Source organism: Pinus tabuliformis, chromosome 1_2, assembly GCF_031772625.1.
Source record: "Pinus tabuliformis cultivar Carrire ecotype Pingquan chromosome 1_2, CPIR1, whole genome shotgun sequence".
NCBI classification, from domain to species: domain Eukaryota; kingdom Viridiplantae; phylum Streptophyta; class Pinopsida; order Pinales; family Pinaceae; genus Pinus; species Pinus tabuliformis.
The window spans coordinates 562,992,950-563,065,038 of NC_142298.1; positions in this window are offsets into that span (position 1 = coordinate 562,992,950).

Genomic DNA, 72,089 nt, shown 5'->3' on the forward strand with positions numbered 1-72,089 from the left:
CAAATTTGTGTCAGGATTGAGAACCTATACAAATTTGAGGTTGATGCATGTGTAGCCTTAAGAAGCAAGGAAAAGAGTTCTCAGAGTAGAGAAGTGGTGGTTAATCGAGAGTATGATAGAGCTCTCAAGATGGAGCCTAAGCCAATATTTCAGTTCCAGTTTAAGCTAGTTGGCAGTTGGGATGATCAGTAGCATGATGATGAGGACCATAAACCAGGGCGAGTGGAGGAAACCACTCAGTCAAAGACTTCTAGTATAGGGAAAGTTCAATCGAAGTGGGAAGAGAATTTGGTTAAGGGAGATCAGAAGAGAGTTGAGTCTCCTAGCTTCAAGAAGCAGAGCATGATAGGAAAGAATGGGTCTTCAAAACGAGTTCTGCAAAAGAAAGTTGAGAAGTCTTCTAGTTCAGAGGGAGCATATGCAACAATGGTAGAGCTGAAGATAGATACATGTGGACGAGGTTCTTCCAAGAATCCCTTTCTTGCTAAGAGGGAGTGTTGAAATTGTAGCAAGGAATGGCTTCTTTGACTTGTGCTTTATTCAAAGATGCTAATTTGAATTCTATCTCATAGATGCTTGAGCTAGTTGTTAATTAACATGTGTGATATGGCCTATCACTAATTTATTGTCAGCTAATTTGTGTTAGATTGATTTTATTGAGTTGTCTACTAGTTGATAGCTAAAATTTAACTATCTAGTGGAGTTAAACTCTAGTGTCTATGAGTTAACTGGTCTCTAGTTCTAGAATAGAGATAGACTTGAGTTTAGTTTAGTAGTTTGACTTTTGTTAACTCAACTAACTCTCAATTAACTAGTTGCAACTACTAAATTTAGCCCTAGTAGGTCATGCAATTCAAATTTCCTATTGAGATTGAATAAAGGCATAAATCTATTTATTCATTGTACACAAGTTTTTTTGTAGAGGCTTGAGAAGAAAGAAGAAAAATTTCTCTTGGGAATTGTGCAAGGAAATAGGAGAAATTCCTATTTTTAAGGGCAAATTTGCGCTAGGAAATAGGAGCTCCTAGCAGGCCTTATTTGCCTAATTGTTGGGAAAGTCTTGTAGGGAGTTTATCAGTATTGGAAGGGCTTCATGCTTGAAGCAAATTCTTTGTAATAGATCATATTTCTCGATTGATAATATAAGCAAGAGGGGTTTTTCTTAGTTGGGTTCCCCAGATAAATTATTGTGTTCTATGTGTGATTTTATTTCTATTCATTGTTTTCTTTCTGCAAAATTTTGGTAGAGAAATCTTGTTTTTTCTGCAGATCAATTTTCTCTCATTAGCAGTTGCAAGGTTTCAAGGATTTTCTACAAAGCATTTATACATATATCTAATAAATGCATTATCACCATATTTCTACTTATAGGAAGGAAATGTTGCATACAACCTAATGAACACCTTGTTAATAGTAATTAATTAGTTCCATAGCCCACATAAAGATGTCAATAAAAGGACCTAAAGAGCCCAGACTTAATTTATTATCATCTTTGGATATTAAGAACAACAATAACTTGCTAGTTGCAATTTTCTTTTTTCTTTCCCCACAAAACTTTTATTTTTTTTCTAAACCTAGAATGCATACCAACTTATGTTCTATATTTTTGTAGTTCTTTTTTATTCCTTGGAATGTAATTGGTCTTGTCCACAAGCGCATAACCAAGTGTGAGATCATTGGTAGCTTCCCATCCCCCATTAAAAATTTGGCTCACGAAGAACTCGATTAACATTGAAACACAAAGAGTGACCATGTCATAAGCAAGAACAAAATCTAAGTGGAGATGATACGAAACTCATTATTGTTAACTTTATAAAAAAATTGTAGTTCCATTAACCATTCTTTTATTTACTTTTTGGCTATATATATATATATATAGATATTCCATCTTTATCAACATTTTAGAAGGTTAATCAATAAGTGTTGAAACGTTAAATTGTGGAAGCTTCCCACATTTTTAAATAAAGAGAGAGGGAAATCCTGATCATGGAGAAAATATCTATGGTTCACCAAGTTTTGAGGATGAAGTAGTAAGCCTACTTGTGGAGAAATACTCCATGGTTAAGCGTGCTTGAGATAATACTAGTAGGGTGAACCACCTTCCTAAGAATTCCTAAATATCAAGTGCAAATCTTAAAAGTGGTATATTTAATCGTTTGAACATTACCAAAAAAAATAAATATTAAATGGATTAATAAAACTTATAACAAGTTATTCATTAATAATAACACTAATGAAAAATACTAGCAAAGAGAATAATAATAAAGAAATTAGATGGAAGGGTAGGAAGTCTACAAGAGAAGCAATTCAAGTTATGGGGGAACAATTGATAAAAAATCTCATGCCAGGTGGTGGCAATACCAGTGATGCTCTCCACATCACAAACATTTCTCAATGAAGATAGTTAGTTGGAATATAAGGGAGGTTAGTAGTAAAGGGAAGCAAAGATATTTAAGAGAGAATCTCCAAAGAGAAGTTGGCTATAGTCATTCTCCAAGAAACAAAAATCTATGGCAAGAGAATATATGAGATAAGGGAAAGGTGATGGAAAGGATGTAATGCAATGAAACTAGATGCATTAGGGAGTGCATGGGGCTTGGTGATTTTATGGAATCCAACTGAAGTCACTTTCCAATATTGGATAACTTTCCCTAGATTTTTAACTAGAATATTTCACTATCTAGGGTCAAAGGAAATGGTCATCCTCACAACGATATATGGGACTCACATCCCTACTGAGAAAGGGGTTTTTGGATAAATTACAGTACTTTAAATACCTCATTCTTAATGATTTTTGGATAGTAGGAGGGGACTTTAACCTGATAAGGTATTTAGAGGAGAAAAAAGGGGGCATAAGGCAGTTAAACCTGGAAACAATTTTTTTTGAGGAGATGATCCTCAACCTGAAGCTAGTGGATATTGAAACCATTAATGGAATTTTCAGCTGGAGCAATCAAAGGGGGGGCAACACTGGGTGGCCTGTAGATTAGACCAATTTTTGGTATTGGAAAACTCTTAGGCAAAGACATTTTTGTAGAGGCTGCAATACTCTTGTGCTTGGGTTCTAATCATTGGCCAGTGAGGCTAGAAATAGACCTAAAAGAAGCTCCTAAAAATCACCCCCTTTAGGTTTGAAAGTTTTTGGCTCTAAGATCCAAATTTTGTGAAGAAGATAGACGAATGGTGGAAATAAATAAAGCTTAAGGAATGCTGAAAGAACCCAAATAAAAGGTTAGGGATTGGAATAAGAAAGAATTCGACAATATCATGGAGGAGAAACAACTCCTGGAGGCCCAAATACATGAAGTCCAATAGAAGAAGATTAGGGAAGGGAGACCAAAAGAAATGATTGCAGAAGAAGGAAAGATTCTCAATAAGTTGGATATGAGGAGGAAACATGAGGAAGTACTATAACAAGATATTTTCACTCATGTCACAAGGAAAAAGCAGGTGGCTTCAACATGAGGAAATGGAGCAAGAGTTAGTTGACTATTATCAAAACTTGATGTCAGAGTCAAAAAAACCAAGACAATAGACCATTAATAGAATAGTGACATGCATTTCAAAGCTTGTCATCCATGAGAAGAATGAAGCTTTGATGAGGAAGATATCATATGAGGTGGAAGAGGTAGTACATTCCATGCCAAAGAACAAGTCTCCAGGGCCAGACGGATTTAACAAAGACTTATTTAAAGCATGTTGACACTTTATCATGGATGAAGTGTGTACACTAGTGGAAGAGTTGAGGTGTTTACAAAAGATTTGGTTTAGCCTAAATGCTACCCTCATAACATTAGTTCCAAACAAAATAAACTCAAAATATCCAAGGGGTTTAGACCCATAGCATTGTGTAATGTAATCTACAAGATTATATCTTTAGTTGTTATCAATTGTCTGAAATCTTTGCTTAAAGATTTAATTTTACCTAAAAAAATAGGCTTTGTAGAAGGGAGGAAGATTAGTAATGGTATAATTTCGGCTCATGAAGTAGTGCACTCCCTAAATAAATTGAAGAAACAAGGCATGTTAATCAAGTTGGACCTATCGAAAGCATATGCCAGACTGAATTGGGATTATATGATACAAGTATTGGATGCTTTTGGGTTCTCATGGCATTAAATAGCTTGGATAAGGTCACTTATATCAACCCCCTTTTCCTCTATTTTTCTTAATGGGTCTCCTACCAAAACAGTGAACCTTGCAAAAGGCTTAAGACAAGGTGACCCTATTTTTCCTTTTCTAGGGGCTAGGTAGATATTTGAAAAATGCATGCGAAAGGAATCTTATCAAAGATGTTTGCTTGTATGGCTATGATCTCCCCATAAGACACCAACAATTCGTGAATGATATCCTCTTATTTTTCTAGGCCACTCTCAAGGACTCAAAAGAATTGTGCAACATCCTTTCATATTTTATGGAGGCATCAAGAACAATTATTAACAAAGATAAAATAAGAATCTTATTTTTTAATTGTATTGTTCCCATACAACATCACCTTGCAAGGTTCTTAGAGTTTCAAATTGTGAATCTCCCAGCTAAGTACCTAGGGGTGCCATTGATGACCAATACAACAAAAGCCGCATATTAGCAAGAAATATTGCATAAGATCTTGACCAAGCTAAACAATTGGACCTTTCGGGCCTTGAATGTGGTTGATAGGTTGGTGTTGTTAAAGGTGGTCCTTCAAGCCCAACCTACTTACCAAATGGTGGTAATGTCAGATCCAAATAATATTTTCAAGGAAATCAAGCCGAGATTTAGGGAATATCTATGAAGAGGAGCTAAGAAATCTAGGAAATGGTCATTGGTTGTATGGAAGAAATTATGCACACCAAACTTAATGGAGGATTTTGGCTTGCAGGGTTTAGAAATCTTCAACCATGCCTTCTGATCCAAAATGGATCTTGGATAAATCTCTAATCTAAAAGACTTCATATAAGAGGTAAAAGGTGCTAAATGGCACAAATCCTTTGTAAATCAGAGGAAAATGAAAGTCAAAGGATGCTCTTGGAAATAGTCTCATTGCAGAGACCTCTTCATTCTGAATCTAACACAATTTGAATGGGATAAAATGGACTCCGGATGAAGGAGTTATCACAAATAGAAGTTTTCCCATTATCCTTAGAAAAGGAGGCATTTCCTATAAAAATGGGCTTAAGTGCTCCTTAAGGAAGTCACATTGGAAGAGGTGCAAAGGGTAGACTTAGACCCAAGGCCAGACGGACCCCCGATCAGCGATCTTCGATATATCGCATCGGAGGTAGGCCTGCATGCGATATCGGAACCCCGGGTGAGCCTATTTGCGATTGCGATGAAGCCGCAAGCGACGATATATATATATATATATATATATATATATATATATATATATATATATACAACAGCGATCGACAAAGTCAAAGGGAAGACCCCGGGTCTATTACAAATGCGATATGCCAATGAGCGATATCAGCGATCAGGCGATCGGAGGAGCATAGACATAGTCCATTGGGTTGATGCGATATGCGATGTGTGATATCGGCAATCAGAGATTAGAGATCAGGGAATGCAAAGAACTAGGAAGCACCAGACCCATGCGACGTGCGATTGCGATTAGAGATCAAGGCATGGACCCGATAAGTATTATAGACGTGATTTCATAATATTTGAAATCCAGAATTGCGGATTTTCTTTGTATTTTCCGTGTATTTGGGTTTTTGGCCTACGCAAAGCGATTTTGATATGCGATGAAAGGACGGACCCGAAACGCTTATACGAGAGATTGCATATTATTTGAGTTCTGGTTAAACAAATCATGATGCGTTTTTCCTATGTATTTCCATTATATTGCTAATTCGGGATTTAGTCCAAAAAGAGGCCGACTGTGTCTTTTCCATTATAAAATGGCTCCTATTCATCTGTGCCACGTTGTAAGCGGGTGTTTTGTAATAGGGATGTGTTATGTAATGGGCAGAGCCACAAAGTCAGAAGCCAAAGGGCCAGATGCAAAGACAGAGGGATGATTGCACAAAGAGGAAGATAGAGGGCCAGTCAAAGAGACACAGAGCCACCAAGAATGATTCCTCGTGATTGCATACAGAGAAACAGACATGGAAGCCGCAGAGCCGGGAGGATGCCTCACAAAAGCCAGAGAGCCACACGAAAGCAAGGGCAGAGGGATTTTGATAATCTGCAGAGTTTAATAGAGAACTCCAAGGCCGAGAGCCAGATAGCTAGAGCTCAAGAGAGCTGGGCAGAACTAGAGAGCAAGATAGTTGTGTAGAGACAGAGGGTCGATAGCTGCAAAGCATCGAGAGCCAGAGGCAGAGGCAGAGCCAGAGCCGAGAGCTAGAGCAAGAGCGAGAGCCAAGAGGCAGAGCCAGAGCTGAGAGCCAGAGCCAGAGCCAGAGCCAGAGCCGAGAGCCAGAGCTAGAGCCAGAGCCAGAGCCAAGAGCCAGAGAGCCAAACGGCCTAGGATAAAAATGGTATTCTAAGCCCAATGGTTTAGTCATAACCATTGGAGTTGAGTGTGGAACTTGTAAAAGAATTCAGCCATAATCCCAAAGAGCCTAATCGAGTTGATTAGAGCTCATGGAGACGTAGCCCAAGAGGTTTGGGTGAATTCCTAATTAAATTTGTTGTCTCATGTGTTTGATTATTTGCTACATTATTTACTGTTACATGTATTTAAATATCAGCATAAACAAAGAACACAAATCACATAAACAGTCTAAAAACAAACATAAGCATACACCTCTTTCAAGCACTTTTAATTCCAAAAATTATCAATCATAAGCTAGATCTTGGGAACATATAAGCTTTGGAGTGGGAGAGATTCTTGTAAGCTGACAAGAAGCCTTTAGCACCCCATTTTCAGATCAGGTGGTATCAGAGCGGTTATATCAGAGTGGTTATATCAGAGCATCAGGTTGATTAACCCCACCTTCAAAATAAGTTATACCATAGCAGGTTGTATCATGAAGCAGGTTGTATCATGATGCAAGTGGTATTAGATCAGAATGCTTGATTGACAGAGTAATCTATATCCTTGTTTGACTTGAAAGGTGTTATGAAACTAGCTCACAAAAAGATAGAAAAGATAGATAAATGCTTTAGAAATAGGCCTCTTCAAGGGGGAAACCTATTTTACATTACACAAATGAACAATTCTTCGATGATACAAATGACAAGACCTCCTTTCTATATATAGGAGTCTAAGGGGTCATAATATAATCAGAGCCGACATAAAAATAATAATGTAAGGGCACAATAATAACAATAGTGGGCTTCTATGGGGCACAATAATAACAATATGGGGACTACATGGGCACAACAATATAATAAGGGGGTTGTACTAATAACAATAAGGGGTTACACTAGTAGTATAGGGACCTAACATGCCCCTCTCCTTCAAAAAGTGTTGTCCTCAACGCTTGAGTAGTTCTTGATGCTTCTGTATAAAATTCTTGTCCTCCCATGTGGAATTTTCAGTGGGTAAGTTCTTCCACTTGATGAAATACTTTGAAATTGATTGATTTTGTAGCTGACGGGTTCTTGTTTATGTGACTGCTCCAGGTTCTAATATGATTTTTCCTTCCTTGTCAAGTTCTGGCAATATTGTTTGAATTGGGATATTATGCAACTTTTGAATGAGTGGCCACACTTCTTTGTCCTTCTTCCATTCATCCCTTGCTTCGTTTATCCAATTTGGTTGGATAATAGAAATAACACAAACAATGCTTCCACATCCTCATCCTTTCTTGAGAGTGTGTCTGCAACAAATTTTTTTTCCCTCTTCTGTAGATGATGTCAAAGTCATAACCCAGCATATTTGTGACCCATTTTTTCTGTTCTTCTAAAGATAATATTTGTAATAAAAAGTATTTAAGACTATCATGATCCATTTTTACCTTGAAGTGTCTTCTCATTGGGTAAGGTCACCATTTCTTAAGTGCATGTAGTATTGCCAACATTTCCTTCTCATAAATAGCTTGTTTGAGATGTAGCCATATAAATACCCAATCACCTACATCAAAAAAAATTTCACTGCGATGTTGATCTACTTTTTGTTTCATTCGATTCTGCACCAAAGTGGCATTATCCTTTAAAAGTCGAAGAACTTGTTGTCGATGGTCGATGTGATCTTTCACTACTTGAACCTTTTTCTTCTTGATATGTCCTTCTATCTTGAGAGTTTGAGGAGTGGTAATTTCTTCCAATGCTTTACAAGATATGGCCGGATTAATTTCTTGATGTTCGATGTGATATTTCACTTCTTGAACATTTTTCTTCTTGATATGTCCTTCTATCTTGATAGTTTGAGGAGTGGTAATTTCGTCCAATGCATTGCAAGATATGGTTGGATTCATTTCTCCTTTCTCAATGTGATCTTTCACTTCTTGAACTTTTTTCTTCTTGATATGTCCTTCTATCTTGAGAGTTTGAGGAGTGGTAATTCTTTCCAATACTTTACAAGATATGGTCGGATTCATTTCTTCTTTCTCTAGGTTTGGGTCCTGGCATATATCCTCTTCTTTTGATGTTTATTGATCCTTTTCTTCCTCCTCTTCATACTTTATGTAAAATAATTTCTTCTCAGCACACTTATGACCTTTAGTGCATTTGCTATCACAATTGTAACAAAGCCCTTTTTCTCTTTTTTCTTCCAATTGTTGTGGTGTAAACCTTGTAGGTTGTGGAAGGCTAGGAGAAAAAACACTTCCATAATTATAGTCGTGAGTGGTGGGATTCCTTGTTTCCATAATTTCAATTTCAATTTTTCTTGCCCACTTGAATGCCTTCTCCAATGAATCAGGTTCCCAAAGACAAACCTTATGTTGAATGTTATCCTTTAAAGTACCTATGAAGACATCAATCCTTTGCTTCTCCGGAATATCTCTTACCCTTATATTCAATTTTTTAAATTCCTCAATGTGCTCTGCCATTGAACACTTTTGTTTGAGATCTATTAATTGGTTAAAGAAGGTGTTTCTCTTTGTATCTTCATGATGTGCTATCATATCCTCCGTGAAAATTGACCACGTAACAAGTTGTTTACGAGAACAAAGCCCTTATACCATAAAAATTGATCTGGTTCTAAATATGAAGATGCAATACATACCTTTTGTAACAGTTGCAACTCATGTAGATCAAAATATTGCTCCATATGTAGTATCCAATTTACTGGATCCTTGTCATCAAACTTCCTCATATCGCCTTTTCTTGATTTTAGGATCTCGATCTTGAAACGAATTTAACTCTGTAATTTAGGATCTTCCAGTTTTGAAATCATGACCTACAGTAGCCCTCTGCGTTCTCTTTCCAATGCCACCAGTCTGATTGAAATTGGATTCTCCAAGAAAGAGTTATGGACAATCTCCCAAGATGACCTGATTATATACCTTTTCATAAGAGCGGACTTGTATGAAGTGCCACGTGTCACTGTTTTGACCTTTGGATCTCAAAAATATACACAAGACACTAAAGTTCGTCCTCGTTCTGTAACTTCTTACGAAATTTCAATCTGATGCTCAAAGAGACAGTTATGATGATTTTCCCTAGGTCACCTGTTTGGGATGTAATTCGTGAGCCTGCAGAAACCCTAAATTCCTCAGATCATATATATGAAACTATAGCGAGAAAAGATCTAAAACTTGGACCTGAGGTTTAGACCGATTTCTTCTCAAATGGGTTTTCTGTTTAGATTCTGAAACTTTGTAGTGAAACCGTTATAGCGAAAATTCCACGATGAACTATTTTAGATGAAATTATGGAGCTTGCAAAAACTCTAACTTCCTCAGATCATATATCCTAAAATATAGCGAGACAAGATCTGCGATTCGCACCCGAGGTTCAACAAGATTTCATCTCAAACGGGTTTTTTTTAGCTTCTGAAATGTCGCAGAGAAATAGTTATAGCGAAAATTCCACGATGACCTGTTTGGAGCAGCGAAACCCTAGAATCCAAAGCTCTGATACCAAATGTTATGAAACCAGTTCACAGAAAGATAGAAAAGATAGATAAATGTTGTAGAAATAAGCCTCTTCGACGGGGAAACCTCCTTTACATTACACAAATGAACAATTCTTTAATGATACAAATGACAAGACCTCCTTTATATATATAGGAGTCTAAGGGGTCATAATATAATCAAAGCCGACATAACAATAATAATGTAAGGGCACAATAATAACAATAGTGGCTTCTATGGGACACAATAATAACAATATGGGGACTACATGGGCACAATAATATAATAAGGGGGTTGTACTAATAACAATAAGGGGTTACACTAGTAGTATAGGGACCTAACAAAAGGTGTTCAAACAGTAGCAAGGATTTTGTTGTTTGATTGTTTGTAAACTGACTGTTGTTTGAGTTTGCAGAGGTGAAGGGAAAGCTGTTGATAGCTAAGTCCAGGAGAGGACAAGAAGGAAGAAGGGTTGAAGGCATTCTTCTTATCCCAAAGGACCTCAAAGCAATCCTTGAAGCACAAGAGGTTTGTTGCAAAAGGTTGCTTGAATAAGCTCTTTGTTAATCTTGTTTGAAGTTCTTTTGTTCATTTTGATAATGAAAACTTCTACAAGTGAGTCCTCAAATTCTTCTTTCTTCACAAGATTCTTTGATGAAGACATGAAGAAAGACTTGTTCACCATGATGGATATGGTGAGAGAAATGTATGAGGATGGAAGGAAGAGCACCATACTTAGAGAGTGGTTGAATTCCATAAAGGAAGAGACGCAGTTTCTTTTTGACAAATTGCAGGGAATGGAGAGACAACTTCATATTGCAAATATGAACATGGAAAGGATGCATGAGTTGGAGACAAAGCTCTTTGTTGCAAAAGAAGCCTTGGTCAAGTATCATCGTGAAGAAAAGGTAAATAATTCCAGTTTGTCTTCAATTTCCTCTAAGAATGTTTATATTGGTTCTTTTGAAAAACATCCCAGAGGCATAGGTTCCAAGTTAATGTCCAAGATGGGCTATGAAGGAAAAGGCTTGGGAAAACATGCACAGGGTATTGTTGAGTCAATAATAGATGAGGAAAGGCCTAAGTATTTGGGTCTTGGCTATGGAAAAGCTTATGGAGAGAGTTCCAACGCTGCCATGAAGACCATTGAAAAAACTCCAAGAAGGAGTTTCATTGCATGTCTTCTACCTCAAGATTATGAAGATTGTATTCTTGGGGAATGCAAAGCTTGAAACATTCATTTCCGAAATAAGGTGTATATCAGCATACACTTGAACCAGAGAGTTGTGGAAACTCTGAAACCATTGAAGAGGTTGATGGTGTTCCAAAGGGAGCTACTTCTTCATTCAATTCACCTCCTCATGAAGGCAATAAAGGTGAAAGAGAAAGGTATAAATCTGGTTTTAACCATATTCCTTTTGATTATGTTCAGCATGGTAAATTTCCATATAAGTATGGGAAAAGAATTGCATGTTCCTTTTGTGGTTTGGATAACCATAATGTTTCTAGATGTTGGAAGAGAATGGCCACATACAGGAAACTTTTGAAGGAAAGGAAGCAAGAAGCCAAAGGTCCATTGGACAAGGCAAATCATGCTGTCAAGAAGATGCACATGTGTTGCACTTACTGCCATAAGCAAGGACACATTGCTGAAAAGTGTTGGACTCTGAATCCAACAATGCTTCCACGAAACTTGAAGAAGGTGGAAAGAAATATTCCATGAATGATGTGTTTCAGGATGATTCACATGTTGATGCTGATGTGCAGACAAAGGAAGGACCTTTGAAATGGATTAGTAAGAAATGGTTAGCGTTCTTATCCAATTAAGATTGCATGTCTATTGAATTAATGCATCTATTTGCATTTCTTTGTTAATGGAATGCAAGTTGTGGGGTTTTACCAAGAAGGTGAATGGAAAAATTTGAGTAGGAGACTCACTTTATTGCTGCAACATTATGTTCATTTCATCTTCGAAAGTACAGTGTGCTTAAGCAAAAGTTGAAAGGTGAAAAGAATGCATAAGCATGATATGCATGAACACATGGATGTTAATGATTTCCTTGTATTTAAATATGTATGTGTGATTAACTTGAAGGGTTGATTGCTTTGTTTTTAAATATGCATGTAATGCAATATTGACTTGGGAAAAGTTGATTTGGTCTCCAAGATGGAGATAATGATGAAGTGTTTCATCTTTGAAAAAGAATTCTAAAGATCTTTTTCTACATGCTTGACTTGAAGAGTCAATTGTTTTAAAGGAATGTTTTTTTGGCTTGTTATCTAGTCAATCATTTGTATGCAGATGTAAAGACATGGAGGTGTTCACAAGATGTGAAATCTGTTTCTTTTGTTGAAGCAAGAGTTTAGGCCATCCAGTTTTTTTCTGTAATCTTGTTTTTGTTAACAGTTGTTGTTGACTGTATGTCAAACAGGGACAAATGAAAATTTTGTGAAGCAGATGTAACTTCACATTGGTTTGAGCCACCTTGGATCAATGATCAAGGCATAGAAGTTCAAACTACCTTTTGTGCAGGAGTTTTGCAGGAAGTCAAGGAGGAAGACAGTTCTTCCCAGGAGGACAAGCACATCCAGGAAGCGAGTATTCAAAGGCTTTGGTTCAGAGGCACTATGCAAGGCAAGTGTATGGAGGCTAAAAGAAGAGGATGATGTACTCTCATTTATTGTTCAGATTAATATATCAGTCTTTCGGAGTCCAAAATATTTTTAGTGGGAAGGCGTGATCCAAAATGGATCTTGGATAAACCTCTAAATCTAAAAGACTTCATATAAGAGGTAAAAGGTACTAAATGGCACAAATCCTTTGTAAATCAGAGGAAAATGAAAGTCAAAGGATGCTCTTGGAAATAGTCTCATTGCAGAGATCTCTTCATTTTGAATCTAACACAATTTGAATGGGCTAAAATGGACTCCGGATGAAGGAGTTATCACAAATAGAAGTTTGCCCATTATCCTTAAAAAATGAGGCATTTCCTATAAAAATGGGCTTAAGGGCTCCTTAAGGAAATCGTATCGAAAGAGGTGCAAAGGGTGAACTTAGACCCAAGGTTGGACGGACCCCCGATCAATGATCTCCGATATATCGCATCGGAGGTAGGCATGCATGAAATATCGAAGCCCCGAGTGAGCCGATTTGCGATTGCGATGAAGCGGCAAGCGACGATGCGATCAACGATATATATATCAATGATTGGCACAGTTAAAGGAAAGACCTCGGGGTCGTTACAAATGCGATATGCCGATGAGCGATATCGGTGATCGTGCAATCGGAGGAGCAGAGACACAGTCCTTTGTGACGATGCAATATGCGATGTGCAATATCGGTGATCAGACGATTGGAGATTGGAGATCAGGGAATGCAAAGGACTGGGAAGCACCAGACCCATGCGACATGTAATTGCGATTAGTGATCAAGGCACGAACCTGATAAGGATTATAGACGCGAATTCATAATATTTGAAATCTGGAATTGCGGATTTTCTTTGTAGTTTCCGTGTATTTGGGTTTTTGGCCTACGCAAAGTGATTGAAATATGCGATGAAAGGAAGGACCCGAAAAGATTATAGGGGCAATTGCATATTATTTGAGTTCCAGTTAAACGGCTCATGATGCGTTTTTCCTGTGTATTTCCCTTATATTGCTAATTCGGGATTTAGTCCGAAAAGAGGTTGACTGTGTCTTTTCCATTGTAAAAAGGCTCCTAGTCATCTGTGCCACGCTACAAGTGGGCGTTTTGTAGCAGGGATGCATTATGTAATGTGGAGAGCCACAAAGCTAGAAGCCAGAGGGCCAGATGCAAAGACAGAGGGATGATTGCATAGAGAGGAAGATAGAGGGCTAGTCGAAGAGATGCAGAGCCGCCAAGAATGATTCCTCATGATTGCATACAGAGAAACGGACATGGAAGCCATAGAGCCGGGAGGATGCCTCACAAAAGTCAGAGAGCCATGCGAAAGCAAGGGCAGAGGGATTTTGATAATCCGCAGATTTTAATAGAGAACTCCAAGGCCGAGAGCCAGATAGTTAGAGCTCAAGAGAGCTGCGCAGAACCAAAGAGCAAGATAGTTGCGCAGAGACAGAGGGTCGATAACTGCAAAGAGCCGATAGCCAGAGCCAGAGTGAGAGCCAAGAGCCAGAGCTAGAGCCAAGATCTAGAGCAAGAGTGAGAGCCAAGAGCTAGAGCCAGAGATGAGAGCCAGAGCCAGAGTCGGAGCCGAGAGCCGAGAGCCAGAGCCAAAGCCAGAGTCGAGAGCCAAAGCAAGAGCGAGAGCCAAGAGCAAGAGCCAGAGTCGAGAGCGAGAGCGAGAGCTAGAGCTAGAGCTGAGAGCTAGAGCCGAGAGCCAGAGCTAGAGCTGAGAGCCAAAACCAGAGCTGAGAGCCAAAGCCAGAGCTAGAGCCGAGAGCTAGAGCCAAGAGCCGAGAGCTAGAGAGCCAAATGGCCAGGATAAAAATGGTATTCTAAGCCCAATGGTTCAGTCGTAGCCATTGGAGTTGAGTGTGGAACTTGTAAAAGAATTCAACCATAATCCCAAACAGCCTAATCGAGTTGATTAGAGCTCATGGAGATGTAGCCCAAGAGGTTTGGGTGAACTCCTAATTAAATTTGTTGTCTCATGTGTTTGCTTATTTGCTGCATTATTTACTGTTACATGTATTTAAATATCAGCATAAACAAAGAACATAAAGCACATAAACAGTCTAAAAACAAACATAAGCATACACCTCTCTCAAGCACTTTTAATTCCGCAAATTATCAATCATAAGCTAGATCTTGGGAATATATAAGCTTTGGAGTGAGAGAGGTTCTTGTAAGCTGATAAGAAGCCTTTACCGCCCCATTTTCAGATCAAGTGGTATCAGAGCGGTTATATCAGAGTGGTTATATTAGAGCATTAGGTTGATTAACCCCACCTTCAAAGTAAGTTATACCAGAGCAGGTTGTATCATGAAGCAGGTTGTATCATGATGCAAGTAGTATTAGATCAGAATGCTTGAATGACAGAGCAATCTATATGCTTGTTTGACTTGAAAGGTGTTATGAAACTAGCTTACATAAAGATAGAAAAGATAGATCAATGCCTTAGAAATAGGCCTCTTCGAGGGGGCAACCTCCTTTACATTACACAAATGAACAATTCTTCAATGATACAAATGACATGACCTCCTTTCTATATATAGGAGTCTAAGGGGTCATAAAATAATCAGAGCCGACATAACAGTAATAATGTAAGGGCACAATAATAACAATAGTGGGCTTCTATGGGGCACAATAATAACAATATGGGGACTACATGGGCACAAAGATATAATAAGGGGGTTGTACTAATAACAATAAGGGGTTACACTAGTAGTATAGGGACCTAACATGCCCCTCTCCTTCAAAAAGTGTTGTCCTCAACGCTTGAGTAGTTCTTGATGCTTCTGTATAAAATTCTTGTCCTCCCATGTGGAATTTTCAGCGGGTAAGTTCTTCCACTTGATGAGATACTCTGAAATTGATCGATTTTGTAGTTGACGGGTTCTTGTTTATGTGACTGCTCTAGGTTCCAATATGATTTTTCCTTCCTCGTCAAGTTCTGGCAATATTGTTTGAATTGGGATATTTTGCAACTTTTGAATCAGTGGCCACACTTCTTTGTCCTTCCATTCATCCCTTGCTTCGTTTATCCAATCTGGTTGGATAATATAAATAGCACAAAACAATGCTTCCACATCCTCATCCTTTCTTGAGAGTACATTTGCAACAAAAATTTTCTTCCCTCTTCTGTAGATGATGTCAAAGTCATAACCCAACATATTTGTGACCCATTTTTTCTATTATTCTAAAGATAATATTTGTTCTTAAAAGTATTTAAGACTATCATGATCCATTTTTACCTTGAAGTGTCTTCTCAATGGGTAAGGTCGCCATTTCTTAAGTGCATGTAGTATTGCCAACATTTCCTTCTCATAAATAGCTTGCTTGAGATGTAGCCGTAAAAATACCCAATCACCTACATCAAAATTTTTTCACTGCAATGTTGATCTACCTGTTGTTTCATTTGATTCTGCACCAAAGTGGCATTATCCTTTAAAAGTCCGAGAACTTGTTGTTGATGCTCGATGTGATCTTTCACCGCTTGAACCTTTTTCTTCTTGATATGTCCTTCTATCTTGAGAGTTTGAGGAGTGGTAATTTCTTCCAATGCTTTACAAGATATGGCCGGATTCATTTCTTGATGCTCGATGTGATCTTTCACTTCTTGAACATTTTTCTTCTTGATATGTCCTTCTATCTTGATAGTTTGAGGAGTGGTCATTCCAGACAATGCCTTACAAGATATGGTTGGTGTTATCACTCAGGTTGTCCCTCAGGTTGGAGTAAAGGGATATGGCCGAGGTAACCACAAACCAACTTTGGACTGCAGGTTCTAGCCCACCTGCAATCAGAGAGGGCTCTCTCTTTCTGATTTAGCTCTGTTGATGATGATTTTAGGCTAGCTATTGAGTTCTGGGGGTTTCGTTTGTGTTTTGGTGGGAAGATTGATGTTTTCAGGTAAAGAGGCAGGTATAGTGTGAAAGTTTCAAACCATTGGGCATGGAGTCAAGGAGTAAGACTGCTGGTGTGTTTTCTTGGTCACAGGAGGAATAAGGAGCAAGGTAGCTGCACATGGAACAATTTTCAAAGTCTAAAGGATGGAAAGAATGCTAATGAAGGAGAGGCAATTAAGAATCTCTCAGTCAGTTTAACATAGAAGGGCGGATGGGCTCTATCTAAGGGCAGTAAAGAATCCCTAGATAACTGTCAAACACATGTGAATTAGGGTAAATATGAGCCATGGGGAATTCATATTCATGTCCAATTCATTTAGATGAAAACATAAATAAACAACCGAAATTGAACCTAGAGTGCAGTTAAACAAGTTCTAAGCTAATCTTTCTTTTTGCTATTTGGATGGTGAAAAATGAAAACAGAGGTAAGAAGCACTTATTGATTCATGTTGCAGCACAAGAATTCCATCATTTAGTCTCCAGAGACCATTACCAACCCATCAGACAGTCATTCCTCCAATCTCTTCAGCAATCTTTGATTAAAGAAAAAGTCTCAGACATACAGTGCGAGTCTCTAATGAAAAGTTATCAATTGACCAACCCTTGAAACAATACAGAGGGTGGTATATATAGGGAAAATTCTCCAAAATTGTTTATTACAGCTGTGACCTAAACAGGTATGAAAGTAAAAGATTACTTTAACCTAAACCTATCAGAAATAAATGTAAGAAAATATCTATGGGCTGCACTGAGGGTAGCCGTATCAAAACTGAATTAATGTGTTGTCCTTAGTGGCTTGGTGCAGTGCTTCTGCAATAACTATGCATGGACTTCTGCTCCATTGTAGTTTGGTGGCTTTAAGTGCTTTAACTGTGATTTGAGAGCTGGGATGGGCTTCCACCTCCTGATTTGACTTTGTTGGAGGCCATTCAATGTTGACCTTCTTTGGGAACTGAAGATTTTCATTAAAAAATTTAACTGATACTCTTTGCCGCTTCATCCTTCCTCTGATACTCTTTGACGAACGAATCGGGCCGGTTCTCTCTTTCGCTGTGGGTCAAATCAAAACTTAATGGCCGCTGTTCGGCCCTCTGTTTCCTTTAGAACTGTCTTTTGATCCTTTCTGTATGCCTCGCGAAGAAAAACGGGTCATTCGGCGCCTTTTGGGCTTGCTGGGGGCTGTGCAATGAGGGGCTTTCCACTTCGGCCCTTTTCCCGTAGCCATGCGCGATTAGCACTAGGCGCTAATCGCGCATGAAAAACTGCCTCGGAATTTGAATCTGGGCTTCCTAAGCACGATTTTTGCCTTTCGCCTCAAAATTGATGATGACGTCAGCAGGTGGGACCATGGTACGGCGGATGATGTGGCAGGATGACGTCAGCAGGGTGATGTCAGCATGTACGGTGGATGACGTGGCAGGGGTGACTCGGCAGGAGGCCGATGTTGTGCAGGTAACGTGGCGTGGTGACGAGGCAGACACGTAGAACTGGATAAGTGACATGGGGCGCATATACAGAAGGCGGAAAGCGGTTTCATCGGACCGCTTTCTGTACGAGGGCGGTATCCGTCAGAGCCCTTCCAATGCAATAGAAAGTGGACAAGTGTCTTTTGTACGACAGAGAAACCGCCTCGCCATTGGAAGCTAACGGTCGAGCAGCGGGGCGCCTCTGAAATCGCTGAGAGCCGTCGGATGGGGAGGGCCCGATCCGACGGTGGACGGAACGAGTGAATCGGCGGGGGAATAATGGACGGGCGCGCGAATATTCGGATCTTCATAAACACCGCGGGGAGGGTTTATACTTTGGTTTTGTGGGTTTATACAAGCGGGGAAGAACAAAATTTAATGTTTAATAACACTTTAAACATTATCTTTGTGCAAATGAATGCGGAGGGGTAAAATTATAGGGTTTTGAGGACAACGAGGTGGGTAAAGGTTCTTGGTCTAACCAGAGGTTTAGACCAATCCCAGTTTCATGACACGGGTGGGTTCACAATAGTCCCAGGTGGACTACTATGTCCCAAAACTGAAAAATACATAGCTATTGTGCTATGAGGTGAGGTATGTACATAGGGCAATTATTAACATAGATTTAGTAGGGGAAGGGAAAAACTGATAGGGATTTACATAATAGAGTTAGTGGTTAATATGAAGATGATGAGAAAGCGCTAAGGTAAGGAACCTTAGGCTATTTTGGGGAAATAGAACTTTATAAAAGAAGAATGGAAATCCTTGAGTGAGGCAAATCTTCACCAAGGCCAATGTTATGGAACATGATGAGACTAAGAGGCTCAAGCAGATCTTGACCTCTTTGGGAAAATTAGTGAGTGATTTGGGGAATAAGAAGAGAGGGGAGTTAGTTATGTCCAGTTCGAGTTCCTCCAGATGAAAAACTGCATCCTGACTGTAATTTGAAAAGATATAACACTTAGAAACACAAAATTGATCATGGATCATCATTCTGCAACCTCGAAAACTGCCTACCCAGCCTACTTTCCTAACATTTTTTCTTCTTTTCGTGGGTGCACTTAGACTTGCAGACCCAGCTTTACAATTTTTTCTTTTTTTCTGTTCTCCTATCTAAGTCTATACTTATTTCTGCCAAGGGCCCAGATTAAGCAGTTGGGCTCCTTTGATTCTCTACCTATCTACAGATCTGCCAAGATTAAGCTGTTTGGACAGATATCATTTTCTATTTTCTAAAACAGGAAATTGAAACCTAGGGAGGCCAAGATTAAGCTGTTTGGCCTTCCCTTTTATAGAACATTCTTTTAAAAATGGTTAAGTCACCAAAATTTGGAACTCAGCAGTGGCTTTTGGACTAGCACTCTTCATGGCTTCTTCTTTGGTCTCTTCTGGAAATATGGAACATTGCAGTATGCAAAGTATGACATATTTGGCATGTAAAATGTCAATCATGAAAAATGAACACCTGTCGCAACAGGAGGCTAACAGTTGGATTCATTTCTTCTTTCTCAATATGATCTTTCATTTCTTGAACCTTTTTCTTCTTGATATGTCCTTCTATCTTGAGAGTTTGAGGAGTGGTAATTCTTTCCAATACTTTACAAGATATGGTCAGATTCATTTCTTCTTTCTCTGGGTTTGGGTCCTGGCGTATATCCTCTTCTTTTGATGTTTCTTGATCCTTTTCTTCCTCCTCTTCATACTCTATGTAAAATAATTTCTTCTTAGCACACTTATGACCTTTAGTGCATTTGCTATCACAATTGTAACAAAGCCCTTTTTCTATTTTTTCTTCCAATTGTTGTGGTGTAAACCTTGTAGGTTGTGGAAGGCTAGGAGAAAAAACACTTTGATAATTATAGTCGTGAGTGGTGGGATTCCTTGTTTCCATAATTTTGATTTCAATTTTTCTTGCCCACTTGAATGCCTTCTCCAATGAATCAGGTTCCCAAAGACAAACCTCATGTTGAATGTTATCCTTTAAAGTACCTATGAAAACATCAATCCTTTGCTTCTCTGAAATATCTTTTACCCTTATATTCAATTTTTTTAATTCCTCAGTGTGCTCTGCCATTGAACACTTTTTTTTGAGATTTATTAATTGGTTAAAGAAGGTGTTTCTCTTTGTATCTTCATGATGTGCCATCATTTCCTCTATGAAAATTGACCACGTAACAAGTCATTTACTAGAACAAAGCCCTTTATACTATAAAAATTGATCCGGTTCTAAATATGAAAATGCAATACGTACCTTTTGTAACAGTTGCACCTCATGTAGATCAAAACATTGCTCCATCTGTAGTATCCAATTTACCAGATCCTTGTCATCAAACTTCCTCATATCGCCTTTTCTTGATTTTAGGATCTTGATCTTGAAACGAATGTAACTCTGTAATTTAGGATCTTCTAGTTCTAAAATCATGACCTACGGTAGCCCTCTGCGTCCTCTTTCCAATGCCACCAGTCTGATCTAAATTGGATTCTTCAAGAAAGAGTTATCGACAATCACCCAAGATGACCTGATTATATAGCTTTTTAGAAGAACAAAATTGTATGAAGTGCCACGTGTCACTGCTTTGATTTTCGGATCTGAAAAATATACACAAGAAAATAAAGTCTGTCCTCGTTCTGTAACTTCTTACGAAATTTCAATCTAATGCTCAGAGAGACAGTTATGACGATTTTCCCCAGGTCACCTATTTGGGATGTAATTTTTGAGCCTGAAAAAACCCTAAATTGCTCAGATCATATATCTGAAACTATAGCAAGACAAGATCTAAAATTTAGACCCGAGGTTCAGACTGATTTATTCTCAAATGGGTTTTTTGTTTAGGTTCTGAAACTTTGTAGTGAAACCGTTATAGTGAAAATTCCACGATGTCCTATTTTAGATGAAATTATGGAGCTTGCATAAACTCTAACTTCCTCAAATCATAGCGAGACAAGATCTGCAATTCACACCCAAGGTTCAGCAAGATTTCGTATCAAATGGGTTTTTTTTTAGCTTCTAAAATGTCACAGAGAAATAGTCATAGCGAAAATTCCACGATGATCTGTTTGGAGCAGCAAAACCCTAGAATCCAAAGCTCTGATACCAAATGTTATGAAACCAGCTCACAAAAAGATAGAAAAGATAGATCAACGTCTTAGAAATAAGCCTTTTCGAGGGGGCAACCTCCTTTACATTACACAAATGAACAATTCTTCAATGATACAAATGACAATACCTCCTTTCTATATATAGGAGTCTAAGGGATCATAATATAATCAGAGTCGACATAACAATAATAATGTAAGGGCACAATAATAACAATAGTGGGCTTCTATGGGGCACAATAATAACAATATGGGGACTACATGGGCATAACAATATAATAAGGGGGTTGTACTAATAACAATAAGGGGTTACACTAGTAGTATAGGGACCTAACAAAAGGTGTCCAAACAGTAGCAAGGATTTTGCTGTTTGATTGTTTGTAAACTGGATGTTGTTTGAGTTTGCAGAGGTGAAGGGAAAGCTGTTGACAACTAAGTCTAGCAGAGGACAAGAAGGAAGAAGGGTTGAAGGCATTCTTCTTATCCCAAAGAACCTCAAAGCAATCCTTGAAGCACAAGAGGTTTGTTGCAAAAGGTTGCTTGAATAAGCTCTTTTCTAATCTTGTTTGAAGTTCTTTTGTTCATTTTGATAATGAAAACTTCTACAAGTGAGTCCTCAAATTCTTCTTTCTTCACAAGATTCTTTGATGAAGACATGAAGCAAGACTTGTTCACCATGATGGATATGGTGAGAGAAATGTATGGGGATGGAAGGAAGAGCACCATACTTAGAGAGCAGTTGAATTCCATGAAGGAAGAGAAGCAGTTGCTTTCTGACAAATTGCAGGAAATGGAGAGACAATTTCATATTGCAAATATGAACCTGGAAAGGATGCGTGAGTTGGAGACACATCTCTTTGTTGCAAAAGAAGCCTTGGTCAAGTATCAGCGTGAAGAACCAATTTGTCTTCAATTTCCTCTAAGAATTTTTATATTGGTTCTTTTGAAAAACATAGTAGAGGCATAGGTTCCAAGTTAATGTCCAAGATGGGCTATGAAGGAAAAGGCTTGGGCAGACATGCACAAGGTATTGTTGAGCCAATAATAGTTGAGGAAAGGCCTAAGTATTTTGGTCTTGGCTATGGACAAGCTTATGGATAGAGTTCCAAAGCTGCCATGAAGACCATTGAAAAAGCTCCAAGAAGGAGTTTCATTGCATGTCTTCTACCTCAAGATTGTGAAGATTGTATTCTTGGGGAATTCAATAGCTTGAAACATTCATTTAAGAAAGAAGATGTATATCAGCATACACTTGAACCAAAGAGTTGTGGAAACTTTGAAACCATTGAAGAGGTTGATGGTGTTCCAGAGGGAGCTACTTCTTCATTCAATTCACCTCCTCATGAAGGTAATAAAGGTGAAAGAGAAAGGTATAAATATGGTTTTAACCATATTCCTTTTGATTATGTTCAGCATGGTAAATTTCCATATAAGTATGGGAAATGAATTGAATGTTCCTTTTGTGGTTTGGATAACCATAATGTTTCTAGATGTTGGAAGAGAATGGCCACATACAGGAAACTTTTGAAGGAAAGGAAGCAAGAAGCCAAAGGTCCATTGGACAAGGCAAATCATGTTGTCAAGAAGATGCACATGTGTTGCACTTACTGCCATAAGCAAGGACACATTGCTGAAAAGTGTTGGACTCTGAATCCAAAAATTCTTCCACGAAACTTGAAGAAGGTGGAAAGAAAGAATGGCAGGAATGGAAAGAAATATTCCATGAATGATGTGTTTCAAGATGATTCACATGTTGATGCTGATGTGCAGACAAAGGAAGGACCTTTGAAATGGATTGGTAAGAAATGGTTAGAGTTCTTATCCAATTAAGATTGCATGTCTATTGATATAATGCATCTATTTGCATTTCTTTATTAATGGAATGCAAGTTGCAGGGTTTTACCAAGAAGGTGAATGGAAAAATTTGAGTAGGAGACTCACTTTATTGCTGCAACATTATGTTCATTTCAGCTTCGAAAGTATAGTGTGCTTAAGCGAAAGTTGAAAGGTGAAATGCATGCATAAGCATGATATGCATGAACATAGGGATGTTAATGATTTCCTTGTATTTAAAAATGTATGTGTGATTAACTTGAAGGGTTGATTGCTTTGTTTTTAAACATGCATGTAATGCAATATTGACTTGGTAAAAGTTGATTTGGTCTCTAAGATGGAGATAATGATGAAGTGTTTCATCTTTGAAAAAGAATTCTAAAGATCTTTTTCTACATGATTGACTTGAAGGGTCAATTGTTTTAAAGGCATGTTTTTTGGCTTGTTATCTAGTCAATCATTTGTATGTAGATGTAAAGACATGGAGGTGTTCACAAGATGTGAAATTTGTTTCTTTTATTGAAGCAGGAGTTTAGGCCATCCAGTTGTTGTCTACAATCTTGTTGTTGTTAATAGTTGTTGTTGACAGTATGTCAAACAGGGACAAATGAAAATTTTGTGAAGCAGATGTAACTTCACATTGGTTTGAGCCACCTTGGATCAATGATCAAGGCAGAGAAGTTCAAACTACCTTCTGTGACCTTCTTAGCAGGAGTTCTGTAGGAAGTCAGGGAGGAAGACAGTTCTTCCCAGGAGGACAAGCACATCCAGGAAGGGAGTGTTCAAAGGCTTTAGTTCAGAGGCACTATGCAAGGCAAGTATATGGAGGCTGAAAGAAGAGGGTGATGTACTCTCATTTACTATTCAGATCAGTATATCAGTCTTTTGGAGTCCAAAATATTTTTTGTGGGAAGGCGTGATCCAAAATGGATCTTGGATAAACCTCTAAATCTAAAAGACTTCGTATAAGAGGTAAAAGGTGCTAAATGGCACAAATCTTTTGTAAATCAGAGGAAAATGAAAGTCAAAGGATGCTCTTGGAAATAGTCTCATTGCAGAGATCTCTTCATTCTGGATCTAACACAATTTGAATGGGATAAAATGGACTCCAGATGAAGGAGTTGTTGCAAATAGAAGTTTGCCCAGTATCCTTAGAAAAGGAGGCAAATCTTATAAAAATAGGCTTAAGGGCTCCTTAAGGAAATCACATCAGAAGAGGTGCAAAGGGCAGACCTAGACCCAAGGCTAGATGGACCCCCGATCACCGATCTCTGATATATCGCATCCGAGGTAGGCCTGCATGCGATATCGGAACCCTGGGTGAGCCAATTTGCGATTGCGATGAAGCAGCAAGCGGCGATGTGATTGGCTATATATATATATATATATATATATATATATATATATATATATATATATATATATATATATATAGATATATATATATATATTGGTGATCATCACAGTTAAAGGGAAGACCCCAGGGCCGTTACAAATGCGATATGTTGATGATCGATATCGGCAATCGGGTGATCGGGCGATCGGAGGAGCAGAGACACAGTCCATTGGGCTAATGTGATATGCGATGTGCGATATCGGAAATCGGAGCGATTGGAGGTCGAAGATCGGGGAATGCAAAGGACTGGGAAGCACTAGACCCATGTGATGTGCGATTTCGATTAGCGATCAAGGAATGAACCCGATAAGGATTATAGATGCGATTTCATAATATTTGAAATCCGAAATTGCGGATTTTCGTTGTATTTTCCGTGTATTTCGGTTTTTGGCCTACGCAATGCGATTGTGATATGCGATGAAAGGACGGACTCGAAAAGCTTATAGGGGAAATTGCATATTATTTTAGTTCTGGTTAAACGACTCATGATGCATTTTTCCTGTGTATTTCCATTATATTGCATAATTCGAGATTTAGTCTGAAAAGAGGCCAACTGTGTCTTTTCCATTGTAAAACGGCTCATATTCATCTGTGCCACACTATAAGCGGGCATTTTGTAACAGGTATGCATTATGTAATGCGCAGAGCCACAAAGCTAGAAGCCAGAGGGCCAAACGCAGAGACAGAGGGATGATTGCATAGAGAGGAAGACAAAGGGCCAGTCGAAGAGATGCAGAGTCACCAAGAATGATTCCTCATGATTGCATACAGAGAAATGGACATGGAAGTCGTAGAGCCAGGAGGATGCCTCACAAAAGCCAGAGAGCCACACGAAAGCAAGGGCAGAGGGATTTTGATAATCCACAAAGTTTAATAGAAAACTCCAAGGTCGAGAGCCAGACAACTAGAGCTCAAGAGAGCTGTGCAAAACCAAAGAGAAAGATAGCTGCGCAGAGACAGAGGCTCGATAGCTTCAAAGAGCCTAGAGCCAAAGCTAGAGCTAGAGCCAAAAGCTAGAGCCAGAGCCGAGAGCCAGAGCCATAACGAGAGCCAAGAGCCAAAGCCATAGGCGAGATCCAGAGCGAGAGCCGAAAGCTAGAGCCAGAGCCAGAGCCGAGAGCTAGAGCCATAACGAGAGCCAAGAGCCAGAGCCAGAAGCGAGATCTAGAGTGAGAGCCGAAAGCCAGAGCCGGAGCTGAGAGCTAGAGCCAGAGCCGAGAGCTAGAGTTGAGAGCCAGAACCAAGCGCTGAGAGCCAAAGAGGCAAATGGCTAGGGATAAAAATGGTATTCTAAGCCCAATGGTTCAGTCGTAACCATTGGAGTTGAGTGTGGAACTTGTAAAAGAATTCAACCATAATCCCAAAGAGCCTAATTGAGTTGATTAGAGCTCACGGAGACGTAGCCCAAGAGGTTTGGGTGAACTCTTAATTAAATTTGTTGTCTCATGTGTTTTCTTATTTCCTGCATTATTTGTTGTTACATGTATTTAAATATCAGCATAAGTAAAGAACACAAAGCACATAAATAGTCTAAAAACAAACATAAGCATACACCTCTTTCAAGCACTTTTAGTTCTGCAAATTATCAATCATAAGCTAGATCTTGGGAATATATAAGCTTTGGAGTGGGAGAGGTTCTTGTAAGCTGACAAGAAGCCTTTAACGCCCCACTTTCAGATCACCTTCGGTACAAAATTGTGGTGGAGATGGATTTATGGCGGGGAGGAATTATGGAAAAATATGTGGAATAGAAAATATAATTCAATCTCTTCATAAGCTGACAAATTCTGAGATACGATAGCCTCCCATGGCTCCTCAATCTGCAATTTGGATCAAGCTAACATGAGTTTTGCCCAAGAGAACTCTTTCTAGGAAATCATGAGAGGGGATACAACACTCTTCTGGGAGTAGGCTTGGAAACAACTCCCTAGACTTAGCAACATATTTAGGAATTAAAAAAATTTCACCACATAGCAAGGGAAGCTCAATGTATCTAATTATTGGAAAGAGACCCAACACGCTTCTAGTTGGAGAGAGTGGAAGACAAACGAGGTTTGGATTGAAACACAAGAGGAATACCCTTGAATAAAGCTAAGTGGGGAACTACAGGAAAGGAAATTACAATTGATTAGGAACTAGACAAATTAAGATGGGGGTATCAACCAGAAGGTGTGTTCAATCTTAAAGAGGCCTACTCTATTGTAGCAAGACGCAAAAACTTTCTAAGAGATGGCACATGGCGGAATATATGGACAAATGAAATTATGACAAAAGCAGCAATTTTCCTCTGGCTAGTGTCGAGAAGAAAGTTGCTAACTTGGGATCACATAAGAAAGAAGGGTTACTAGGGGCCATCATATAACCATCTATGTGGAAAACAGTTGGAAAATATGGAGCATTTATTAAATTAATGCATTTACGTTGAGGCTTCTTGGTATTGCATAACCTCATAATATCTCATTTGTTCTAATTACATTGAAAGTTGCATTCTATATTCCAAAATAGAAATATGTATAACATGGTATTGAAATCAACATTTGTGAATGTTTTTATATGAGAAAAAGTATAATATTTATGCTTAAAAATATTAATAATAAAATGGTGCAAAAAATTATAATTGTATACCTAATATTAAAATTATTTATAATATAATGTTGCATTCTACTGCCCAATATTAGAGATGTCTAATATACATAGCTAGATATAGATTTACTTATATTCATTTTAACTTTGGTTATAAGGTTCATAAACAAAGAAAGTAACATGTTAAAGATCAAAACTAGTTACATCGATATGTGTTTTTTTGTGTGTGCTTAGGGTATGCAAACATTGTTCACCCCGACGAATCATAGAGCTTGATTTTACTCCTCCTCACACCTATCCAAGTTTGACACATCATTGGTTTTCATTGCTCCTTTTTCTATTTATTTTCTTCTCTCGCCAGAAGGTCCTTCCTACTTCAGGTACGCGGAATTGATATTTGAAGGCTCTGCTAACTCCCACAAACTTCCGCAACAGGCAATAGGAAATTTCATAGAGGTCGTCAAGAGTTATCGAGAGGCTATGGGGAGAAGGGCTCAGTCTCCCAATTACTGGTCGTACTCATTATTCAAAGCAGAGTATTCTATAGATTCCACTTATGAGTTCGATTCCAAGAGGGCCTGAGTCAAATACAGACACTGAAAAATCCACTTCAAAGGTTGATTTTGAGCTTGATTAAACTACAAGCAATGGTTTTGCTCCAGTCATGAATGACCTACGTAGCTTCGGAGCACTCACGATGGTAGTTTCTCCTTTGAGAGGTTTGATATCTTTCCCCTTTGAGAATGAAATACCTACTGGCTAAACTATGGTACCTATCTTTAGTACCGACGGAGTAGGTGGGGGATATCCCCCCCATCGAACCTTCAATTGAGTTGTAACATTTGGTTGATTTGATTTTAAAATATATACAACTAAGGTAACATGGTTAGATTTTGTTTCATTAGTAGGCTCTTGATCCACTCCACATCCTCATTTTCATTACCCTTTTGGACCAAGTAATTTATCCTTTCTTAGAGAAGCATGGAGTTGTTATGAGCAATGAGAAGGTTTCTTTTGGGCATGCTACGATGTTTTGTTGTGTTTTTCACATTAGGGCTACTCTAGTTAGCAATTGCTAAGAGAATTACCTCAGGATCCATCACATCTTATATTAACATTGTCTCAGATTCCAAGCCTGAAAATAAGGATCATATGGGATCGCTCAACTTAGATTACCCAAATGAAAAGGAAGAGAAAACATCAATTCTTTGGTAGGTACTTCAATATGTATTACTGAAAACAATAGAAGTAATATTCAGTGTCACTGGATTGGAATTTTCCTATTCACAAGCCCTTGTTTCTATGAAGTCAGTTATTCAAGAAATCTGTTATGTGACATATGCTGAAGGTTACTCTTCTTTCCTCTTTTTGCCTAATAAAGATATATCATAAGTTAAGTTGTTTTAATTATTGAATATTCAATATTCATTAAATATCTTGGTGTCGACATGTGATTTGGTCACCATTTTAGTTGTGGGTATCATTAGGAACCAGCTATCAACAAAAAATAGGTCATTTGTATTTGTAGCAGAAGGCATTGTTGGTATGGTGTTCATGATATGGCTAGGTTATTATTTCAAGGATGCAGATAATCCCATTTTTGAAAAAGACAGTGGGATTGTTAATTCGGAAATTGATTCCAACGTAATGTGAAATGGGGAAACAGGCTAACTTGTTGAACACAACAATAAAACTAGATTTCTTTCAAGAAAATTGTTTATGTACATTATAGCTGACTAGTTAGAGGCTGTCCAAACTTAGCAAGGATTGTCTAGAAATTATGTAAATATAAGTCGGTGTCATTGCATCAAAAGGAGTCAAGTTCTTTATAGCCCTGCCTATGTGGGGAAATCCTCACTACTTTCTTCATGTGTAACACTAAATAAATTGTGATATAACATAAGAAAAGGTCGAATATATATTTATATGTAGACATTAGCATGGATCAGTATGAACTTTTGATCTGCTTTTAATCTTCTTTTTATTTAATAAATTAGCCATCAAGATGGATTTATGCTAGTGAGTTTATTTTTAAGGGAAGATGTTTTTTCATGTCAATTAACACAACAAACAAGATATTGATTTTCAAAAGAGAGGACATATTTAGAATTACTTTCCATAACTTTGGTTGAAAGCAAACACCTTACAAGTCAATTAATTCGATTCTCTTTCCAATCTACAATATTTTATGCATTTCCTTTGCCCTAAGGCGGTTACGATAGGGGTTCCTTGAGTTAAAGACATTTCATATAACTTAACCCGAACTTTGCCCATTCAAAATAGAAAATAAATAAGAGAGAGAGTTAACACATAAAGCATAAAGAAGTAAGGAATGGAATATATCATCTTTCTTGTTTATTGTAATTGTTAGTTTGTTGTGAAATTGGTTTTAATACTTACCACTAAAATTGCATGCATTCTTCAACCCTTTTTATACTAATCAAAGATTGTTTGTTTGTTTTTCTGTAGGCATGTTCCAATGATATTTGGTTTGTAGCGATGAAACAAAACAATCACATGCATGTACAATAATCACAATGTTCAAGGATAAAACATGATCACCACTCTTGACAGAATAACAAAGAATAAATACACAACCAAGAAGGGAAACTTTAGTGAGGATAAATAAACAACCATGAAGGGAAACATTAAGCTAAGATCCAAAAAATTCCCTAGAAAATCTATTATGACAGTCATCCTAGTCTTTTGGCTTAAAATGCCCAAACCTAAATACATTAAACAAGACTATAAAGTCCTAACAACAACATCATAGAAGTTCACAACTACATCCAAATAAGGATTTCTTCCTCCTTTTGCAAGTACTCAATGAACAGACATAACATCTTCTAGGAGAGGATCTCTCTCACCCATTTTAGCAAAAACCTACATAATTTCCCAGAGTAGAAGTGCTTCTTTGGAAAGTTTGTCTCCCCTTCCATTTAGTTCTCTATAAATAAGTGGTAAAGAAATATATTCCAACTTGTTTATTACCTCTCTAATTTATTCCATGATTGGGATAAGAGGTAAGATTTTCATCTTATTTATTCCCTACATCCAATCAATATTGAGCTTTTCATATCCCTCGATATGAAAATTGGTTATGGCTTTGTCAAATGAAATTTCCAACAACAACGACAACGAAAACAATTCTGCCTTGTTATTTTTACCTTGTCGAATCGCTGACTTAAAAGAGATAAAGTGGTTTTATTTTAGAAAGAGTATGCCTCCTGGTCCACAAGGTCTAGGGTCCCTTTGGATTTCTTCATCCAAGTATCCCCATGCCTTTAATTTGTCTATATCTTGAAATCTATAACTTTGAAATTCTTTATCAGGTTTCTAGTTTCTTTTATACACAATCTAATTTGATGACTGACCTATAATATTATGATCTCTTTGCCTTGGAATTTCCTTTCATTTCTTGTGAACCATAGTGCCAAAATAATAGTACAAGGGAAATCCTTGTGATCTGAAACTGTTTTGTCCTCACACCAACTTTTAAAACAATCAAAAATAAATCTCCCATCCAATTTTCCTTTTTCATCTATCATGTTAAGAGCATCATACCAAACTTCTTAGTGTAAAGGTAGTGCACAAATATGTGATCTATAGATTCGTCATTATTTTTGTAAAGAATATGCCTACCAAGACCTTGCAAAATGTTTTTCTTCCAATTAACCCATGTGAGTACTTTGTTGGATAAGGTCAACCATAGAGATATCTGGGTTTTTATGAGATTTTTCAACTTCTAGATTGACTTCCACTGCCACTTCTTATCTCCTCCTTCATTATATTCTATTCTAACCTTGTAGAATAGCCATCACGAGGGGTTATTAGGAACATATGTAGGTGAGACAATGATGGAATTTCCTTGAGATGCTTCCATAGCTGGATGCTCTAGCCTCTGGCATATTTGTTGTTTCCTTGTCTCTATCTGAATTATCTGATTCGTGGGTATGTTTGTGCCCACTCATTGATGTTGCTAAAATTGTGGCTGAGTCTCTTTCCATATTGATCAAAGAAAGAGTTTCCTTTGCTGAGGGTTGAGATGGCTCAACATGAGGCTATGCTGAGTTTGCAGGTGCAGATTTTGTAGTAGGTGACTATTATTTTTGTGAGTTATCTTGCTCATGATACGTGGTGGTATTGGATCCTTTGGTTCTCTGTGGATCTTTCTTAAATATTTCCTAGAAAACAAAAAGTTAAAAAGAAATTAAAAACATTCAAAATTTAAATCTAATATATCAATTTATATTTAATTGTTCATGAAAACTATACCACAATTTTTTCAACTTAACATTCTTACCAACATCTGTTTGCACCTTTTTGGGGCAATTTCTAGTAATATCTTCTTTATCCTAATTGTGTTGTGAGTTGCATTCTATAACCCGACGTAAGAGAGATGTATAACATGGCCTTGAAATCAATATTTGCAAATGTTTTTAGATGTGGAAACTATAATATTTATACTTTAAAATATTAATACTATAATGGGGTGTTATATTTTTTTAAAGGGAAAATTGTAATATTTATATTTAATATTAACACTATTAATAATATAATGTTGCATTCTATTACTCAATATTAGAAAGGTGTATAATGTACATGGATAAATATAAATTTACTTATATTTATCAGTTAAAGTCTTTTAAATGTAAATCTTTAAATTTTGCACCCTCAAATATTTAATCTCTTAATAATTTATACATTTAAAATTAAAATGAATTTATATCAATAAGTACAATCAATATGATTATCTTTATTAAAGCTTGATAAATGTGAACTAAAATTATTCCATACTTGTAAATAAGGCAACATAAAGTGATATAAAATTGATATTTGAGCTTCGTCTCATACCCCTTCGCTATTGTATTTTTTCTTTCTCCTGGCTTGTTGTGGGTTCAGGGTTTCAGGGGGTACCTATTTTCCATCTCCTTTCCTCTCATCTTTTATGGGATCGACCTACCTAAAATCTCTCCCACTCCTACCTTTCTTTGTTTTCCAGGGGTTTTTGGTCGTAACAACTCCCTATGGCTCTCTTTTTGTTTGAGGGTACTCATTATGGTGTCTGGTATGTCAGAACAATTTATAGGCGGGGCTTTAGGTAGCTAGAGACTGATATATGGAGGTGATGGTCAATCCTTTCGAAATATGCCCTCATTTGTTCTCGTTCCTTCACGAGAGTCCTTCTTGAGGACTAAACGAGTCTCGAAAGCTCTGAGGGCTCAATTTGTTAACATGTCTCTCACTTTGGGGGGGAATACTAATGATCAGGGTTACTAGTCTATAAGCTCGTGCTCTCATGGGTAAATTTTATTATATATTTCTCAATATGTCACAGGTTTAGTCTTGGGTATCCATCAACTGGAAACCCTTTCTTGGATTCACTCGGACTATCAGTCTACTTATGAACAACTGATTCCATTTTCACTTCTTAGATGAAGGTGATTTAATTTTGATATTGCAAAACACCTGGGTTTTGGGTCATGGATATTTGTGGTTACAAAGGTGGTGTGTGGGCTTCAACCCTATTTCATAGAAACCCAAGTCATATTATTTATGGGTTAAGTTGACTACCTTTCCCTTAGATCTATGGACCTAATAAATTGTCATTTAGGTAGCTAACAAGATTGGCAATTTTATTTTTTTCGATGACTTGTATTTGGTGGCCTTTGATAAGAGAATCATGTCGATTTTGGTGAAGATGTATATATTCTAGGGTCTATCGACTGAGCTTGAGATCTCCCATGGTGGTCATTCTTTCTGCTAGTGACTGGATTTTTGGAAAGTCCCCTTCATATGTGCCTAATGTCGTAATCCGGGATAGTTAAAGGAGAGTTGTGACACATTTGCAGAGTTGGGGGCACTAAACCTTTGGTTGGTCGGCAAAGACCCTCAATCCTCTAATGAAATGCTTCAATTCCCTCTTTCCACCTAAATCCTAGCGCTCCTAGAGATTCACAGAAGTCCCGCCTGGGTCATCTTTCTTCTCCTTTGTTGGGTTCTAAGGGTCCGAAACATAGAATGGATTATGGAAACTCTGTATATACATTGTTTTGGAACGGGGTTTCAAAGATGGTCTCTTCCACTACGAGGGTTTCAACTCCTATTGATATTTATCATCCTCAGTTGGTTTCTGTAGGGGATGTTTGCCCCTCTATTCTGGACAGTGTAGGGAATGCAGAAGTTGAGCTGGGAATTACAGAACTCACACTAGAAGTAGCATTCAAAGAGTCTTGTCCTTCAAATCTTGTTGGGATCTCTTCAACACTCTTTGGAATGCTATTTCGTAAGCTTATACAATCCGTATCTATAGAAGACATTATTTTACTAGACAATCTCGTTGTAAATGATCCCATATCCATAAAAAATGATTCTTCTCATCCTGGGGTTTTTGACCATGTCGATGAATACCATAAATAATTCTCCCCTCTGATTGGTCCTTTTGGTTATTACATCAATCAGTTCTCTATGGGCCCTAAATATTGTGTCAACCCTATCCTAAAGTCTGGGGTTCCCCCCCGTCTTCTCTATTCTCTGTTGGGTTTGTCAAAAGCCTTGATCCCTCTATCATTATGTATCCCTGTCAATCGAATGGATCCCTCCCCTCATTTGAATCCCATGACGAGTATTTCCTCTAGTTTTGTTCCTACACTTCTAAACCGTTCCTATAAATACTCACTCAATATTTCTCATATCCCTACTTTTACCTCTTCTCATCTTTGTGATAAGCCATACGAAGATCCCTCCTTTTCATTTCAAAATGTGATAATCTGTAAGAAAAAGCAGAATAAAAAAGAACCAGCTCACAGGGAGTTAGTCTAGGAGGTTTTTTAAGGAGGTCTATAATGTTTCCTCTTCCCCTAAGGTCGTTAGAGATGAGAAACTCTCCTTCAAGGGTTCTCCATGATCATCATGTCTTTCAAATTTTGGGGAGTGGGAGGGCCTACAAAAATTCATGTTTTCCACAGATTGATTGGAATTCATTGTCCCTCTATCCTCTATATTTAGGAGAGCATGATACCAGGGGATAAGGCCATGGAGGTACTTCTCAAAATATGTCCCGATTGGCATATATACACTACAGATGCTTCAGGATGCTCGAGGGGTCTCGTGGTTATGTGGAACCCCTAGGATGTAGCTCTTAGACCTTTTAGCTCTAAGGCTGAGATTATAATGGATGGTTTCTTCAGGGGTCTGTATCACTCTATACTTTTAGTCAATTGCTATGGACATTATGAAAATAAAGAGGCCTTTTGAGAGCAGTTTCATCTTAGTGGTCTGCTATGGGAATGCTCTCTTACACTTGTCGAAGACCTAAATTTCATTATTTCTGTTAGTGAGGTATGGAGGTTAAATGTCAAATTTGATCCCTTTGCCCCTATCATCTCTCATCTTTTATAGGATTCCAATCTCAAAGATGTGTGTAACTATCCCTCTTGCTACTACTTGGAAAAATGAGAGATCCAATGAACAAGGGATTACGAAAAGACTAGATGATTTCTTGATCGTTCATTCATTGCTACTAGTTTTGGTATATATTGGTCTTGGATTTTCTTTGATGTTATTTTTTATCACTTCCCCATATTTCTTCAATTACAATTCCAGGTTGCACCCTCCAAGTTCACTTTTAAGTTTAATCACAACTGACTTAAAGACCACCAACCTATTGGGAAATTTTCCCTACTTGGATAATTCGTTGTCCCTCTTGTGTGTCTCTCCTCATCCCATCGATCTACTCTTATAACCTCTCATTGTAGCTTCAATGAACATGATTAAATCCTCATCAATGGCTAAGATCATCTTAGATTCTATCCCTATGAGTCTTTAGATCATTCTTGATCATACTCAATTAATTCCCTTTAATTAACTGATTTCCCTAAGTTAGACTTAGGCATTTTTTAATTATCGATCAATTAATTTAATTGAGAGGTTTCTATGTGTTTTTTCCCGAAACATTTTCTGGGTTTTGGAGATCTCATGTTCCTTGGTCTCTTTCACACAAATCAAGACTAGAACACTTGTCCAATGCTACAAAAACTAACACTCCCTCTTAGTGAAGAAGGTGTTCTCTCCACCAGCCTTCTCCACGCTGGCCATTCTCATTTTCACTAGAAATTACTATGAAGATAATATTGTCCATCATGTTATTGCACAGCTTTGATCTACTCATACTAGTTTTTTTATTGCTTTGTTGTTATCTCTGCACTATTGTTGCAACTACTGCAATAGTGAGTATGATCTCCCTAGATCATGAAGTACTAGCTTCCATAGGGTTGTTCCCTCTAAAGCTAGATTCCCTCTTAGTCTCGATCCCCCCATGGGAAATCTCTCTGCTCCCTCCTAGCGACTCACACTATCCTCTTGCACTAGAAACTGGACTATGTATCTCAGTGTTGGGAATCTTCTAGTTGGAACTACACCTGCATTATTACAACTGGGCAATTCACACTTCTTGTGTCACAACAACTAGTTCTGTAACTTTCTCTCAATCACCTGACTTTAACTAGCTCTGTTATTGTCAATATGATTGTTGCATACTGCTGACACTTTATTACTGCAATTAGTTCTACAACTTCCTATCAAGCATCTGACTACAATTAGCTCGACTAACACTAAATGATGCTACTGTGAAACTGTGGGCCCGTATAACAAAGGTGATGGTCTTGCTACAACAATTGGAACTAATTTAATTGATCTTTGTGTTGTACCTGCGTTGCATCCTGCCTAGCTTGATACGTATAGGTATCAAGCTTCTCCTCCTCCTGGAGGTATTGATGCTATCAATACAAACTCCTCCAATTTGGAAGTTAATTCATCAATTTTTGTTGAAGTTGTTGTTTGCTCTTGTTGCCCCTTCTTGTTCTTCTTCCTTTGAGGACACTGGGTGACATAGTGGCCATACTCACCACACTTGAAGCACTTAACCTTTTACATATTTTTCTTCTTTCTCTCGCCTCCTCCTGATCCTTGTCCCTAAATGGGACCTTTCTTTGACTTTCCCTTACCTGTAAGGACCACATTTTCCTCATCATCCTCCTCCTTCAATCCCTTGTTGTTGCTGGTGGTAGAACCATTCGCACAACTAAGCCTCAACTCCTCTTCAATGAAGCCACTCCATAGACGATCCCAACCAGGTAGCGTATCACACCAAGAAATAATTTGGACAGAAGTATGCCACTCCTTAGTGAAACCATTGAGAGTTGTTCTGACTAGCTCGTTATCTAATGGTTTTTTCTCCAACGATTGCAAGTTCATCTCTAACATTTTGAATCCTTGTGAGGTACGGTGTAACACCTTCTTCCTTTTGCATTCTAGTGGTCCTCATCTTTTCCTTGAGAATCATCTTCTGATTCTCTGATGGATTCTGATACAACTTGAATATGACATCCCACATTTCCCTTGTTGTGTTCAATGTAGCAACATGCAGAATGATATGATCCCAAACCCCATCTAGGATCATCCTCTTAGCCTTGGCCATTTCTTTTTTGTGTGTTTCATGTTGTTGAGCATCTATAGGTATGGCAACAATATTTTTTGCATACTCCTTCAAACCATACTCATCTAATAGGAACAACATTATAGCCTTCCATATGCCAAAGTTAGAGGCTCAATCAAAGCCTATCTTGATCTTGAGTTGTGGTATGGCCATCCCTGCAAAACTCAAGTAATTTGGAGACTAAAAATTCTCCTCCATGTTTGAACTTCCTTTTACTACCCACAACCCTCACTGGAATGCATAGATTTTCCTTACTTGCCTCCAGAAATCCTTCTCCGACACTCTCACTACTTGTTGCTCCTCCACTGGGAAACTCACACTAACTGGACTGGCAAGTCTGCTACGACCTCTTTCAATTGGAAATTTGAGAAAAAATGGAAATCTCCTATCTTCAACGTGATTTTCTCTTCCTTCCCTGTGCAACTATACAACTATAACACCTGTTGCAAATATCCGCCCCGAGATCTAATAGATTTGCTCTGCAAGATCATTAATCTTCCCACTGGAACCCTCTTTCTGGGAAATCCACTATCAGCTACTACAGATCTAAGGCAATTCACACTTTTCCACCAGTCTGGATCTGGAACTCTAACTCTACCTCCCTTCTATACGCACTGTGTGGATAGCCTACACAAATCTTGGGAATGTGCTTCAAATCTGCCACTGAAACTGAATGATCTCACTCCTTCCTTCTTCTGACCTTCAAATTTGATCAAACATGCTCTAATACCATGCGAAAAATCCTTCAAACTGAAGCTACTAGAATTTATTCTCCTAACTCATTAGCAATTTATTAATTTTATGATTAATATCGAATAAATCACATTGTTATTCTTCACAAAAAAATATGTTGCGGAAAAATCAAACTGGAATTGAGAAATATATGCACACAATTAACACAGTTGTTTTGGACTAATGTCCCGAAAAAAATCCCAAAGGGAAAACCAATGCAATAGATGAGGGTTTATTTTATTATGCAGCAAATCTGAGAATTACAACTGTTGGCCTCCCGGGCTTAGCTCCAAAAGTTATATCTCAACTGGGAAAATTATTTTTCCCTCTCCCCAACTCAATCTAGCCCTCACTGGGAAACTCACACTTCCTGGAAAATTTGCTTAACCAATCTGAAAGTACACATTGTTTCTTTTGGATAAATCGATCTTCCCTGAAACCCTCCCTAGGTGAGCCATCTTGCTTTTATTTTCCTCTAGAAACAATTCGATATGCCTCCTAGTGATAGATTCGAGCTCTAGCAATTGAATCAAACCTGTTTTGTTAATTCATTATAGAAACTAGGAAAACCGTATTGAAAAACTTGACCTTTTCTCTGAGAAATTCGGCCTTCCTTCCCTGTCGCTGGAAACTGGAAATCCACTTGAGAATTCTTTTGGAAATTCTCTCTGTTGCTCCCTCAATCATTGATGCTCCTCCACTGGCTTGAATTCTTCCCTGACTGAATCATTGTGCACTAGGAAAATCACATTTCTTAGATAATTCACTCTCCCTCTTGTGTGTCTCTCCTCATCCCATCAATTTGCTCTTATAATGTCTCACTATAGCTTGCACTACCATGATTAAATCCTCATCAACGACTAAGATCATCTTAGACTTGATCCATGTGTGTCTCTAGAGCATTCTCGATCATACTCAATTAATTACCTTTAATTAATCAATTTCCCTAAGGTAAACTTAAGCATTTTTTAATTATGAATCAATTAATATAATTGGGTGGTCTCTGGGTGTTTTCTCCTGAAATGATCCAAGGGATCAGAAAAATTCTCAAAAATGAAAGTGCTCCAAATTTATCTAAATCAACACCCAATCGTAGTGCTCATCATCTTTAATCCAACACCACTTGAATCACCTCAAATCGACGTCGTATGCTCAAGTTACCGTGTTCTGAAGTTTTTGCCGAACAACTAAAAATTCAAACAACAGGGTTGGTGGGGTTGCTGATTGGGCAGACTGTACATCTAACGTCACACTGATGTCATCATGCTGATTGGGCGTATGGTAGATAGGAGGACCAATCCATATTCTCCATGTGTCAGCTTCATATAGGTCTGGTTGGCACAATTTTATTGGTTGAGGGTACCTGGTACGGGCCAATCCTAGGGTGCCACGCGGCACTCCGAACGAGGCAAAAATGGGTTAGTGGTGACCGGATGACCCCACAGGTGTCGAACACATGGCCTATCAAACGACCAACCAACGACTTAACCAATAGGCCATGCAACATGTTTTAATATACATTATCCGTCATTTTTATTTAAAGTTGTGTTGGTTGTATGGTGGCAACAGGGGCGGGGCATTTGGTCCTAGCCCTTGCTTACACGAAGTTATAAAATCAGAGGCATCGATAGAGAGGGTAGGGTCATTAAGCCCTAGCCCTGGTTCTATTAAAGGTTATATGACCAGCACCTGTGACAGAGGGGGCGGATTGAGTGGCACCTAGCCCTGGTTCTATTAAAGGTTATATGACCAGCACTTGTGGTAGAGGGGGTGGATTGAGTGGCACCTGGCCCAAGCTGGCCTTTGGTCCCATGGCCCATAATATGACCATATGCCGAGACAGAAGGAGCGGAGCATAACCGCCTACCCCTTGGCCACATGGACATCATATGACCCTGATCTGGTGCTTAAGGGGGTTATTGGTGCTTTTAATTAGGCAACAATTTGATCAATTTTCGGTAGGAATCCTATTGGCACCAGGCGAAATTGTCACTCAGTGGTTGGCGGAAAGGCTGAATTCGTAGAATGGATAGCCAAAATCGCAGTTTTGCATAATAGTTAGCAGAGTTTTATTCTAGGAGTTATATCTTGCTCATTTTTCAACCTTTTGGAGCTCAACAAGAGTCTAGATAGGGGTTGTTTTAGCATTTTGGACCCATTGGCAACACTATTTTTGCAATTTGAGCACTATAAACTGATGTAATTTCATATTTGAGCATATAATTGAAGAGGCCCAACAATGGAAGCTAGACCCGGAGATGTAGCCTAGGAGAAGTGACCTGCGTTATTAAATTGTTGTTCTGTGTTGTTGTTCATGGTTCATTTTTCTCCGTTTTATTTATGCAAACTGAGTTTAAAAACACATGTTTATGTGCTTTTGAAACTTGATCCATTGCCCACAAGACATAATCTTACTTGAAAATTTTAAAGAAACCTTCAAATTTTTCATATCATATCAGTTTGGTACCAGAGCATGGTTTTTTTGAAGGTTTAACTATGTTTGCAAGTGTTTTCTTGATGCTTACAAGGTTAAAGTTGAAAAGAGGAGGAGTGCTTGAAGAACCATATCCTCAAATTGGTTCAAGGAGGTCACAAACCCCTCAAAATCCACCAGTCATGACACATGAAGAAGGACATGAGATGATGTCCAAGGATGAGAGAGATTTCAGAAAGGCTTCCTATGACATGTCTAAAATGGTGAAAGTTTTATATGAAGAGAGGACAACTAGGTTGCATGGAGAGAGTTCAAATCCACCAAAAGGTAATGGGGGTGATGGGATCAAGCCTCCACCTCCACCATATCCTCTGTCTTCATATCCTTCACAAACTCCTCTAAGATCTCCAAAAGGACATGCTAAATCTCCTTTGTTAAAGCTTGATGTCAAGTTTGAAAATTGCCTATGTACAATGGGGAAGTAAACTGTTGGACACCTAATCCTAAAGGGTTAGTGTGGAAGCCAAAAAGACTAAGCAGTCCAAGAGACCTTGGGATCTGAAACCCAAGAGTCACAACATTGTATTATAAATGTACATCTCCTGTTAATAAAAAATGAACTCACATGATTTATCTTTCATATTGTTTGCTGTCCATGTGTGTTTAACATGGTATCGGAGCAAGTTCGTTCATAATCTGCTCAATCCTTTATGAGCCACTTGTTTTTTGTGGCCTGTGTAAACCTACGCATCGATTATACACTGGTTGTATATGTAAGATGGTGATGGAAAATATATTTTGAAGACCGATTATATGCTGGTATATATGTTCGTTGGAATGCTTTTGAATAATAACATTTGAATGGTTGATGCTTGATATTGCCTTGTTTTTAAATCATTTGAATGGTATATGGTGCGGTTCATGAGTGTAATGGTGCGTTACGCTGCTGGAGACCATTCAGTGGCTGTTGTAATCAAAACATTCTGTCAGTTCTAGAATCGAAACGTTCTCTCCCATAAATTCCAGCGCTCTGTCCTCTACCTCTGCCAGCGCTCTGTCCTCTGCGTGATTCTCTGCACCTCCTAGCGCTCTGTCCTCTGCCTGATTCTCTGCACCTCATTGAATCTCTGCGCATCCGTTTTCTGCTGCGACAGAGGTGTCATGAAGATGTGTTTTCTGCTGCGCTCAGTCATCAGGACAGAGGTGTCATGAAGACTGCGCACTATACATCCGTTGAAGCGTTTGAACACTATTTTCGGGTTACATGCATCTGAACGTGTTTTGCTCAGCCGAGAAGATTCAAACTATCGTTAAAAGAAAATCCTTTGCCCAGGTTTAAAGTTTTGTGCAGAGAAAATCCATCTTCCCATTAATGCTCTTATCGAAAGGTTTTTCGTTAATTTGTGGAAGGGAAGGAAAGTTTCAGAACATAATGACAACCCTGGGGCCACCATATGAAGCTCCGCTCGTCCACTCCACCACGAATTGATTTACGGAATGCATCTGCCCCACGCGGTTATGAGGTATGCTCAACGGTATTGTTAAGTAGAGGCGGATTCAGCTACTCAAAGTAAGGTTATTTGGTCGCTGTTACGTAATTTTCTCCATGTATTTTTCTTGTCTGGAACGCTGAGCTACATATCTGTCATAACGCATCATTTCCAAATAGTCAATAAGCATAGGCTCGAATTGAATTGCTCTTGGGAGGATCGATCTTCCTCAACGTAGGGCCGTGGGGATTGTGATTGCAGACTCGCATATGGATCTTGAGATTGCAGAGCCGCCTGAGGAATATAATCCCTTCCAGCTCCATATAGTAATAGCTCCCTCTCAGCTATAGCAGGATCAACACCATAACCAGTTAAAGGAGCCTGAGGATAATCAGTACGTGCTGCACGTCTTGCTTCCTCCTGGTAGCGTAGCATATCTCCTCTCAGCAATTCCTCTCGGCAAATTTCTTCTCGACGCAGTTCCGCAGGGAGTTTATCTCTTTCACTCGAAATTGTAGTCTTGTTGGTGTTTCAGTGCGTGATTGGCACATATGTAAAGTGTTGATGCGCGGCTTTATATGAGATACATTAAATCGATTTTATGCAGATATAGCGCGAGAGCGCACCTGTCTTCATTAACCTCTTGGCTCATCTCTGTTTTAATAGTTTGATGTCCGTCGTGTGCTTTCAATGACAGTTTGCTGCTGATATACATCAGAGTTGCCTGAAGCGGAAGCGTGGGTGGTCCTCGCATTTGTGCCTGTAGAAGAGAAAGGTCCCGTAGAATTTCAATATTTTCTGGATCAATCTTAAGAGCATTCCTATAGCTTTTGATTACATCACTGTACTCCCTATCTGAACGGTACAGAAGGCCATAAACATGCCAACAGATGTGACTTTTCACATCATTCTTTAAGCCATGCCGAACAAGCTCATAAGCTTCTGTCTTGCGGTCCATGCAATTATAAATCAAACCCTTCATTGACAATGTCTCTCCATGCTCTGGAAATTTTTAAGTATAGAATCTGCAGCTTTTACACCCTTTGTGGTGACTTATCAAAAGGGAGGTCTAGGATCTCGAGAAGCAGCGTTCTGCTAGGCTTTGTGCTGCATGAGATTTATGATTAGAATTGTACTACTACTGCGGAAAAGGTTGGCAAGTATATGCAATAGTGGGTAGGCACCAAGTGCATTTTTTTTGGTTACATTTTTCTCGTACACACAAGGTTTTGTAAAATTCAATTGCAAATACCCGGCAAGCAGGGATTAGTTTGCTATGTAAAGTAATAGTTTCTGGCAGTGATGGTTTTATGATTTACTTATATAAAAATCCACAGGATGAGGCACATGACGTTTGGAATTGTCTCTCATAGGTAGTTTGACTTTTATGTGATGAAGAAAATAATAAATTTACTATAGTCAGAGTATCCTTGGGTCAGCAGTAAGCTTTTGAAGATCTATAAATGCTGATTAAGGAATAGAACAGCGTGGTGACTTGTTCTTCCATGGACCTAAATTGACACTGTTCTTCCTAACATTTGCTGGTATTTGCGGATTTTTTATTCTTTTTGCATTCCTGAGCTTCCAGAAGGGATATAGAGGCAAGTTTTATAAAGTTTGAAGGAATCAGCTACAAAGTCTAGTCAGATGTGAAATTTCTACAGAATTTAAAGAACAGAATCTCTGAAAGTCTGGTGATATTTGTATAATTTTGACAGTTTCAAGATATCTCTGGTTGATTTTTCCCTTTAAGCTATAGGGCTCTCTTGTGCAATACATTTTTCTGTGGGATTTGGAGATTTTTAAGGTGTAGAAAAATGGCTAAGCTTGAAAGAATATTAGAATTATTGAGAACTCTAATCATGTCCACTGCTAACAGCACAGTCAAAATTAACAAAGCCTCTCTTTCAGACATTCAAACATGTCTGCAATATGCACAAGAAAAGATAGAGTTTTTGCAGCTTGAATCACAACTGCAGCAGGAAGAATTACAGCAGTGGAGTCATCATTCTGAACCTGTTTCTGTTCAGAACAATGAAACAGACTCCCATGAACAGCATATTAATAATGGTACAGTTCATTCAAATAAAGCAGCAGTTGAACATGCAGATGCAGAAACTCAGTCTGCACTTCCCAAGCCCATCATCAGACCTTGGGAACAGCTTGTCCACAACAAGCACAGAACTGGTCTTGGATATGACAAGGACTTATCCTTTCATATTCCAGACTATGCCAAGCCCATTCAGTTTCAGAGTGCTAGATTCATTCTTGACAGTTCACCTGCTCTTCATGACAGTTCAGCTTCAGTTGTTCCAGACTCTGCCACTCTTCTACAGCAACAACAACAACAACAAAAACAACAGATCGTGAAATGCCAACACTGTGATCGAGTTGGCCATCTGAAAGATCACTGTTTTGATCTTCATCCATGTGAGCACTGTCATAAAACCAGCCATTCTTCACACAAATGCTTCAGAAACAAACGTCCTGCAAGAACAAAGATTCATCTTGTATGGTTCGCTTCTTGGCAATGGGCATCAACAGCCAAGAAGATATTCCAAACACATGTTAGAACTTGTTCCAGAGTATTGAACAGTCTTGCAGTTGAGTTTTCTCCATCTTCTCACCTTGTATCTGACAGGGGGGGAAATGATGGTCATCTACAAGATTCAAAGTCACATCAAGCGAGCCTGAGCCACAACATGCCACACCAGTTTCAGAGTTGTAGCCAGAGACAAAGATGCCCGTGAACAGATTGAGAACACTTCCTCTAGCAGAAGACACCAGCTTCTTGCCAGTTTTGGAAGAGTTCCAGGAATTGCATTAAGCATTCCAGAGTTGTTGGTCATCCTTAAACCATCACAGATTAAGAACACTTCCTCTAGCAGAAGACTCCAGCTTCTTGCCAGTTTTGGAAGAGTTCCGGGAACTGCACTAAGCGTTCCAGTGTTGGTGGTCATCCTTAAACCACCGCCCTTTTTACCAACATTTCATAGAGCACATTCAACCTAGTGCTGCCATGCATTTTTGCACATTTTGTATTACAGCTCTCTTCTTGGACTCATACATAACCCTTCGGATTAAGGGGGGGAATGTTGGACACCTAATCCTAAAGGGTTAGTGTGGAAGCCGAAAAGACTAAGCAGTCCAAGAGGCCTTGGGATCTGAAACCCAAGAGTCACAACATTGTATTATAAATGTACATCTCCTGTTAATAAAAAATGAACTCACATGATTTATCTTTCATATTGTTTGTTGTCCATGTGTGTTTAACATAAACGTTGAAAAGTTGGATAATTGGGTTCATCATATTGAAGTCTATTTTAGGATTCGAAGGATTAAGGATGATGTGACCAAGATATATTTTGCTTCTCTCCATTTGAAAAGCACATCGCTCATCTGTTGGGAGGTCGGAACTCAAGAAGACTTGAAGAAAAGCGGTAAAATTATCTCTTCTTGGAATGATTTTGTAGTTGCATTAAGGAGGAAATTTTATCCATTAGCTTACATGCAAAAAACAATTATGGATTGGAAAAATTTTAGACAAGCTAAAGGTCATGTTAAAATTGACAACTAGGGCCAAATTCCACCTTGGGAAAACTCATTTGATGAAGATGAGGATTGCATTGGATTCCTATTTTCGAGAGGTCCAATATTGATATAAAGATCATCTCATTCGGTCAAGCAGAAGTGTGATTTTGAATATATTCCCACACATGTGAAAATTGTTCAGGTTGGCTTCATCATTATGTAGGTTCAAGAAGCCCAATGGTTGTGTCTCTTCACCCACAACGAATTGTGTAAATACAAGAGACCCCACTCCTCATTTGGCACATTCATCACTCACACATTTCTCTCTCTCTTCATTAGATTGGTTCGTACAACTATTGGGAAGCCTCTCTCTCTCACACATTTGGTTAGCAGGACAAATTTTCTAGGCAGAATTACATGTTCAATTTTAGACTTCAGGGAAAAGTTTGACCAACGTTGACTAAGGTGTTTTTTACTGAGTTTGACTTCGGATTTTGGTTCAAAAGTTAGATTTTATCAAGCCAAATTGTTGGGCACAAAAACCGAGAATTTTTGGGCTGGTTGACTTGCGTTGACTTCAAGGTTTATTTCTATTTAACCGCAAAAAATACAACAATTTTCTCTCTCCTTTCATCGAGTTTGACCGAGTTGTTTTGGGCTGAAATTGACCTCCCGATCATGCCAAGTTTGACCAAGGAAGATCGAGTTGCTTCAAGGAAGAATTTTTGTTGTTTTGACCAACATTGACTTTCTGGTTAGGGCTAAAGTTTGACTGCAGTTGAATGCAGAAATTTACAGGGTTGTTTTGACTTTGTATTGGGTAAGTCTATTTGACTTTTGTACTCTCTCTCTTGTTGGAAAATCAAAGATATTATATTAGGGTTTGATTCTCCTTTCTTGATAATTATTTATGAGTGTGTCGACTTCTTTCACTTCTTTATTATCTTATCTTTCATCAAGAAAGTATACATATATGAAGATCACAAAACAAGAGACACAAGATATAGGCACATGCCAGGGAAAAAGCCCCCTTGAGGGGAAAACCCAGTCAAAATAATTCTTCCTTTCAATATTATTATTTGAGACTCTTTACCCTAGACCAAGACCAGACTTTCCCTCCACACCATGTTAGCCTCCCGGATCTTCGACCCCTTCTAGCAACTTCGATTAAGCAACAACTTCCCACAACATACAAATTTCGGCAATAGTGAAATCTTAGGAGACTTCTATCTCCCAACCCAGACCATGAAACAAAGAGAGAGAGAGGCACCAAAAATTCGATTTTCTTCTTCTCTAAATATTTCCCCAAACTCACACTTCTTTCATCCTCCTGGCAACAGACTTCGCACTTCTCCAGCACTTCTTGAGATATCGAACTTGCTTGAGAGTGAGTGATCCAAATGACTTCGGCCTCCTTCAATATATAGGCTTCTTGTGGGTCCTTAGGCCAACATGATGTGGAGGGTACATAATTTATATTTGACTTGATACAAAACCTTTTTACATGATTTGAAAGCCCAAGAAGGGTCTTTTCGAATGTACAATGAATCTATAAACTCAATATTAATCCTAAGAGTCCACAATGGGGACTTTGACGAATATAATGATGACCCAAGCATGAAACCCCTGCTTTAATAAGTCAGTGTTACAATAATACAAATTCTTTTCTTTCTTCTTTTGACAAGTACATTACATAATGACTCAAGTACATTATTGAAGACCAAACATAGTTACATTTTCTAAGATCTCTCCACTAAACTTGTGATTCAATAATAAGAAGAATTGATCAAAGGGTTTTCCCCACATTGGTGTTTTTCCCCGACATCCGTCAAATCTGGTGTCCTCTTGTCTTGGCTTGTCTTCTGTAGTTTGTCTTATGTTCTATCTTCTTTTATTGTCAATGTGATTATTGTGATTGCTATTGGAAATTGTTGAGCTGCTAAGGAACATTGAAGTAAATTGTGCTAAGCATAGAACATACCATTGTTAACTAAAATTAACATGGTATCAGAGCTCAGGTGAAGACAAAGCCCAAGAAAGAGTGAGAAAAGAAATCACTAATGAAAGTTGTTAGACAAGAATAATGGTCTAGCTTTAATGACGACTACATAATTCTTCAAATTTGAGGACAAGATCAAGGAAAAATTCGACTATCATGCATGAAAGATGACTTTGGATTTTACTTTGGAAGAGAATTATGCTATGGACTATGTAAAGGGAAGAGTGGTGGAGCCTCCTTAAAATGCGCCCACTGTTGCAAAAACAAAGTACAAGAAAGGTGAGGTTAAAGCTAAGAAAATTAATGTAGATACCATTCACAAGCATTTGGTTGCCTATATTTCTAATTTGTAAGCATCTAAGGAGATGTATGATAAGTTGATTGGTATGTACAAAGTAAATAATGCAAATCAAGTCCTCTTTCTCAAGAACAAGTTGAAAGACATCAAGATGGATAGAGGCGAATTCATTCAATCCTACTTCATGAGGATTACTGAGATCAAGAATGATCTTTTATAGATTGGAGAAGTTGTTGGTGATAGGGAGCTCACTCTTACTACACTTAGAGGAATTACAAGAGCATGGGATGTGTTTAACACCACCACCCTCAACAATGACAAGATTCGGGATTTTGATGAATTATTGGCTAGATGCACTCAAGAAGAAATAAGGATGATGGAGAGAGATAAGCCCTTAAATGGAAATGATCCTACTGCTTTCTCTGTTCATGCTAAAAGGAAGAATAATGTTGGTCCAAGGAGACAAGGTCAAGGATTTAAGCTAGGATTCAAAGAAGGAAGAAAAGGAAGATGCTACAATTGCAACATGTTTGGCCATTATGCTAGAGTGTGTCCTCACAATAAGGATGCTCCAAGGGATGATGACAACAACAACCATAACAACTACAAAGGCAATGGCAAGCAAAGGAGCAACATGTTCAACAACAAAGGAAAGAGGAATACTCCTGCTGCTCAATATGGAAATGGTTGTCCTCCCAAAAGATCGAGAAATTCCAGGTATGAGGAAAGTAATGTTCTAGAAAATCAAAATGAATTTTATCTTATTTCCTCTTTATCCATTGCCTCTCCTTCGGATACATTGGATCATTGGTTGATTGATAGTAGAGCCTCAAGGCACTTCATTAGGTACAAAGAGGCCCTCTCGAATTTGGTTGAAAAGAAGACTAACCTACAAATCATACTTGGAGATAATGCCACCTATCATGTGAAAGGAATAGGTACCGTCACTCTTCACTTGAATCAAGGTCAAACTATTCATCTACAAGAAGTATTGTATGTGCCCGATTTGAAGAAGAACCTCGTATCTATTTCTACGATGAAAGATAGAGGCTTCAAGGTAGCATTCGTTAATGGAAAGGTACGTCTCTGGCAAAGAAACCATAAAGATGCATTTACACTTGGATTTAGGGTTGATGGTCTTTATCAAGTTGGTGGAAGTCCTTTGAGAGCCATGTCTTGCGACACTTCTTTTCAATCTGAATTGTGGCATAAGAGATTTTCCCACCTTCATTACAAAGCCTTACCTGGTGTAAGGAAGATGGTCACAGGAATGCCCAATTTCAACATGAATCATGAAGGTGTTTGTCAGGATTGTGCAGTTGGAAAACTTACAAGCAGACCATTCCCCTCAAGCGAAAGTCAAACCTCTGATATTCTTCAACTAGTCCATTCCGACCTATCTGGTATGTTGCCCATAGCATTATTTGGAGGATACTTATATTATGTTATTTTTGTGGATGGCTTCTCTCGCAAAACATGGATCTATTTCTTGAAGAAGAAGGATGAAGTATTCAAATGGTTTTGTGCTTTCAAAGCCTTGGTGGAGAATCAAATAGGGAAGAAGATCAAAATATTAAGGACTGACAATGGGACCGAATATGATTCAGATGAATTCAATGACTATTGTAGAGAAGATGGAATTAATAGGGAGACACCCGTTGCATATACTCCTGAGCAAAATGGAGTTGACTATTGTAGAGAAGATGACATTAAGAGGGAGGCATCCATTGCATACACTCCCGAGAAAAATGGAGTTGTTGAAAGAAAGAATCAAAGGATCATGGAAGCCACCCGTGCCATGCTTCATGATCTAGGCCTACTGAAGTTCTTATGGGGAGAAGGTGCAAATACCACCGTATATGTTCAAAATAGGTGTCCACATCAGGGATTGAATTCCAAGACACCCGAAGAAGTTTTCACTGGTAAGAAACTCGATGTTTCTCATTTTAGAATATTTGGTTGTTATGTATATTTTCATGTGCCTAAAGAGAAGAGAAACAAGTTGGGAGTATGCAGGAAGAAAGAAACTTTTGTGGGCTACAGTGAAAACTCAAAGGCATATAGAATCTATGTGCATGGTCAACGAGATGTGGAAGTAAGACATAGATTCTAGTAATCCACATATGCATTTACGGAGAGTGTCTTGGGAGTGTTAAAATAGGCAACTAGCGCCAAATTTCACCTTGGGACAACTCATTTGATGGATATGATGATTGCATTGGATTCCTCTTTTCGAGAGGTTCGAGATTGATATAAATATATTCCCATTTAGTCAAGTAGAAGTGTGATTTTGAATTTATTCCCACACATGTGCAAATTGTTCAAGTCAGCTTCATCATTATGTAGGCTTAAGAAGCCCATGGTTGCGTCTCTTCACCCACAACGATTTGTATAAATACAAGAGACCTCACTCCTCATTTGGCACATTCATCACTCACATATTTCTCTCTCTCTTCATCAGATTGGTTCGTACATCTATTGGGCAGCCTTTCTCTCTCACACAAGTGCAGCTAGGAGGACAAATTTTATAGGCAGATTTACAGGCCGAATTTCAAACTTTAGGGAAAGGTTTGACCAACTTTGACTAAGGTGTTTTTGACTGAGTTTGACTTCAGCTTTCAGTTTAAAATTTTTATTTTCTCAGGCCGTATTGTTGGGCTCAAAAACTGAGAATTTATGGGCTAGTTGACCTACATTGACTTCAAGGTTGACTGTTGTTTGACCGAGAAAAATTACAACAATTTTCTCTCTCCTTTGATTGAGCTTGAGCGAGTTGTTTTTGGCTGAAATTGACCTCCTGATAAGGCCGAGTTTGACCAAGGAAGACTGAGTTGCTTTAAGGAAGAATTGTTGTTGTTTTGACCAACATTGACTTTCCAGTTAGGGCTGAAGTTTGACTACAGATGACTACATAAATTTATAGGATTGTTTTGACTTTGTATTGGGCAAGTCTATTTGACTTTTGTACTCTCTCTCTCTATTGAACTTTTGATTTAATAATAAGAAGAATTGATCAAAGGGTTTTCCCTATATTGGGGTTTTTCCCTGGCATTTGCCAAATCTGGTGTCCTCTTGGCTTGTCTTCTACAATTTGTTTTATGTTCTATCTAATTTACTGTCAATGTGATTATTGTAATTGCTATTGGAAATTGTTGGGATGCTAAGGAACATTGTAGTAAATTATGCTAAGCATAGAACATACCATTGTTAACTAAAATTAACAGGTCAGATTGTTCAAAGTTACACACAAAAATTTAGAAGAAGAGCTTTAATCTTGGGTGTAGATTTGTCTTCACAAGACACTCTCCGTAAATGCATATGTGGATTACATAGTTATTTGATACATACAATTCTTATGTTTAATCTCACCAATATAGATGAATTATGTGTTCAGGCAACTCATCTAGAAGCAAGAGGGAAGAATTTTCCTCGAGAGACTAGCAAGAAGCCATCCAAATATGGAGACAAAGGAAAGGGGAAGTTTAAAGGAAAAGGCAAAAAGAATGCTACAGTCAAGAAAGAGGGAGAGAAACTCACATGCAAACATTGTTCAAAAGAAGGCCACGATGAAGACCATTTTTGGAAACTACATCCAGAAATGAGACTAAAGAAGTTTAACAAGGGGAAACATAAGAATGTTGCAACAACTCAACAAGATCTAGGATATGATTCAGGTGATGAGACTAAAATAACAACCATGGGAATGAAAGGTAAAGCTTCTATTGCAAGTACTAGTTCTTCTAGTAATCCTATTGAGTCTCAAAATGATAAAAAAAGAATTGAGATTTTCCATATTAGGGTCATTACAAAACATACCAAAGTTGATACCTTGTTTGATAGTGGATCCCAAGTTAACCTTATTTCTGAAGCTATTGTCAAGAAACTAAACTTAGAAACTATACCTCATCCTAAACCTTACCCTTTGGGTTGGGTATGTGACAATGCCAAATTGCAAGTGACAAGAAAATGTAAACTTAAATTCACCATCACTGCAAACTTTATTGATGAGGTAGAGCTTGATGTTGTACCACTTGACATATGTGGAATTGTTTTAGGGAGTCCATACTTGTATGACCAAAAAGCCATATTCTATTGTCATGAGAACAAATATCATCTTTTTAAATATGGAATTGAGTATATTGTTAGAGCACATCGCAAGAAGATGAACTTGTCTCTTGTAAGTGTTGGTCAAATGAAAAGGCTTGTAAATGCTAGTAAGAATTTTGTATTGTTAGTGATCAAACCCAAAGATATTATTGAATCTGAATCTTTCCAAGGATGTGATGCAAAACTCAAGCATGATTTGGTTGAAGTTGTTAACACATATGATAAGATATTTCAGGAACCTGAAGGGTTTCCTCCTAAAAGAGGAATCCAACATGAAATTCAATTACAACAGGATGCACCTCTTCCAAACATTGGCATGTACAAAATGCCAGTTATGGAGAATGCAGAGATCAAGATGAAAATTCAAGAGCTGCTTGACAAAAGGGTAATTAGGCCTAACACATCTCCTTATGGGTCTCCTATTGTCTTGGTTCCAAAGAAGGATGGTACATGGCACATGTGTGTGGATTTTAGAGCTTTGAACAAAATCATGGTAAAGAATTGTTATCCTCTTCCTCGTATTGATGATTTGCTAGACCAATTAAAAGATGTTGTCTATTTCACTACATTAGATTGAGAAGCATTATTATCAGATCAAGATTGCTGAAGGTGATAATTGGAAAACTGCTTTCAAGAAAAAACAAGGTTTATTTCAATGGTTAGTTATGTCATTTGGGCTTTGCAATGCACCTACAACATTCATGAGAGTTATGAATGATGTGTTGAGACCATTCCTTGATGATTTTGTCATAGTCTACTTAGATGATATTCTGATTTTCAGTAAGACTCGTGAAGAGCATGTCAAGCATGTGAAACAAGTTTTAGATGTCTTAAAGAAAGAGAAATTGTATTTGAAGATGTCTAAGTGTGAATTTGGGAAAACCTCTTTGGTATATTTGGGTCATATTATAGGAGGGAGTAAATTCAATATTGACCTCTCAAAGGTTGAAGTCTTTGTGAATTGGCCCCATCCCAATAATGTAACAGAGGTTAGGAGATTTTTGGGAGCAACCCAATATTGGAGAAAGTTTATTGCTAACTTCTCATCTATTGTAGCTCCACTACATGCTTTGATAAGTGTGAAACAAGTCTTTCAGTGGGGAGGCAAGTAGCAGAAAGCCTTCGATACATTGAAAGAGAAAATCAATATAGCACTAGTTCTTGCACTTCTAGATCTTAAGCAGCCATTTGAGATTCAAACCAACGTAAGTGATTATGCCATGGGAGCAGTTTTGATGTAGCATGGTAAGCCTATTTGTTATCATTCTGAAACATTTACCAATGCAATAATTAACTATCCAACTGATGATAAAGAGTTGTATGCTTTGGTACAAAACATGAAGAAATTGAAGCATTATTTGATGGGTAAAGAAATGATTATTCATACTGACCATCAACCTTTGCAATATTTACAATCGCAAACCAAGCTACAACAAGCTAGACATTTCAGGTGGATGGGATTTCTACAACAGTTCCATTTGGTAATTAGGTACAAGAAAGGTATATACAACAAAGTTGTTGATATGTTATCAAGGCCTATTGTTAATGCATCTGTCATTCTTAAGCATAACTCAATCATGCATGAAAGTTATATTGAACAATATGCTCAAGATGATGATTTTAAAGATGTTTATGCAACTTTGATTTAAGGAAATCATGTTGAAGAGTTGGATTATCATGTTCATAACAAGTTGTTGTATCATCTTGGCAAGTTATGTGTTCCACAGGGTGAAAGAGTCAACATCATAAGGGAAGCTCATACTTCTCTTATTGCTGGCCACTTTGGTGTAGGAAAAACAGTTGCACAATTACAAAGGTATTGTTATTGGCCTCATATGAATGAAAGTGTTTCAAGATATGTAAGAGGATTTACATATGTGCTATCAGCAAGCCTAGCAATAGAAAGTTGGATTTTTGTACTCCACTTCCTATTCCTTCTCGTCCTTGGGAAAGTATTTCTATGGATTTTGTAGGAGGACTACCAATGTCAAAGAAATGTCATGATTATCTTTATGTTGTTGTGGATTGTTTCAACAAAATGTGTGCGTTGATTCCATGTAAGAAGCAGGTTTCAACTGAACAGACTGCACAAATGTTCTTCCAAAATGTATGGGTGTTTTTGGGATGCCCACTTCTATTATTTTTTATCGAGATTCTCGATTTGTTGGGATATTTTGGTCAAGCTTATGGGAACTCATGGACACCAAGTTGAAGAAGAGCACAACATTTCATCCACAAACCGATGGCCAGACAGAAGTGGTAAACATAATAGTAGTACATCTCCTTCGTGGATACTGTAGCAAGCATCCTAATCTTTGGGATGAACACTTACATTACATCCAACATGCCTATAATAGAGCCAAGCATTCTTCGACTCAAACATCTCCATTTGAAGCATGTTTGGGATATTTACCAAAATATCCCTTAGATTTTATCTTTGGGAAAGATGTTGCGGTGGATGGACATAGTGATATAGATAAGGCCAAGTGCTTCATTGAACAAATTCAGTTGGTGCATCAGATGGTACAAAAACAATTGGAGAAGAGTCAAGCCAAGTACAAGGTGAGACATGATAAGCATCATGTTGACCACAACTTCCAAGTGGGAGATCAAGTTTGGCTTTATATTAGCAAGGAAAGACTTCAAGGTGAAGGTAAAAAGCTCAAGCAAATCAAATATGGTCCTTAAAAAGTCTTAGAGAAGATTGGTAATAATGCTTTCCGATTAGATTTTCCACCATACATGCAAATTTATGTTGTTGTAAATGTGGAAAACTTGAGATTATATGAGCCTCCTATGATTGAAGATCAAGGAGAGAATGTTCAGATTCCAACAATAGAATATTTTTCTCTTGAATACTTAGAATAATTGCAACAAGATACCATCCTTGATAGGAGGATAAGGATTTAATGTTGAGGCAATGTGGAGTACCTTCGTGTGGGGCTCAAGGGAATTAATCCAGGCAAAGCCAAGTAGATTGAGATCAAAAGGGAAAGGGTGAGGGAGTTGTACCCTCACCTACTTGTTGACTGCAAAAAACCTTTTGGTGGTCCAAAAACTTCTAGTGGGGAAGAATGATCTAGGGGATCAGAAAATGCTCAAAAATGAAAGTGCTCGAAATTGCTTGAAACCAGTGCCAAATCATAGTTCTCATTGTCCTAAATCGAATGCCACTTGAATCGCCTCAAATTGACATCGTATGCTCAAGTTATCGCATTCTGAAGTTTTGGCCAAACAACTGAAAAGTCAAACAACAGGGTTGATTGGGCTGCTGACTCAGCAAACCATATAGCTGAGATCATGTTGACATCATCATGCTGATTGGGCATATGACATACATGAGGACCAATCTAGACTCGCCGTGTGTTAGCTTCGTATAGGTTCAGTTGGCACAATTTTATTGGTTGAGGATACATGGTATGGGCCAATCTTAGGGCACCACGTGGCACTCCAGATGAGGCCAAAATTGGTTAGTGGTGACCGACCAACCCTACAGGAGTTGAACTCATGACCTGCTGAATGATCAACCAATGACTTAACCAACAGGCCATTTAACATGTTTTAACATAGTAACATTATCCGTCGTTTTTATTTAAAGTCGTGTCGGTTGTATGGTGGCGGGAGGGGTGGGGAACTTGGCTCCAACCCTTGGTTACACTACGTTATAAGACTGGAGGCATCGACGAAGAGGGAAGGGTCATTAAGCCCTAGCCTCGGTTCTATTAAAGGCAATACGACAAGCACCTGCGGCGGAGGGGGTGGACTAGGTGGCACCTGGCCCACGCTGGCCCCTGGTCCCATGGCCCGTAATATGACCATATGCCGAGAAAAAAGGAGTGGAGTGGCGGGGGCGGGCGATTACCCTGGCCCTTGGCCACATGGACATCATATGTCCCTGATCCGACACTTAAGGGGGTTATTGGCGCTTTTAACTAGGCAATAGTTTGCGCCATTTTCGACAGGAATCTCACCGACGCCAAGCGAAATTAATGCTCGACGGTTGGCAGAAAGGCTGAATTCGTAGAATGGATAGCCATAATTGAAATTTTGCAGAACAATTAATAGAGTTTTGTTCTAGGAGGCATATCTTGCTGATTTTTCAACATTTTGGAGCTCAACAAGAGTATATATAGGGGTTTTTTAGCATTCTGAATCCATTGGCAACACTATTTTTGTAATTTGAGCATTGTAAACATATGTAATTTTGGGTTTGAGCATATAATTAAAGAGGCACAACATTGGAAACTAGACCCAGAGACGTAGCCTAGGAAGGGTAAACTTTGTTATCAAATTGTTGTTTGTGTTGTTGTAAGGACCATATCTAGACTATATACATTTATTTTTTTTTGTGACCAGCAAATACAACCAGAAAAGAAATGCATTGGAATTCAAATTTATTTAACACACACATTCCTGCCACTCATTTTAGGAAACTTATCATAACATTTTCATACTTTTAACTAAGATCAATAGTAATGAAACACATATGTACCATTCACCAGAAGGCGAGACTCCACTTGCTCTGCTGTTGCTGGTATTCCCTTGTAGCTGGTCACCTCTGCGAGTGAATGATGACGCACTTGACCCGAATGCGAAGACTCACTGGTTAACCTCCCAGCCTACTCCTTGGGTACTCTTCTTCCCCGCGGACCCCCGAGCTGCAATGGGGTTGTACAATGGAGACAAGCACTAGCTAGTAGAGGAGAGCACACCTTGGCTCAAGAGTCCCCTCTCTAAATCCTCTACCTCACCAAACTCACTATATCTTCGTAATCACTGCTCTCACAACATCTCATCCATCCAACAATAGGGTTCCCAAAGTCCCTTCTTCCATGGCTTGCCCCTTCTTTTATAGGAGTCCTCATAGGTGACACTTGTCATGTCATGCATAATTAATTATTTTTTTATAATTCAATAGCTTGATTATTCACCCACCCATGTGTCATTCTCACATCAAGGGTCTCCCAAAATTATTTACTTAAATTTTTATTTAAAACTAATATTTTCCTCACCTCAACAAGATTCCTATTTCCTCTCCTAGTTCTCTCTTTATTCCCCCCTTTTATTCCTTAATTTGTGTTCATTACTTGAAGTCAATTAATGAGTCAATATTTTATCCCCAATCTACTCCCTAATTTAACTCAGGTTATTTCCTAGATGGATATTCTTATGTTGGTTGTTGACACATGGAGTTTCTCTACATTTCTCTAAATTTAATTTATTATTCTCATTTTAATTCACCTTCCCCTTTTCTTAATTAGGTTTAAATTAGTTTAGGATTAATCTTTATCCTTACCATTATGTTTGTCTTTCCCCTTTTTCCTAATTAAACCACATAATCTTCCTAGTATTTTCCAAAATGGGAAGGGTAGAGTTTTTAAGGTACTCTATTTTAATTCTTCCTATGATCCTCCTTATTCCAAGTTTTATTTTTGATTTAAATACATTGGTTTCTAATCATCATTTACCCTTGATGTAAATTTACCTAGTTTTCATTCCTTGCTTATATTTATTTATTATTATTTATTTTTAATGATTCCAAAGATGCCAAGTTTGGTTGTGCCCTTCAAGAACTTCCCTAGAAGTTCCAAGGGTGCCACACCTAATAGCTTATTTGTGATGTCAAGGGTGCCAGTTTGGTTGTGCCCTTCAAGAACTTCCCTAGAAGTTCCAAGGGTGCCACACCTAATAGTTTATTTGTGATGTCAAGGGTGCCAGTTTGGTTGTGCCCTTCAAGAACTTCCCTAGAAGTTCCAAGAGTGCCACACCTAATAGTTTATTTGTGATGCCAAGGGTGCCAAGTTGGTCGTGCCCTTCAAGAAATTCCCCTGAAGTTCCAAGGGTGCCACACCACTTGCCCTTCAAGCATCCAGTGATTACGAGGGGAAAATATAGTGCAACGTCATAGACCACTATCATCTCTTATGTTGCCTGCTATAGTGAGACTAATGGTGTCGGGGATCAAGGAATCCACCTTGATGCGCGCCCCCCGGTAAAGTCCTCATGAGCGACCCAACTTTGGAACCTGCCCTCATGGCATCGTGATCTTCAAGGCGAAGGTGCTTCAACCCTTCCAGCCCAAGTCACGACGGGAGTGCTAGTGGATGAGATCAAGGACTCTGTCCCACCCCTCCCATGTAGTTCCATCCACTTGTACAACCCCATCACCCATATGTGAGTCATTCGGTCAAGCAACTAATCTGTGCCTGCAACCATTAATATATCATCATAATATAGTTAAACATATATGGCAGATTCTAAGATCGAATTAGACTTTCAAAGATAAAATAATATGAATTTTCGTCAAACCAGGTGTCATGAACTCGTCATATGCGAGTGCTTCTGATGGTTTCCTGCCATACTCAATAATCATTAGTAACAAGGTTTTTCAATGTTAGTCATTGTCATAATAGCATCATTAACAATTCCTAGTCATTCACATCATTGTCCATTGTAAGCCTGAACTAAAGAAAGTAGTCAACATAGGGGACACATCCATCATGGCTATCATCATTAAACATCAATGGAAACATACATGTTCATTAAGCTATCAACGTCGTAACATCAATAGAAATATACCTATTCATCAACTTTATCATCATCATGCTTTTAGTAGAGAGCATTCATATTCTTTACTACCCTCATCATCATAAATTCAAATAGAGATCAAACTTACTATTTAATGTTGCAATCATCAAAATACCGATAGATAAGATACATAACCATTCATGCTATCATAATATCAATGGAAAACATTCATAAACATCACAACCATGAATATCTCAATCGCTAATAATAGTGTCATGTGCCCGGATCCTCAACCTAAGGTCCTCCTAGAATAAAGTATCTAAGATATGTCATATTAGGGTCAGAAAACTAGGGTGGGCACTACAGTTGTTGTTCATGGTTCATTTTTCTCTATTTTATTTAAGCAAACTAAGTTTTAAAACACTATATTTATGTGTTTTTGCAACTTGATCCATTGCCCACAAGACATAAACTTGCTTGCTAATTTTAAAGAAACCTTCAAGTTTTTAATATCATATCACAAAACCTTTTTTGGGTTTTGGAGATCTCATGTTCCTTAGTCTCTTAGACATAAATTGAGACTAGAACACCTGTATGGTGCTACAAATGGAGACTAGAACACTTTATTTCCTTTATTCCAAAATGTTCAAATCCTCTCACTTTCAATGATTTCACATCAATATCCTTATGCAACATGATTTAAAAGGTTATAGCAGGGGTCATATCTAATCATCTCAAGCATAAAATTCTTTCTTGCTCACCTCCGAATAGTTTGGTTTCCTTCCTAGTCGTTTGATTCGAGCTGCTATTAGAGTGGTGTAAGAAGTTATGCACTCCATCAAGATAAAGAAGCTCAACTCTACGATCCTCAAATTAGACTTAGTAAAGGCATGCGATCAGGTTAATTAGGATTTCCTCAAGCTATTACTTCTGCAAATTGGGTTTGATTTAAAGATGACAAACTGGATCATGGGATGTGTGTCTTTTGCGAATTTATCAGTCCTTGTCAATGGCTCTCCTGCGGATTTTTCCCTTGTTCCAAGGGCTTGAGTTAGGGTTGTCCTTTATCTCCACTTTTATTATTTCTCAGCATTGAGGGCCTCAGTCTGATGATTAGTCAAGCAAGTGAGAGGGATACATCAAAGGGATTAAGATTTCCAAGTCATTTATAGTATCTCATCTACTTTTTGTGGATGATGTGCTTATGTTTGGAGAAGCCTTTGTCTCTGAATGGGGTTCTTATCACTACATTTTTCTTTCTTTTTTCTCTGCAAACTGGCGTGGAGATAAGAAATCATATGTCCTCCTTTTTACAATTCATCACATTGGATCAGATCATTGCAAAAGTTGTCTCATTTCTCTCGTTTAAGCTGGTATCCCTTAATAATGGTTTCACTTATCTATGATTTCCCCTTAAGTTGAATTGTTACCATGTGTAAGACTGATTATGGCTCAAAAAGAGGATTGAAAAAAGGATTAGTAATTGGTGCTACAGATGGCTCTCGTTGGACGAAAAAATGATTTTGGTTAAATTTGTATTAGAGACCATATCGATTTATTGGTTAACTCTCTCCAAAATTTCAAAATCCATTATAAAGAAGATTCGCCAGGTTATGTTTAATTTTCGTTGGACATGGACGAAGAAAAGAGTTGGCTTTCATTTGGCCAAATGGGATTTGTTATCCATTCCCAAGTATTATGGAGGATGGAGTTTTAGAAACATTCAATGAAAAATATCATAGAAACATACCTCTTTGGGAGTGGATGCATTCATATATTCCCATAAATCTTCATTTAGGTCCATCTCCTAGAGGGGTTTGATGTCTACCCTTCCATGGGTCCTCAATGGCTAACCTGAAAGGTTGGAAATGGCCAAAAAATTATATTTGGGAAGAGTTCTTTCTTGTGGGGGGGGGGGGAGGGGGGGGTGGGGGTGGGGGTGGTTCTTCAAGCTTATACTTCTCCTTGGAACTCATCTCTTCTTTGCATGCGAAAGGAGTTTACGGGATTTATCACGCTTCTATGTATTTCCACAAGCTCAACGCACCTATGTATGGAAAAGTTCTCTCAATTTGGACTTACAAGGGTCTTTGGCCGCCGAATGGGACTCATTTATCAAAGGCCTCTCTTCTAATTCTTATCTAGTGATGAAGATTCCCTAGTTCGGTGTTGGAATTCGGCCATTGGTCAGATCACTACTAAGTTGGCCTATGAATCCATATTCAATTTGTCCCCAACTCAAAGGGAAAAGTGGTGGTATAAAAATCTCTCACACTGGCCACTTCTGCAAAAACTTAAGCGCTTTGTCTGGCTCATCCTAGAAAATTGCATTCTTACTTGTGACAACTTGTTACCTAGGGGATTTTATGGCCCAAATATATGTTGTATATGCCTAAATGGGTATGAGTCAAATGACCACCTCTTCTTCTAGTGCTCTTTCTCCAGGACTTTATGGATTGATGTATTATCTTCTCTCCATTTGCTGGATTCTAGTCCCTTTTCATCGTTTGCTTCTTGTATGCAGTGGTGGGATCACAAGATGGGCCCTTATAAATCTCTACTTGTTTTTATTACCTGGGGCATACGGAAGGTAAGAAATAAATGTATTTTTGAGGATATTACAGTTAATCCCCATTGCATCCTTTCGCATGTTATCAAGTTCTTCAAAGACTATATGAGGTCTCCTTCGCTCAAATCTTCTTGTCCTTTTTGTTTTCCCCCGAGTCCTAGTTTTTGTTATGTTGGCTTTTTTGATGGTGCTTCCCAAGATTACCACTGTAGTGGAGGTGCTTATATTCTTCAACAAGGTACATCTTCCTTCCATATTTGGGCAAAATTTGGTGTCGACATGAACACTAAGGCTGAGATATGTGCATGTTGGGCCCTCCTTTATTTTTGCCTCCATATGCATCTTACATCTCTACAGGTTTTTGGTGACTCAAAATGTGTCATTGAATGATCAATGGAATCAACAATCTACAAGTTCTAAGCTTAAGTCATGGGATGGACAAAATTTATGCTTTAAAAAACAATTCACTCTCTTTCTTTTCAACACATCCACAAAGAGTGGAACAGACAGATTCTCTCTCTAAGAAGACTCTTTGTGCAGAAGATGGTTACATACTTTTGAAGAAAGAATAGGCCACCAAATCATAAATAGTGGGCACATTTCTATCTCCACGGGTCACCATTTGATCAAGGTGGATATTGGTGGCCACCCGCCAATTCCACTTGGACACCCACCATTGTTTCTTTCAGTTTTTCAATTTCCTTATTTGTAGCACAATTTACTATTTTTGGCAGTTTTTTTCGGATCCTGAACTTCCGGAGCCGTTTTGAGGGCATAAACGACGTTTTTTGGGAAAACTAGGAGCAACCTGGGTCCATGGACCGATGTTGCTCATCCCAAAGTTGTAGTCCTCAGATAGATATTTCTAACGAGGTATTGTGCACATCAAACAGAGATCATATGCCAATGTTACGTCCCCGAAGTTGATGTACCAATTTACCCAAAACGGGGCCCATAGTTTGGCGATTCATCTCGTAGGGTTAGGGTTTTGGATGTTTAGGGTTTTCCATTATTTCTCAATAATATATAGGCCTTGGAGCATCATTATAAAACACTTCAGAGGCATGTAGCCACCACATCTCTCCTAAGAGATAAGCTACCATCACCCGAGCTAGTTTATTTCCATTTCTGTTTGTAATCATATTTTAGTATTTTACATTAATGAAATGAAGTATTATTTATGTTGTATCTCTGTATTTATGGTTATCTCTGTAATTTTTTGCATTCTTGTTTAAATCTAGATCAGTGGTATCAGAGCAGTATGCTCTTTCTCTGTTTCTCTTTGCATGTCCTCGACGAGGTCAGGATATAAGGAGTTAGGGCTTGAACTGGTCGAACCTTTACAACACTAGCCTCACAAATCCCGACAGCCTCCCATGGCGGATGAAAAGAAAGACGAGGGGGCAGGGTATCCTATCAAAATATTGCTCGAAGAGGCCCTCGAGCGACAAAGGAACGTGATGATGGACAACTTTGCGCAGATCCTTCAGTGGCTACCCAGGGGCGACACATCTACTTCCAGCAACTACTCTGGAAGCGCCACACCCTTTAAGGTACAAGTTAACTTTGACATTCCCATATTTGAGGGTCAGATAGATGCAGATGTTGTAGATAAATGGTTAAATCTGCTAGAAGAGTATTTTTCTTTTCATGATTTTTCCGGCCAGGAGAAGATTACTTTCGCTCTTCTCAAAGTCGCTCCCCACGTCAAGGACTAGTGGGAAACCTATTATGAGCAGAAGGATGAAAGTATGACCTCACTTTTTTCAGCAACACCAACTTGGAATTCATTCTGGAATGCCATCAAGGAGTAGTACTACCCTGTCAAAAGCTATGAGGATGAATACATAAAGTGGACCACACTACGGCAGGGAAGGGACCAAGACGTGCCAGAGTTTACCAATGTTTTTCATATCCTTCGCACAAAGTTGGGTATCAAGGATTTTGAGCTGCATTTGGTACTCAAATACCGCGACTGCTTACACAGGTACATCCAGGATGAGATGGAATTCCTGGACATCTCCTCGCTCGACACGACATACTGATACGCTGTCAAGATCGAGCAGAAGTTTAAACATAAGAAGCGAGACTTTGGATCTACAAATCCAAAGCAAGGGAAAGGCACCCCCAAACCACTAAACAAAGGACAAAGCCAAGGCGGGGTGGCCCAGGACAACCCGCCAAAGCCGCAAGCAAAGAACAACACCGCAAAGCTGAAGAAGGACACAGGAAAGTGGTGTGAGTTCCATAAGAGCTCCACTCACAACACAAGTGAGTGTTGGGCCAAGCAGTCACTGGTGGCCGAGCTAAAGTCTTCAGAATCAGATGCATGTTCAGACTCTGAGTCAGAACCCGATAAGGGGAATGAAAAAGGGAAGCAGATTATCAATGTGAAGCCCAACGCCACCGTTGCCACCATGAAGATCCAGAAGGAGGAACCCGAAGATCCAGAGGAGGAGGAGCGCCTCTTTCACTCCTAGATGTGGGTAAAGGGATCCCCGCTACAGTTCATTGTCAACAGCGGGAGCAAAAAAAACTTCATTTCGGCAGAGGTCGTGAAGCGACTGGGCTTACCAACCACAGCACATCCACAACCGTACACCATCGGGTGGCTTCACTAAGGACAGGATCTTCGCGTGAGCTAGCAGTGTCACCTTCCATACAACATCAAGCCCTACACGGATTAGGTATTGTGTGATATTGCTCCCCTTGATGATTGTGATGTATTATTAGGCCAACCATACTTGTGGAAGCGACATGTTGTATATGAGTCAAGGACTTGTGTTGTTATTGTCACTTTGGGAAATAACTTGTACAGGATACCAGAGGTAGCACCGCCTACCGCCATCTCTTTGGTTACTGCAAAACAATGTAGTAAGCTCATTTCAAAAACCAGGAAATTTGTTTTCCTGATGATACGCCCTCAAGGAAAGAAGAAGACGGTGGCCACGACCTCCAGACAGAGCCCCTCCGCACGACAACGACAGATGGACAAGGTCGTGGAGGAGTATGAGGACATCTTTGTTAGGATATTCCGACACATAGGAAATAGTTAAGTTCAACTTGGTCTAGTATAGAATTAGGTATAGAGTTAGGTAAAGTGTGTTTCTTTACCGTTGTACATTTTGTAACTTACAATCCGACGGTCACGATATGTAGTGATCCGACGGTTCATTCTCTCCTCGGTATTACCGACACTTGATCCGTGGCTTGACACCCGATTGGTCCATGAGTTCTATTTAAAGCGCATGGAGGGTCATTGTTCGTGTAATCCGTGCATGAGAGAAGCTTATGTAAATTTTCATTCTTTGATTAATAAATTGCCTGTAGTACCCACGTTGGGACAGGCCGTGGACTGTTTCCCTCTTTGAGGGTTTTAACCACGTCAAAAATACTGGTGTATTGATCTGTGATCTGGTTGTGAGCGGTGTCCTTTTGGTATTCTTTCTGAGGAACTTACCCTGTAAATTCCTACATGGTATCAGAGCTATTTGAGGGTCGCGTCCGTTGGTGATCCAAATCTGAAGCCGGTAGAACTGCATGCGGCTGTCGTTTCCTAGATCTGCTGTTTCTGACTGCTTTCGGGCCGAGAGGATTGCTCTGTTGCGTTTGGAGCATCTGTTCCAGTGAGGAACCCCTTTCGTTTCACGCGAAAAGGTTTCCGGTAGCCCTAGCTGTGTCATTTTTCAGATCGGGAGGTATACAGTGTTTTTTGCAGTTTACTGTTATTTTCTCTCTGCTTATTTCGGTTTCGGTTTATTTAGCCTTTTTTTTAACCGGATCTATACCTTTCATTTCTGCGTATGCTCTTTGCCCTGCGACTCTGTGCGATCTGGGCAAATCAGAAACAGAAAGGAAGGATTTTTCTCATGCGTATGCTCTTTTCCCTGCACCTTAGTGTGATCTCGGAAAATCAGAAACATTGAGAAAAATATTTAGTTTTTCGGCTAAAGCTAACTTTGAGATTTTTTTAAAAATTTCTAGTTTTTTTTGGCTAAAGCTAACTTCGAGCCGCAAGGTTCGTTTTTCTTTGCATATTCGTGTTGGGTTTTGTGTTTTGTGTTTTGTAGGGAAAAAGAGCTTTCTCAAGGCAAGCACGCAAACCAAGGCCCCCCCCCCCCTCTCTCTCTCTCTCTCTCTCTCAAATTTTTTGTATAGATCAATTGGTTCAAAGCTATTTTAAGAGAGTAGAGGTCTTGGGTTCAAGTCTCCATTTTTTGGGGGCGGATTTTTTCATTCCCGCACATTCGCGCACTTTGCCGGCAACGTCAACAATTTTTTTTAAAAAAGCCATAACTTCTTCATCCGAAAGCCTTTTTCAGAGCCGTTTTTTTTAAAACTGCCTATTTTTTCGAGATCTATCCATTGGAACACTTACTTTCAGCATCTTCAGCTTCAGTTTTAAAAAAAAAAAATGGAAAGTCCATGCCAAGTCATTCTTGACAGCACTAACTACTTCCAATGGGTAGCCTACATGGAAGATTTACTTAGAAGTAAAGGTCTCTTCAGAATAGCCACAGACCAAGAGAAGAAACCAAAAGATGAAGACAAGGCTGCAAAATGGGAAAATAGACAAGATCAAGCACGTGGTTTGATAGGGATGTCTATTTCTCCTGATCTTAGATTCCACATTGCAGAACTTGAAACTCCTCATGAAGCATTAGAAAAACTCACTAAAGTTTTTGGGATTAAAAATGAAATTAGAGCCCATCAACTTGAAAATGAGTTGCTTACTTTGGATCCTAATAATTTTTCTTGCATTGAAGATTTCTTGTCCAAATTCAAGACCCTTAGATATCTCTTGGAAGGTGTTAAAGTTAAGAAAGAAGATGGTAACCTTATTTATTCCATCCTTACTAAGTTGGGACCAGCCTACTCTGTATTTGTTTCCACTTTCCATTCTACAAGGGAAGCTTTCATTTGTCAAGGAAAAGACTACAAGGCCCCTTCCTTTGACTCCTTTTGTGATTCCTTAATAAGAGAACAAGAAAAACTCTTACACCTTGGTCTTCTTAATCTTGGAAACTCTTCCACGAAAGCGTTAGCCGCCCAGCAGCAACCAAATTCAAAGAATCCTAAGAAGTCATATCCTCAAAAGAATGGTCCTAAACCAACTCAGCCTCAAAATGAAAGATCATTTCAGCAAAATGATAAGACCAATAAAAACAAATGGAAGAAGACTGATAGACATTGTAACTTTTGTAATCGAGATGGCCACTTAGAATCTAAATGCTTTAAGAAGATGGAAGCCTTGGAAGCCGCAATGAAGAAACATAACATCCATGTGGAGCCTACTTCAACTTCAACTTCCGGAATGGCACTTTCTGCATGTCGTTGTCAATCATCTCAGTCTGGTTATGCATTAAATGTATCTTCTTCTTCTTCTCATTCTCATGAGTGGCTCATTGATTCTGGAGCCTCTTATCACATGGCCAAAAACCAAGCCATGTTTTCTTCTTTAAATGATTGTAACACCAAAAATATATATGTTGGTGATGATAGATCTCTTAATGTTGTAGGGACTGGAACTGTTCATCTAGACAATGGTCAGTTTAATGATGTATTATGTGTTCCAACCTTATCCTGCAACCTTCTATCTGTCTATCAGATAACTCATTCAGGTGAAGGTAAAATTGTTGAATTTTCACCTCATGATGTTGTAATCAAGGATCTAAAAGATCCTAAACAGATTCTAGCTACTGGTCTTGCTGATGATTCCACAAGGTTGTATAAGTTTCACAACTTTGGGTCATCACATCTTCCCTCAGTATTTGTTGCTCATAATGATGAAGTGAGCAAACTTTGGCATGAGCGATTTGGTCACTTAAACTATCGCTCCCTTCAGCATCTATGTAAAGAAAATATGGTGACAGGTCTTCCTATGGTATCTTGCAGAGATGGTGTTTGTTCCGGATGTGTACTCGGAAAACATCATCGGGACAGTTTTGACAAACGTGCCTCTTGGCACGCCTCAGCCCCTTTACAGCTTGTGCACAGTGATTTATGTGGTCCTCTTCCTGTTGCTTCATTCTCTGGCTGCAAGTACTTCTTAACTTTCATTGATGATTTCTCCAGACGCACTTGGGTATACTTCTTAAAACTCAAGAGCGAAGTATTTAACACATTTTTGGCCTTCAAAGCCTTTGTTGAAAAACAATCTGGACATCAAATTCTTAAGCTAAGAACTGATAATGGTGGAGAATATGTTAAAAACACATTCATCAACTTTTGCACCGAAAATGGAATTCAAATGCAACATACTGTTCCATACACTCCACAACAAAATGGTGTAGCTGAAAGGAAAAATCGCACCTTAAAGGAAATGGCTAATTGTATGCTGCAATCTAAAGGACTCAGTCTTAGTTTTTGGGCCGAAGCAATTAATTGTGCAAATTATATAATCAATCGCACTCCTACTAAGGTTCTAGAGAATATCACTCCAGAAGAAGCTTGGAGTTCCATTAAACCAGATGTAAGTCACTTTCGTGTGTTTGGAAGTGAAGCATGGGCCCATATTCCAGATGAAAAGCATAAAGCTTTAGAACCTAAGAGTGAGAAATGTACTTTTGTTGGATATTCTGAAGATGTAAAAGGTTATAGACTTATTCCATTTAAGTCCAAAAATGTTATCATTAGAAGAGATGTAAAATTTGATGAAAATAAATCGGCCTGCGAGCCTAGTCCGGCGGATGTGCCACCTCTTCCTATCTCTTCTACTTTTGAAAACATTTCTTCTTCAGATGATGAAAGCGAGGATGATAATCCTCCCCCACCTTCTCAGGATCCTCAACTTCCAAGATGGGTCCGTGCTACTCGGGATGCAGCAGGTGATCTTGCCGGTGATCCTACAGATCAGCGACGTACACGTTCTCAGTTTGAAAGAGCCTCTTCTTTACTGGCTCAAGCTCCAGTAAATCATGATCCTGACACTTTTGCAGAAGCTTCAGGCCATCCACATTGGGAAGCAGCTATGAATGAAGAATATCATTCATTGATGACAAATGATACATGGGATCTTGTTCCTCTACCAAAGGGACGCAAACTTGTTAGATGTAAATGGGTTTACAGAACCAAGTATGGACCAGATGGGAAAGTTGATAAACATAAAGCTCGTCTCGTTGCTAAGGGCTTTTCACAGGTTGAAGGCATTGACTACACTGAAACCTTCTCCCCTGTTGCCAAAATGAACTCTATCCGCCTTGTTCTTTCCCTTGCTGCCTCTTTAAAATGGGAAGTCCATCAGATGGATGTTAAATCTGCCTTCTTGCATGGGGACTTGCAGGAAGAAATCTATATGGAACAACCCATTGGCTTCATACAAACAGACTCCAGCCTTGTTTTTCGACTTAAGAAATCCCTTTATGGCCTCAAGCAAGCTCCTCGGGCTTGGTATGCCAAAATGGATAGCTTTCTTTTAGAATCTGGCTTTTCTAGGTGTCATTCTGACAATACTGTCTACACCAAGAAAGTGGGCAACTCTCTTATCATCCTTGTTCTTTATGTTGATGATCTTATTCTTACTGGTAGTGATCCCAACCTTATAAACCATGTGAAGTCCAGCCTTAAAAAGAAATTTGAAATGACAGACTTAGGACACTTACACTATTTTCTCGGTCTTCAAGTCTTGCAATCCAAGGAGGGTATTTTCCTTTCCCAGTCCAAGTATGCTTGTGATATTCTTCGTCATTTTCACATGGAAGACTGTAAGCCAGCCCCTTCTCCCTTTCAGTCTGGAGTCAAACTTTCAGTCTCTTGTACTTCTCCTGAAGTTGATGCTACCTTATACCGTCAACTTGTAGGAAAACTCTTGTATTTAACCCATACTCGTCCTGATCTTTCCTTTGTTGTTGGCCTTGTTGCTCGTTTTATGCAAAACCCCCGTGAAAGTCATTGGAAAGCAGCTAAAAGAATACTTCGTTATGTTCGAGGTACAGTACAGTTTGGGATTCATTACAGTGCCAAAGCAGCTCCTCTGTTAGTTGGTTTCACTGATTCTGATTGGGCTGGTGACCCTGATGATCGGAAGTCTACTGCTGGTTATGTCTTCACTCTTGGTTCAGGACCTATTACATGGGCTTGTAAGAAACAGGCTGCCATTTCTCTTTCGTCAGCAGAAGCAGAGTATCGTGGTGCCGTGGAAGCTAGTAAGGAAGCCTTGTGGCTTCGTCAGATCCTATCAGAGTTTGGCTTTGAGCAGCAGCATCCAACCACACTTTGGTGTGATAATCAAAGTGCCATTCAGCTATGCAAAGATCCAGTCCAGCATCAGCGCAGCAAACACATTGAACTACACATGCACTTCATCAGAAAGCTCATTCATGACCATGTTCTTGAAGTGCAATATTGTTCAACAGATGATCAGGTTGCAGACATCTTCACAAAGGCTCTCACAGAGGCGAAGTTCACTAAACTTCGATATATGCTTGGAGTTCAGGAAGTTGTCACTAAGGGGGGATAGGCTCTAGTGCCTCCTTCCTTCTCCTATTGTGTCATATTTGTAAATCCTTCAATCCTATCCCAAGTTGTTCTTAAGGGGGGATGTTAGGATATTTCGACACATAGGAAATAGTTAAGTTCAACTTGGTCTAGTATAGAGTTAGGTATAGAGTTAGGTAAAGTGTGTTTCTTTACCGTTGTACATTTTGTAACTTACAATCCGACGGTCACGATATGTAGTGATCCGACGGTTCATTCTCTCCTCGGTATTACCGACACTTGATCCGTGGCTTGACACCCGATTGGTCCATGAGTTCTATTTAAAGCGCATGGAGGGTCATTGTTCGTGTAATCCGTGCATGAGAGAAGCTTATGTAAATTTTCATTCTTTGATTAATAAATTGCCTGTAGTACCCACGTTGGGACAGGCCGTGGACTGTTTCCCTCTTTGAGGGTTTTAACCACGTCAAAAATACTGGTGTATCGATCTGTGATCTGGTTGTGAGCGGTGTCCTTTTGGTATTCTTTCTGAGGAACTTACCCTGTAAATTCCTACAATCTTCGCCTCCCCCGCAGGGGTTCCTCTGCACTGTCAGGTCAAGCACTCCATCGATCTGACCGCAGGTGCGCCGCTGCCCAATGGACCAATCTATAGATGCTCTGTTCTGGAGAATGATGAAATTAAGAGGCAGATTCAGGAGCTACTGGAGAAAGGTCACATTTGACTGAGTTCATCGCCCTGTGGGAGCTCGATCATGTTGGTACAAAAGGATGGGACTTGGAGACTCTGTATTGACTATCGGGCATTGAACAAGATCACTATCTGGAATAGGTACCCGATCCCACAGATTGATGACCTCCTAGACCAATTGAAGGGGGCAAAATATTTCAGCAAGATCGATTTGAAGTCAGGATATCACTAGGTACCAATCAAACCCTCCGATGTGTGGAAGATTGCCTTCAAAGCCAAGGAGGGTCTTTTCGAATGGTTGGTTATGCCTTTCGGGTTGACGAATGCTCCTGCAACCTTCATGAGGCTAATGGATGACATCTTGTGGCCATTCACCAACTCATTTGTAGTGGCATACTTGGATGACATCCTGATCTTCAGCCAGAGTTGTTAAGAGCACCTCCACCACATTCGAAAGGTTCTCCAAACACTGCAGCAACACAAGTTATGTGCCAATTTGGAGAAATGCACTTTTGGCATAACCCAAGTTCAGTATCTGGGATACATTATTGATGAACAGGGGGTGCATGTGGATCCAACCAAGATCCAAGTCATTCGGGATTGGCCATCTCCAACCACTCTGATAGAGCTTTGCAACTTTTTGGGTCTTGCCAACTTCTACCACAGGTTCGTGTTGGGATTTTCTCATATCACTTGGCCCTTGAGTCAAGTCACCAAGGGAGGAGCGAAAGCAAAATTCTTTTGGTTTGAATCTCAACAGAAGGAATTCACAGAGTTGAAACATCGCCTCTGCTCGGCACTAGTGCTCGCATTACCAAACTTGCAACAACCATTTGAGATCGAGACAGATGCCTCTCACTATGCTATTGGGGCAGTCCTTACTCAACACGGGCATCCAGTGGCATATCATAGTGAGACACTTTCAGACACAGTTCGGAAGTATCCCACTTATGACAAAGAGATGTATTCCATTGTGCAGGCCTGCCAACAATGGAAGCATTACATTTTGGGGAAGGAAACGGTCATCCACACAGACCACTGGCCCCTGTAGTTCATACAGATGCAAGGGAAGTTGCAGAATGATCACCATCAGAAGTAGCCCACATACCCGCAATAGTTCCATTTGAATATCAAGTATAAGAAGAGCAGCACCAATAATGTTGCAGATTGCCTCAGTTGGCCACCGATCATGGCGTTAACCACCGGGCTCAACTCTTGTGGGCACGAGACTTTTGATTGGCCACTTCTCTACAAAAGCGACCCAGAATTCAGCCACACATACCAAACACTCTTGGAGGGTCAGCATGTTCCAGATTTTCACCTCCAGGATGCCATGTTATGGCACCTGGATCACCTTTGTGTTCCTTCAAGCGAGCGTGCCAAGATGATTTTGGAAGCACACTATAGTTGAGCTGTTGGGCATTTCGGGGTCGAGAAACCAATGGTAGTATTGCAGAAGCATTTCTATTGGCCGAATCTTCGACGGGATGTTGGGAAGTACATCAGATCTTGCACTGCCTGCGCCATTTCCAAACCGACCATCAAGAAGCAAGGCCTCTATACTCCGCTACCTACCCCTAGTTGACCTTGGGAATCCATCTCCATGGATTACATGTTGGGCCTTCGTTCTACTAAGCATGGAAACACCTGTGTTTTTGTGGTCATCGACAGGTTCTCAAAGATGGCCATTATGGTGGCCTACAAGAAGAATATCACAACATAAGCCATTGCTAAACTCTTCTTTGAACCAGTGTGGGTACACTTTGGGATCCCACAGTCTATCATCTCAGATCAGGACAACAGGTTCCTCATTAAATTTTGGTCCAGTCTCTGGTCGATGTTGGACACCAAACTCACTAAGTCCACAACCTTCCATCCCCAAACTGATGGCCAGACAGAGGTTGTCAACATGATGATCGTACACATTCTGCACATGTACAACTCAAAGCATCCACACACATGGGATGAGAGCCTCCCTATGTTCAACACAGCTATAACCGAGCTCTCCACAGCTCGACTGGCCACGACCCTTTTCAGGTGGGCTTGGGATTCCAGCCACTATGTCCCATTGATGTGGCCATGCCATTGGCAGTTACTTGGGAAGATTCAGCTCATGTCCAGTCTGAAACAGATAAGTCAAACAACTTCATTGAGCACATCCAACATATCCACCAGCAGGTCCATGACATTCTGGAGAAATCAAATGCCAAGTACAAGCAACAACATGATCAACATCAAGTGCCACACAAGTTTCAGGTGGGCGACAAAGTCTGGTTGCATTTGTAAAAGGAACGCCTTACCAGAGCCTATCAGAAACTCAGACCACTCCGATATGGTCCTTACACCATTACCAAGGCTGTGGGAGACAATGCATTTGAGCTCAGCATTCCCCCATTCCTTGGCCTGCACCCAATGTTCAATGTGGATCGCCTTCAGCCATACTTTCCACCATTACTAGACACATCCGACATTGCAGAACAACTCACACCAACAGAGTTAAATCTGAATTGCATGGAACAAGCTACCACTGATTGGATCATGGACACGCAGATCAAGCACACTTGCCAGCAAAAGATCCAACTGTATCAAATTGTCAAAGCAGACCAACTCCTTCACTAGGGCAAATGGCTCACCAGGGACCAAGTTCAACAGAAGTTTCCTCATCTCATGGAGGAACTCAACACAATGGGGACCATTGCTTCCTAAGGGGGGAGGAATGATCTAGGTGGATATTGGTGGCCACCCGCCAATTCCACTTGCGCACCCACTATTGTTTCTTTCAATTTTCCAGTTTCCTTATTTGTAGCACCATTTACTATTTTTGGCAGTTTTTTCGAGTTGTGAACTTTCGGAGCCGTTTTGAGGCCCTAAACAACGTTTTTTGGGAAAACTAGGAGCAACATGG